At 47.2% G+C, this 69073-nt stretch overlaps 4 protein-coding genes across 15 annotated transcripts; 2 read left to right on the forward strand and 2 right to left on the reverse strand.

Annotated features, from left to right (window-relative positions):
- Positions 1-316: 316 nt before the first annotated feature.
- LOC119520331 (collagen alpha-1(IX) chain-like) lies at positions 317-17865 on the reverse strand. Of its 12 annotated transcripts, none has more exons than XM_037818112.1 (5): positions 16627-17865; positions 16317-16411; positions 15850-15995; positions 10964-11033; positions 6589-6728 (listed from the first exon to the last, which is right to left on the reverse strand). In XM_037818112.1, exons 1-5 carry the CDS (start codon positions 16696-16698, stop codon positions 6683-6685), a joined length of 429 nt encoding a protein of 142 aa, XP_037674040.1. In that variant the 5' UTR covers positions 16699-17865; the 3' UTR covers positions 6589-6682. The 12 variants fall into 12 exon arrangements, with proteins under 12 accessions (XP_037674048.1, XP_037674040.1, XP_037674039.1 ...); XM_037818111.1 differs by having other exon boundaries at positions 6589-6732; XM_037818119.1 differs by having other exon boundaries at positions 16317-16416.
- Positions 3150-20218, forward strand: TECR (trans-2,3-enoyl-CoA reductase). The gene is made up of 13 exons (XM_037818109.1): positions 3150-3281; positions 17543-17593; positions 17947-17998; positions 18291-18335; positions 18431-18534; positions 18612-18727; positions 18815-18920; positions 19006-19078; positions 19158-19201; positions 19286-19343; positions 19439-19527; positions 19838-19883; positions 19968-20218. Exons 1-13 carry the CDS (start codon positions 3267-3269, stop codon positions 20093-20095), a joined length of 927 nt encoding a protein of 308 aa, XP_037674037.1. The 5' UTR covers positions 3150-3266; the 3' UTR covers positions 20096-20218.
- Positions 20219-20286: 68 nt separating this feature from the next.
- NDUFB7 (NADH:ubiquinone oxidoreductase subunit B7) lies at positions 20287-23364 on the reverse strand. Its single transcript, XM_037818122.1, has 3 exons — positions 23177-23364; positions 20702-20870; positions 20287-20480 (listed from the first exon to the last, which is right to left on the reverse strand). Exons 1-3 carry the CDS (start codon positions 23286-23288, stop codon positions 20348-20350), a joined length of 414 nt encoding a protein of 137 aa, XP_037674050.1. The 5' UTR covers positions 23289-23364; the 3' UTR covers positions 20287-20347.
- Positions 23365-45382: 22018 nt separating this feature from the next.
- CLEC17A (C-type lectin domain containing 17A) lies at positions 45383-56953 on the forward strand. Its single transcript, XM_037818578.1, has 11 exons — positions 45383-45488; positions 45598-45675; positions 47668-47700; positions 47783-47833; positions 47917-47958; positions 48130-48171; positions 48962-49228; positions 49313-49375; positions 51282-51377; positions 51586-51737; positions 56891-56953. Exons 1-11 carry the CDS (start codon positions 45446-45448, stop codon positions 56930-56932), a joined length of 909 nt encoding a protein of 302 aa, XP_037674506.1. The 5' UTR covers positions 45383-45445; the 3' UTR covers positions 56933-56953.
- Positions 56954-69073: the final 12120 nt, after the last annotated feature.

A 69073-nucleotide genomic window follows, 5' to 3' on the forward strand; every position in this document is an offset into this window, starting at 1 on the left:
GGAATTCTACTCTCCCTTCCTGAATCCTGAAGGTGGGGCTCATAAAAGCAGCCTCAACAGGGAAATTCCAGGATGATCCGAGTCCATAGGAATACGTGGGGAATCTCTCCAAAAATGACGCCAGAAGGCCTTACTTGGCTGGAACTGAGTCATACAGAAGGCTCACTACTCAGACCACATCGAGGATGCAGAAATCAGCTGAACTGGCAAAGTACCAAAACGGGGCTAGAATTTGGAGGCTCAACCCCCCACCCCACTGGCCACTCACAACTAGAGACCTCAAGTAACTCAACTTGGTCCAACTTGCTGCCTCTGAGTGAATAACCACGTCCCGCTCCCTCGGGAGGGCAGAGAGTGAGACCTGTCTGGATGCCAAGGGCCCCCCGAGATACCACGTGCCGCCAAACTGCCAACAGAAAAAGATCCGTGCCTTTGAAAGCACAGTTAGCAAACACCTTAATGTTTCCATCTGTTTTGCTCAGATAACCACAGTGAACTCCTATCTGGGTTTCCAAAGTCCGCATGCAGGCCTCGGCTGTGTTTATCGGAGATGGGGGTCCCCAAAGGCTACTTACTGGGCTTCCAGAGTTTCCAGAGCGGAACCGGGATGACTCAGTGTCAAGCGCTGACTCACCTTCTCCCCGCCCTGCTCCGTGCGTGAATCAGTGACCTACGTTTGAGAACTCCTCACCTCGCCGGTGAATCCCAGAAGGGTTCAACTGTTGACGAAGGCTACTGTGAACAGAGGGGGTCTGTTCCGAGGCTCAGGGGCAGAGTCTGGAATAAGGAGAAAGGAGAGAAGGTGAGGGACGGTGCCACTGCTGCCTGTTCCTCAACCTGTACTGAGAGCGTCAGCGTTTGTGTGCAGGTGTGGTGTGTGTGTGCGTGTGTGTGTGTGTGTGAGTGTGCCAGGCCCAACCATAAGTCCTGAGTATGATTCATGCCTGTGATTTTTTTTTTGATTAACAAATGCAATTTATTTAAAACATCTTCATTTTAACACTGAGATGTGATATTGCATTTTTTTTTACATTCAGTTTTATTGAAATAGATTCACACAGCATCTGTACACAATCAACTGTTCACAGTACGATCATATAGTTATGCATTCATCACCACAATCTATTTCTGAACATTTTCCTTACATCAGAAAGAATCAGAATAAGAATAAAAAATAAAAGTAAAAAAAGAACACCCAAACCATCCCCCCCATCCCACCCAATTTGTCATTTAGTTTTTGTCCCCACTTTTCTACCCATCCATCCACACACTAGACAAAGGGAGTGTGATCCACAAGGCCTTCACAATCACACTGTCACTCCTTGTAATATACATTATTATACAATCGTCTTCAGGAGTTCAAACTACTGGGTTGGAGTTTGGTAGTTTCAGGTATTTACTTCTAGCTATTCCAATACATTAAAACCTAAGAGGTGTTATCTATATAGTGCATAAGAATGTCCACCAGAGTGACCTCTCGACTCCACTTGAAATCTCTCAGCCACTGAAAGTATTTTTTCTTACTTTGTGTCCCCCTTTTGGTCAAGAAGATATTCTCAATCTGGGTCCAGATTTATCCCCGGGAGTCATATCCTGCGTTGCCAGGGGGATTTACACCCCTGGGAGTCGGGTCCCACATAGTGGGGAGGGCAGTGAGTTCACCTGCCGAGGTGGATCAGTTAGAGAGAGAGAGAGGCCACATCTGAGCAACAAAGAGGTACTCAGGGGGAGACTCTTAGGCACAATTATATGCAAGTTTAGCCTCTCCTTTGCAGTAACGAGCCCCACAAGGGCAAGTCCCATGATAGAGGGCTTGGCACATCAAACTGCCAGTCCCAATGTTTGTGAGGAAGTCCAACACTTCTGCACCTTCCCCCAGCTCCTTGGGGCAGGGGGGGTGGGGACGACCGTAAATATATTTTTTATTCTCTGCCCAAATTACTTTGGGATGTGTCACTATTTCACTCTAACCTATACCAACCCACCATATCTCACTTCCTATTCAAAGCTCCATGCAATCGTGGTGTTTGAACAAACTGACTGTAGTGTTATGCTGTTCAGAAAATATAGATCCTGCACCAAATAGACATCTCTTTCCTCAGTCTCACATGGAAGTTGAAGTTTTAAAACACAGTCAGTTTCAACCTTTACCCTTTGGCCGGGTTTGCCCTAGTCTTAACCAGATCTGCTTTATTCATATCACTAATTGAAGCCTGGGCTCTTTTTCAGCTTTTTTTGAACAGTTGCTGTATGCACTAATACTGACATTCATATCTGTCGTGCTCTAGCACCGAATTTCAGGTGTCTCAGACATGCCTGTGATTTTAAATGTTCTAGTAGGTGCATTAAAAAAACTAAAAGAAACAGGGGAAATCAATATCTTTTAGCGTATCCAAAATGGCATTTCCACATGTTATCAACATAAAAAGTCATTAAAAAGTTACATATTCTCCTTGTTATCTAAGTCTTGGCAATCTGGCATGTGCTTTGCATTCACAGCACATCTCCATTTGGACCCTCAGATTTCAGCAGGTGGAGACAAATGTGGGCCCCCTGCCCAAAGGGCTGAGGAAGGTGGTGGCGGGGGCTTGCATTGAAAAGGGAGGTGACGATATTCCCCGAATAGGCCTGGGGATTAGTTTGCTGGTTAGTGGGCGTTCCAGGAGACCCTTCACCACCCCTTCCTCAATCTCCTCTTTCCTTCCCTCCCTCCATCCATGTCAGGGTACCCCCCGCCGTTGAGGACTCGCCCTCCAGGCACCCTTGTCCACGCCCCTGTCCCCCAACCCTCCCCCGCTGCCCCCGGGACCCCCGGAGGCCGCCCACCTCGGAATTCGCCCAACCGCGCCGCTGGCCATGTGGACGCTGCCCTCCCTGTCACTCAACTTCTTGCTCCCGCCTCCCGCCTTTCCACAACCGTCGCGTCCCTTGGTTTCCAAGGCGACGCGGCCAAGGGGGCGCGCGGCGCGGAGGCCCTCTTTTGATTGGTGGGTGGCCGAACCTTGTCTTTCCCGACTCGCGCCCTCGCTCGGCGGGTCCCGCGTGCCGATTGGCTATCTCCGTGGCGCGAGAGGCCGGCCCTCGCCCGGACCCGCCCCACAGGGCGGGGACGAAGGCGGGCACCCCGCGCGCTGATTGGCCGGCGGGGAACCGCGGTTAGTCTCGCGCGGCGGCCGCGAGTGCGTGAGGCTACCTACTCCGTGTCGCGCGCAGGGAGGCCGCAGGGGCCGCAGCAGCAGCCGCATCGGCCGCCGTGTGAGGGAGCCATGAAGCACTATGAGGTAAGAAGCGAGGATGCAGGGGCCGGCCTCCCGGACACCCCTTCTCTGTTTCTTCTTCGGGGGAACGCGGGACCTCCCATTCGACTCCTGCGCTCCGAGGGGTCGAGCCGGACGGCGCAGGCGCGGTGGGCGCGCGCTGCGACCCTGGGCCGCTCGTAAGTCGCGGTGCGCATGCGCGGGGGTAGTAGTTACAATTCTGCAACCAGGCTGCGTTGGGGGTGCTCCTTCTTGGGGTCCCTGCAGGGCCTGGGTTGCAGGTTCCGGCATGGGAGGAGCGAGGGTGCGGGACTCCTGCCTCCCATCCTAGATGGGCGCATCTTGCACAAACCTTGCCCCATTGCCTCCGCCTCGGGCTTCACCAGGGGGCTTTGCAGTCGGCACGACCTTTGAACCCCTTCCCTCGCCCCGCACGAGGCGTTCCGGGGCTGGCTGCAGCCGAGCTGCAAAGCTGGTCTAACTTCCTGGCAGCCTAAGAGGTCTTAGCCAACATCTGCCTGGCATCGAGGGGAAATCCCACGCCCACAGCCACTTTTGAAGTCCGAGTCTTCTGACCCCTAACCTCGATCTCTTTTCTCTCAAAACGAGGTCTTCTGGTGAGCATATCGACCTGGGTCGACAACAGAATACGAGCACTTAATCGTTGCTGACTTTTAAGTAACTTTATCCTAAAAAAGTGAAACTCTTTGAGACTAATAACAGTAGTGCAAATAAAAAGTCATTTATCATTTGCTCAAGAAAAGGTTAAGAATAAGGATAGTTTATCAAGTGCTTATTCTTGGGGTAGTGAGATTCTGTTACCTCCCTTCAGTTATCTGGGAGGTAACTAGAATATTATTATTATTCCCATTTTTATAGATGAAGAAACAGTTTCAGCGATAGCAAGTGACTTGCAGAACACCCCCTAGGTAGTAAATGCAAACAGGGAGCAACTTAGGACGTATGGGTCCAAACTCTTTTATACTGTGTGTCCCCACATGAAAACTAGCAGGTCGGGAGATTTCTTGGACAAGTTGTATATCGTTCTCTCTCTCCGCCCCCTTTATTATTATTACTATTGTTTTAGTAATTTACCCAGATTCCTTTGAACCCTTTCACCCAGAAATCCTCATTTTTGACAGGGAACCAAGGATAAGAAGGTAGGATCAAAAATAAACTCTCATGCCTCATTCAATTTTATGATTCTAGAATAAGGTTCTTTGTAATATAGATTTCCTTCTCAAACCTTCCTTGTAACCCTAGAAGAAAGGCCAGGTTTAGTTTGAAAGATGCATGATTGATGAGCCATGTAGAATTTTGCAAAATGAAGTCAGTTTAGCTTTGTTAGTCAGCAGTCAAATAAAGAAGGTGTCTGAGAACCCTGGGGGTGGGCTCTGTGAAGCAAAGAAGCTGTAGAACAGCCTGATGGCCACGGCTTGGATTCCAGAACATGCTGTACTTCATTCAGACCTTTCTCATCCCAGAAGGAAGGGGGAGCTTCAAACCCACTGCTCAGAGTGACCCTGGAGAATAAAATATATATATATATATATATATATATATATATATATATATATTTTGCCATGTTCTTTGGTGTCATTCTCTGCTAATATCTGCCAAGTGCTCACCAAGGCAGTAGTTAATGGGGTTTCTCTCAGAGCTGCGCTTGCACAGCCAGCAGATTAGTTCTACTCAAAGCACTTGCTGCCGATCAACAAAAATAGCAGAGAGGCTTTCCTTCCGATTTAGCAGAGGTTTCAATTATCCACATCAAAGAATGTATTTCTATTTGGGACTCAATCCATTGCCCACCACCTCCAGGCAACCCTGCAGCCCACAGAGAGGTTAGCCCCTGTCAAAAGACTTTTATGGAGATTTTGGATTATATCAGGAAGTCCAGTTTACTAGCTAGAGGAGCAGTGTCACAGAGATGCAGAGACTTTCTCCCTGTCCGAGTTACCGCTGGGTCAAGGTGTGACATCAGGCAGAGATCTAGCTGGTGGAGAGATTTGTTGCTGCTTTTTGATCGCTGTTTCATGTCACCGCCAGTCTTGCTTCTGTGATCCGGGGGCAAGAGTATCCCTGAAGGTTTAATTGAGATGAAGCAGCTGGGATGGGTCATGTCTGGGGCCTCTGCTGAAGCTCTCTCCTTACCAAGCTGGAGCAGTTCCTGGAATTGTCTTGGGGTCACGGTGAGGTTGGTAAGGCAGCTGGTTATCCTGATAGATCCTCAGCCTAGCAGGAATTTTTTTTTTTTTTAATTGCTGATTTGAGACTCTCTGCAGATGAGATCCCAGTAGCAAGTGGAACAACTGCCTTCGCAGGTTGTAAATGAGCCTGTCAATTCTCGAGTGGCAATTTAGCCGTGATCAGTCCCTCTCGGCCTCCTGGAGCCCAAGTCACTGCCCGCTCCCCATGGCGGGGTACACAGAGCTAGTGACACACCCCCTCAGAGTCCCTGCTGCCCTCATTTAAGGTCTTCCCTTAACCAAAGAGGGTGGCTCTTTTGGGCCCACCTTGTAAATCATCCTAGGTCAACATCCAGCAAGTGGCTTTCTTCAGTTTCCCCCAAGGAATAAATATGGGAAAGTTCTGGAAGAAGAGTTCTGGTCAAGAGGCAATTGTTGGGAGCCAGAAAACTGGGTAGGTAGGCAAAAATTCAGGAGGAAGTAAACTCGCCTGTGATGATGAGATGGGTGCTTGGGGTTTGGACCTGGGGCTGAATCCCCCCTGCTCTGCCACTCACCGAATGTGACACAAGAACCTTACTTAACCCGTGGGAGCCTTTTTTTTTTTAATGCTGATTTCCCTTTTTTTTTTTTTTTTATTAAATTCAGTTTTATTGAAATACATTCGCACACCATACAATCATCCATGGTATACAATCCACTGTCCACAGTATGATAACATAGTTATGCATTCATCACCACAATCTATGTCTGAACATTTTCCTAACCTCAGAAAGAACCAGAACAAGAATAAAAAGAACAGTGAAAAAAGAACACCCAAATCATCCCCCCATCCCACCCCATTTGTCCTTTAGTTTTTATCCCCATTTTTCTACTCATCCATACACTAGATAAAGGGGGTGTGATCCACAAGGTCTTCACAATCACACTGTCACCCCTTGTAATCTACATTATTATATAATTGTCTTCAGGAGTCCAGACTGCTGGGTTGGAGTTTGGTAGTTTCAGGTATTTACTTCTAGCTATTCCAATACATTAAAACCTAAGAGGTGTTATGTATATAGTGCATAAGAACGTCCACCAGAGTGACCTCTCGACTCCATTTGAAATCTCTCAGCCACTGAAACTATTTTGTCTCATTTTGCATCCCCCTTTTGGTCAAGAAGATACTCTCAGTCCCACGATGCCGGGTCCACATTCATCTCCGGGAGTCATATTCTGCATTGCCAGGGAGATTTACACCCTTGGGAGTCGGGTCTGTGGGAGCCTTTTTAATTTGACTCTTCCTTGGAGCAGAGCCCATGTAATTGTGAAAACAAAGAATGATGATAAAGATCATTAAGAAGCTGCTAGAAATATGTCAGAGGTTATGCATAAAAGGGGAGTTGCTACATGGAGCTCTGGTTCATTCATTTTAAAACTGCTGCACCGAATTCCATCGTATGAAACAAATCTAGTTTGGTTTACCCAGTCCTTTATGAATTATTGCCAGACATACTGAGGAGGGAAAAAGTAATGCGCAAATGAGTCTATAAATTGTAAAAAATGCACCAATTGAGCCGTCTGTGGACCTGCTTATGGACGTCCACAGAGAGGTTAGCCATAAAAGGCTAAAATTGTAATAAGAGATCAGAAACATGCACGTGTAAGAATCTTATAGTAATTCAGAGGAGCTGTTGCCTGGAAGGAGAGGGAGAGAAAGGGGAGGCAGAGGGGCTTTAGCTGTCTTTATTTTTTTTTAAATTATATTTTTATACTCCCTAGTTTATTTTGAAAACAACTTTTTCTGATATATATCCAAAGGAATTTGAAATTAGTTATCTCAAAGTACACAGAAATTACCTATATTCTCCAATAAATGTAACAGTGATAAAAGAACACTTAACATATTATTTAAGAACTTCAACATAGCAGAATTCTCTTTTTCCAGCTTTTTAAACTATTTTTCCCATTTAACCCAATATGTAATATTTGACATTTGTTTTATTTGTGCATATAAAACAGACACATTTGTCAAAGTGAGCATAAGATGAAACAGCATACAGTGTCCTTTCTAGAAATAAATTTTCAGAGGCAAGGTGGTCCAAATGGGAACAAAAAAACTGACTCATGAAAAAAAATTTAGAACAATGCTAAAGCTTTATTCCATACCATAAATCATTTTCTTTCCTATCCTTGTGACATACAGGTTTGCACTCTGAGTATGTGTGAATCAGAATCCTTCTAAGCAAGATGATGAAGCTCTATGACTAGGGATTTCTAATCCAGTAAGACACCCTGGGGTAAAAAGAGAAGTTTTATAGGTAAATAGAGGACATCTATCCATCAAGTTATACATATCTACTTAATAAAGAGGTAGATTATTTAAAAGTCTCAGTGGACTCAGATATTGACTTGGGCCCGAAAGTGATATTTTAATTACTTATCAAGCATATTAGAACGCTAGCCGTTGCTGGGTTAGTACCTTGAGGTTAAACTCTGGAAAGAAATGATTGTTACAAAACACACACAGAACATAGTATTTTGTGGTTCTACTATTTTGTTTGTTCCACTGTTTTTGTAGTTGGGGCTAGATAAGCGGTCCAGTTTGTTTAAGAATATTTAATATACCCCATAAACTGTCTGAATCAAAGATTTTTATTAATTCTTCTGCCAAACACAACATGGATTTCCATCTGCAATTATTTTTTAAGATGAAAAACAATAAGTCAATTGAAAAGAAAAAGTTGTGGCCGTGAGCTATGAAGCATTACACTTTTAACACACTGATTAACTAAAAAACCTAGAACATCACTGTTAAGATGTTAATCATTGTTGGCCTTCAGCAATGAATGGATGCAACTTGACTGTGATTTCTCCAAAAATGCTTTGCAGCACTTAACACACTGCTGGTACACAGACTCAAAATCAGAGTCATTCCCATAACAGGGATCCTCGATAATAAGTTGTTTTTGTGGATCGTAGCTCCCAAGTAGTTCAGTTTTCGCTTTGCAGTTTTTACCTTCACTACCTTTTCTATTCAGATCTCTCAGACTGCTTTCATCCATACGTAGTATGTGATCAGATGTGGCTGAGTCTTCTTTGGTAACCTGCCGGGCCACATGAGTCTTGGGAATATCATACTTCATCACGCAATTTTGCCCTCGATAATCAGGAGGGTTTCCTATCTCGTAAGTGGATTTTGTGGCACTGTCTGTCCTCCAGTTATCTGAAATATTTTGATCAGTTACAAGTTTGCTGAAACTGCTTCTGCACTTCTGCAGTGGGTAATCAACAACTGTTACCCAAACATACAGTCAGCACTTGACTTGGGCGGCTGCACTGCCATCTTCTCAGAAGCAAAGAGCGGCAGAGAGTGAGCTGCCTTGTTTTATATGAAAAAAAAAGTATCTGAAGTAAATAGAAGAAAACCTAAATATCTATTAAACCTGGGAGGTTGGATCCTAGTGTCTGCATCTGTTTTCTGTATTTTTTTTTCACCTAGATTAATCCAGAAGGGGAGCAGTCATTTGGGTTTTTCTGGGCTTGGGGTCCCCGTTTCGATACTTAAGTCTCTCTGACCCTTTCCTGTTAAATTGGGGAGCACTGTGTTCTGAGGTGGGGGCTGCTGATCTCTTCACGTACAGGCCTCCCCAAAATGCTTTTGGGGTTGGAAAAGCATTTCGGGAAATGCTTTTTTTTTTTCTTTCTTTTTTTTTTTTTTTGTGAAAGCCTCTTTTCTGTTGGTTTTACCTCAGAGATGAACTTTCAGAGGGTGGTTTATTTTTAACTTCCTGGGGGGGTCCCTCGCTCTAACTCGCACATACTTGTGCCTGGAAGTGTGCAGCTCTAGCTGCTCCCTGTGGTTTTCGAGTGGGCTGTGGGAGAAGAGGGGCCCCCCCATCCCCGGTCAGCTGATGAGCTAGAGAGGGGCCCCAGGCACTTCCCAGCCTACCCACTAGCCGAGGGATGAAGAACGCTCAGCAGCTCGCAGGCCTATCGCTGCTCGAACCTGGCTCTGTAAATGTGAGCAGTGCCAACTGGCTATTCACAAACTGCCCCGGACGGGCTTCAGGGCTCAGTGCCGCTTTCTGGGCCCTTCCGGATTCTTCCGTCCCTTTGCACGTGGTCAGGGCACCCTGGCCGTAGCTGGGCCACATCATCTTGGGGCCTGCTGGGAACCTCGCCTGCCTTCGGGGGCCCTGCTGAGTTGGGATGGTGTGGTGTGGGGTTCACACTTGCTCCAGGACTTCACTGTGCATCAGGAAGCTGGGTGAACAGAGAGGGTCCCGGGGCTGGGGCTCCCAGTTTTCTTGGGAGGAGTAGCTATAATCAGGATGTTTGGGTATTTCGAACTTAATGGAGCCAACCCTGAGTTCCAAATCTTTCCTCCCAAACCTGCATCTTTCCAGCACCTGAATTCCGTCTGTGCCCGTCCTCTCACATCTGAATAAAGCCTGCAAGTCCATAGCTCAGCTTTCAGCGACCCATCTGGGACTAACCATTTCTTGTCACTGTCATTCCACCACCAGCTCTAGGCCAGGGGCCGGCAGCCTAGTCAGCACGTTCGGCTTTCTGGGCCCGAGGTCCCTGTGGTCACTTGTCCGCGGTGCTGTGGCAGCACGATGGCCGTCGTGGACATGACGTCTGCCAAGGAGGAGGGCTGTGCTCCAGTAAAGCTTTACTGCTGGGCACTGAAGTTTGAGTTTCATACAATTCTCGAGTCATGAAACATTCGTCGTCTTTTGATTTATTTTCCTAACCATTTAAAAAAGTGATAACCATTCTTGGCTTAGGGACTGTACAGAAACAGGTGGCAGAACAGAGTTGGCCCTAAGCCTGCAGTTTGCTGAACCCTGGTCTAAGCCATCATGATTGCAATAGAATTATGGTTACAGTCTCTTACTGGGCTCCCTGCTTCCACTCTTATTCCCCTGCAGTCCGGAGGGAGCTTTTTGGAACCCAAGTCAGGTCACGTCCCTCCTCTGCCCAGAACCCTCCATGGCTCCCACTTCACCCAGAGTAAAAGCCCAAGTCCTCCCTGTGGCCCACAAGGCCCTCCGCGACCTGCCGGCTCACCTCCATGCCCTCGTCTTCCCCCAGTTTCCCCTCACTCACGCCCTCCAGGGACACAGGCCTCCTTGAGCACACCAAGCGTGCTGCTACCCCAGGGCTGTTCCTTTGCCTGGTGTGCGCACCCAGATATCTCAGCAGCTCCTTCCTTCACTGCTCCCCCTTCCCGTTTCTCCACAGCACACGTCACCTTCGGACGTACTTGGCATAACTGCTTTATCACCGGTTCCCTGCTAGAATGCCAGCTCCCCGCGGGAAAGGATTTGCATTTCTGCTGCTGAGGCTGGAGCCCCAGAGCCCAGAACAGGGCCAGGTCTATAGTGGGGGCGCTCGGTCTGTCTTTACCGCGTGGGCAGCTGAGCCTCAGTTCCCTGATCTGCAGGAGGGTGTGGGTGGCTGTGAAGGCAGCAGTTCATGGTGCACCTGCCATGCTGTGTGCGGAGGGCTCCCGTGGGTGGGACTGACCTGTGGGTGCCTCCTTGCCCTCCTCTCCTGTGCAGCGCGTCTGTTGAGCTCATGGATCCCGTCCAGCCTCCTGCCCGAGATGGGAGAGAGACACAGGTGCAGTCACTGACTGTGGCCTGGTTGGGGCTGCAGGGGTGCAGATCTGGGCCCACCCTCCAGGGGTCTGGGTCTGGGGAGGTGAAAGTGAGTGTCAGGGAAAGAGTGGCCCTGGATGGCCGCGTCCGAGGGCGTCCTGCTGGGGAGCAGCAGGCAGGGGTCCCGCCCTCTCCCCACATGCTTATAGCTCCGTCCTTGGGTCAGTCACTTGTGCTCCCCGAGCGGTGGCCTCCTGGTGTCTAAACTGGGTAACGGTGCCAGTCCAGCGGTCAGCAGGGGTGTGGAGCCGGATGGTGGAGGCAGGCGCACAGCACAGTTCTCAGGGAGGCAGGGGAGGTGGAAGGGGCCCGGGGCATGGTGGGTGCAAAGGTGGGGTGGGGGTGGCCAGGCCAGCGCCATGAGGGTTTTGGGCTTCATCCCACGGGTAGGGGTCTCTGGGAGGTGGCCAGCTCAAGAAGGGGTGGCATTTCCATCAGAGTCCCCTGGGGGCATTTGAAAGCCTTGGGTCCCATCGCGCTGGTGCATGTGTTGAGGGTGGGGGGCGGCCAGGCCTCGGGGTGATCAGCAGGCTGCCATCCACCCCGCAGCACTGGCCGCTGCACCACCAGGACCTTCCCTGCTGGGTGAGCCTGTGCCTTGGGGCCGCCCGGGGACAGTCCCAACTGCCAGATGGAGAAGCCCAGGGCAGGCCCGGGTGACCTGCGGGGTCCAGGTGCCACAGGAAAACGCACCGGGGCGTCCTGTCTGGACAGAGTGGGGGAGGCCAGCGCCCCCCCCCCGGCTCCCCTGGCCTGGCCATCCGGGTCGTGGGACCCATGTCTCTTTCCCTTTTCTGTTTTAAGGCCACCAGCCCTCCTCTTCCCAGTGGAGGCGGCACCCTCCGGCTGCCACCTGCGCCATTTCCAGGCCTTGGTTTTCTGAGCTGCATGACAGGGTCACAGTCCTTCACCTTTAGGGACAGGGGCAGGGGCCGGGGGGTCCCGGGTGTTGGTGGCTGCGTGTGCCAGCCAGGGTGATGCTCGCTCCTGTCGGGCACGTCAGGGAGCCTGGCGCAGAAATGAGGGCACGAGCGGGCCACGGGGAAGGAGGTATTTCTGGCCCAGCAGGTGCAGCCTGCATGCACTTCCTGGCAGCCGGACCCCACCAAGGTCTTTTCAGCTGGCCTGGCATGAGGAGCGTGACTCAGTATTTCTGGGAAGTGGAAGAGAAAGGGAGCTCCACGGGGACCAGGCCATGGACCCCTGTGCGTGGGGGTGGGTGAGCGGCCAGGGCTGCTTGGCTCCCAGCAGGCACGGTCGGGCCAGGCTGCCTCCCCAGGGCTCGGTGGCGGCCACCTGCCCGCTCCGCGGGGAGCGTGGGCAGCCCTCGGGCTTGCATGGGGGCCAGCGGGGGCTGGGAGTGGCTTCTGGGGTCTTGTGCGTCTTGGCCTGGGTCCTGGGCTGCCCCAAACAGGGTTTGCATCCCCAGCTAGGCCTCTTGGGGCTCCCAGGAACTCGTGCTCTGGCCTTGGGAAGAGCTGTTGCCCACCCCGGGGGCTCACTTCCCTTGCATGGGGGCTTCCTGGGGGGATCTGAGTGCGCCTGGTGCTGACTCGGGGTGCAGGCCCCAGAGGTCAGGGTGGGGGTTGGGGGTAGGTTGGCCTCACCTGGAATGGGCACACCCTTTAGAGGCGCAAGTGTTTTAGGCCTGCCGGGTGCCCCCCACCTCGGCCTCCTGTCTCTTTGGGTTGCTGTGGGGTGAAAGGGAGGTGCCTGGGAAGCCATGGCAGCCCTGGTCCCCAGGTGGAAAGCATAGGTGGTTCCAACGCTTTAGGGGAGCTGGGGAGGGTGTTCCGGAACCCAGGCAGGCCCTCCCTAGGCCCAGGAGGCTGCAGAGGCGCCTGGCAAGTCCGACCCGGTGAGGAGACCATGAGGCCTTGAGCTGGGGACTCTGCAGCCAGGAGGGCCCCAGAAGAGTCAGTCCAGTTGTGCGTGTCAGGATGGGGAAACCGAGGCCCAAGAGGAACCTCCCCAGGCCCCTGGCTCCGTAGAGCTTCAGGGCCCCGGGCCTGGTCATATGTCCCAAAGCCTCCTGCTGCCCCCAACTCGGCACCCATCCCCTAAGCCCCACAGCCAAGCTGCCAGCAGGTCCTGGGGCTCTCCCTTCACGTATGTCCAGAACCCTGCCCACCCCCCGACTTCTCACCTACTGTTCACCCCCCCATCTAGTCATGGCCCCATCACCTCCCACCTGCACCAGCGGATTTGCATCCACACGGGTCTCCCAGTCCCGTTCTCACCCCACAGTCTGTTCCCCCCACAGCTGCCAGAGGGCGCCTGTGAGCACCTGAGTCAGGCCCCGTCCCTCCTCCCCCCAGAACCTTCCACAGCTCCCACCTCACTAGGAACAAAAGCCCAAGTCCTCCCTGCGGCCCATCAGGCCTGCACGGTCTGCCCCCTCACCTCCCTGCCCTCTTCTCCCGCTCTCCCCGTTCCAGCGGCTCGGGCCTCCTCCCTGGTTCACGGAACCCCCCGGCGTGTTCCCGCCTTGGGGCCTTGGCACTGGCTGGTGCCTCTGTCTGAAATGGTGCAATGCCCCCCACCCCGAATCTGGGCGTGGCTCGTTGCCTTGTTTGCTCTGGTCTTTTGCTCAGATGTTCTTTCTTGGGGAGGCCTCCCCTGACCACTCTGTTTAACCCCCTGCTGCTACCGACCCCCCTCTCCTCCTTTTTCTTTTTCTCCAAAGCATGGGTGACAGCCTGTGCCACAGTTGTCTGCCCTCAGCCCACCCCCAGCACACACTTCGCACCCGTCCCATGAAGGCTGGAGGTGGGGTGCTGGCAGGGCGGACACAGCGCCGGGCCATCGCAGCTCCCCCTGCGTGGGCAGGCATCTTGTCCTGGCTCCGGCTTGGTTCCCGCCCCCCCGCCGACCTTGGGGTCCTGTAGATCGGTCCTTCTTGGGGCTCTGCGGTGACTGGGCTTCTCTACAGGCAGGAAGTCCCTGTGCTAGTTGTTCTCTCGCCTCTTACGGTGACTCTGGGGAGCCAGGCGGGGGGCAGCCCACTGGAGGTGAGATGTTTGCAGGCTCAGAGACAGGGGTGACGTGTGCAGGATCGTACAGCCAGGAGACGGGTGAGTCCTTTTGACCGCAGGGCCTGGGGAGCATGGATGAGCTCGGGGGAACCCACCGGCACGTCTCCCATCCACGTTGGGGGGGCTTGTGAAGGAGGACAGCCCAGCTCTCGTGGATCCCCTGGGCCTGGGTGGCTGAACCTTTCCCCTGGGGGGACTAGCTGGCATGTCTGTGGACTTTGGGGGACGGATCACCCTGCCCCCACCAGGGCCAGGGGAGGCCCCTGTGGGCAGCCCTGTGGCTGCCTCCGCCTTGACCCTGCCAAGGGCAGCAGTGTGGAGGGGACTTTGGGCTCCAACCCTTGTCACCTTGGGGGCCAGTGCAGGCACCTCCTGCCCTCCCCGGATGTTTGTGGAGCACAGCGGCTCGCGGGCCTGTTCTAGAAGCCGAGAGAAGGGCAGAGAACAGAACAGACAGGGCCTGCCCTCCGCAGTTGATGCGCCAGTGGAACCAGGGTTTGGGGGTCGCTCTTTTAAACTGGCAGCCAGGGAAGGCCCCACGGAGACGAATCGGAGGGCCCAGGGGTGGGTCCCGTGGCGTCTGGGGAAGACTGTTCCAGGCAGCGGGAACGGCCTGTGCAAAGGCCCCGCGCTCCCCGCGGCATGACCGCCCTGCAACTCTGTTCTTCTGTCTCCCGGACGGTGCAGGGGGCTTTGCCCCCCCAGCAGCTCTGGGCAGCAGTGTTGGCCCGGAACCTAGACCCCGTGCTCGGAAAGTGGGAGCCCCTCTCTGCCGCTCCCTGCTCTGCCCTGTCGGTGACCCCTTTATCATCACGCAGACGGGGCGGGGGAGTACTGGCCAGTCACTGCCCTGGGTGCCGCCACAGCCTGGCCCCACAGCCCACCCTGGCCGTGCCCTGGCCTCATGCTACCACGAGTTGCTTTTGGCCGGGTCCCGGAATCCCGGGCCTCCGGGTGAGCATTCCTCCCCGGCTTGTGGGACTGTCAACGCCGAGCCATGCTTCTGCAGCCCCGGCCAGGGCGCCTGCCCCGCGTCCTTGTCCCCTGCCCATGCATTGTCCGTTGTGGCCGCAGGGCCCCACTCCCTGCCTGCAGCCAGCACCCCGAGCTGGCCCTGGGCTCTCCCAGGCCGCCGTTGTCCTACCCACTGGAGGGCGCGCTCACCACCCGAGGCTGCTCACAGGCAGGAGGGCTGTCCCAGCTCCCCTCGGGAACCCACTGCTCCCCCCCAGGACTGGCCCTGAGCCGCCGCCTGCTTGTAGGAGGCTGGTGGGCTTCCAGGGTCCTTGGCCAGCTCCCTCGGTGCTCAGGGGTCCTGCCTGGACCCCTTCTCTGCAGCCACCTGCCCCCACCCAGGCTCAGGCCTTCGGGGTGGGCGGAGAGCTCAGCCCAGGGCACGAGGAGGGGTGCAAAGGGATGAGTGGGGGCAGGAGGCATAGGGACGAGGCGCCCTAAATGGGCTCGGGGTCTCCAAGGGGGTGGGGAACCTGCTGCTGCCCCCCGGCCCTGTTTTTTTTTTTTTTTTTTTTAACTTTGAAGTCTGAAATAATTTGAGCTTCCCAGGAAATTGCAAACATAGCACTGAGAGGTCCTGGGTACCCCCCAGGGCCTTGAATCTCTCTGGGAGTAGATGGCTGCTGGGTCCGGGGATTTGGGGCAGGAAGTGGGAAAGGAGCAGCTGCTTCTGCCAGGAAAGTCCCTGCCGCGGTGGGCTTACCTCTCGGTGGCCAGTGGGGCGGCAGGCACCCCTTTCCTCTGCAAGCCGCCGTCTCCCTTCCCAGGCGGCCGGGCCCTCGACGGCCGTCTGTCTGTCTGCACCTTCCCCTCCTTCCTTCCGTCCCGGGGCCTGGTCTGCTGCCCAGGCTGGGGAAAGGGTAGGATTTCACCCCCTGCCCCCCGGCAGCTGCCCGGCAGGGAGAGGGGCCCGTTGTATTTTAAGCTGGTGAGTGGCTCGGCAGGAACTCCGAGGCCTCCTCCCCGTGGCTGTGCCGCTGTCCCGCGGGCCCCACAGCTCCCAGGGCCTCTGTCAGCAACTATTAATACACCTGTAGCCGTGGGCGGCTGCCCACGCGCTCCCAGCCCTTTCCGGCACCTTCCGAGTGCTCCCTTGCCCTCTCCCACAAGTCCTTTTGGGGGGCCCACTGTTCCCCCTTTCTGGCCCTCTGTGTGCCAGCTCAGCCTCACCCTGCTTCTGTGTCAGCGCCGAGGTCCCGATGGGCAGACAGGCCCCATGCCAGAGTGACCCGCTGGCCGTGGGCAGCCAGAATCCAGACCCAGGCCTGTCCTGACAGGGGCAGTTATAAATCCCGAGTGGGGCTCGGAGAGGACGTGGGCCCAGAGGCACCAGCTCCTCCTGGGCTCCACGTGGTCACCCACATGTGGTCATGTGTGTGTGCAAGTGTGTGTGCATGCATGTCTGCCATGTTGGCGTGGATTTCTGTGCACCTGTGTGCATGTGTGTGTGTGTCGGCGGGCATGTGAGGGGAGCCCCTACCTTTGGGGGAGGCTCTGATGCAGTCCGTCTGTCTCCCCTGGCTCCAGGCGAGTGGCTGGGGGTGCCCTCCATGGCCCCTGGCTGGGAGGGGGTGGGGGGCGGGCGGTGGCCTGAAACTTGTCTCTGACCCCTTTCCGCACCGAGTGGAGAGTGCAGCTCTGCACCAGTCACTGCGGAATCTGTCGCCTCCCTGGAAGCACTAACGCACGGGGATGCTAATCCAGGGTGTCTCACGGCTCAGCACAGGGATGCTGATCCAGGGTGTCTCGCGGCTCGGCGGGGAAACGCAGGAGCTCTCGCGCATTCTCAGAATAGCTGGGATTTCTCCCAGCCCAGTGAGCTCCGCAGCCTTTCCCTCTCAACCCCGGCCCTGGTATGGGGGCTGGGCAGCACCCCCCTGCATGACTCCGGGCCTCTCACTGTCCCTGGGACTGTTGGGCAGCCGGGCAGTCTCCAAAGCTGCTGACTGAGGGTGACCCAGCTCTGGGGTCTCCCCAGGGACCCCACAGAGGAGGTGTGTGGCCTGGCTCCGGAGAGGGGCTCAGTCGGGATGGTTTTATATTTAGCTGGGCAGTGGTGGTGCCACTCGGGTTACAGCTGGCAGGGAAGTGGGCTGCGCCAGGAGCGGCGCGGGCGTCTTTCCAGCTCCGCGGCAGAATTTGATCAGGCCCCGGGCCGCGGGCCCCGGGCTCCAGCCGCTTCGAGTGGGGAGGTCTGCGGTGGGGGCGGACGGGCCGGCAGCTGGGGCCACAGGCCACGGGGGCGCAGAGCAGAGCGGGCGGCCGCGGGCGGCATGGACATGAACGTGGTGGCCCGAGAGGCCAGCCCGGGACTCCTCCTGGGCCTCAACAGCCTCCCCCGACCCGCGCCCCCCAAGACAGCCAAGAGGCCTAAGAAGGCTGTTCTCTTCTTTGAGGTGGAGATTCTGGACGCAAAGACGCGGGAGAAGCTGTGCTTCCTGGATAAGGTAGGGCCGCGGCCGGCTGCTGTGCCGGGCCACGGCGCGCCTGGACCGAGGCGGGGACCTTCCCGGGGGCGTCTGGATGGGACTGGGGGCCTTCTCTGCGGGGACCTGCGGGTGGGGGTGGAGGGGAGCGAGGCCCAGCGTCCCCTGCTCAGACCTCCCCCTGCTGGGCGGGGACACACGGGCTACCCAGGGTTAAGCGTGGAGACCCCGCCCCGCGGTCCCCACGCTTTGGCAGGACCCCTGACCACGTGGAGAGGGACCTGGACCCCTCCCCTCCCCAGCCCCTCCGACTAGCAGCTGCCCAGGTCGCTCCCCCCCGCCCCCCATGTCCCCACGGCCTGTGCTTCCTCCAGGTGGAGCCCCACGCCACCATTGCCGAGATCAAGAACCTTTTCACCAAGTCCCGTAAGTCCAGGGCCGGGCCTCGCGGTGGGCGCTCCCCGGGGGGCTGCGGGCCGGCGCCCCCGTGTGGCCGCCGCGGGAACGCCCTTGCTGGGCGCGGGGAAGGGCGCGCTCCCGCCTCCGCCGCGCGCTGCGCTGCGCTCGTGCCCTGGGGCCACCTGGGGCTGCGCAGGCCCAGAGATCTTGGCCAGGCCCGGCGGGAGGACGGCGTGGGGCGGCGGGGACCCCGATCCCACGCACCGGGGAGGGCGCGCGGGTGGGGCTGGGGGCGTGACGGCACATGCTCTCCCCGCAGACCCGCAGTGGTACCCCGCCCGCCAGTCTCTCCGCCTGGACCCCAGTGAGTAGGCGGCGCCTGGGCCCAGGGAGGTGGGATGGGGGAGGGGAGAGGGGGGTCCCGGGCGGCGCTGAGCTCCCCCGCCGGCTTCCCTGCAGAGGGCAAGTCCCTGAAGGATGAGGATGTCCTGCAGAAGCTGCCCGTGGGGACCACCGCCACGCTCTACTTCCGGGACCTCGGGGCCCAGATCAGCTGGGTGACGGTGAGCCCCGCTCCCGCCCCCCTCGTTGCGATCAGCCCGGGTGCGGGACCTGACTTTGCCCCCCGCCCCTCCCCCAGGTCTTCCTGACCGAGTACGCGGGGCCCCTTTTCATCTACCTGCTCTTCTATTTCCGCGTGCCCTTCATCTACGGCCGCAAGTACGACTTCACGTCCAGTCGGCACACGGTGGTGCAGTGAGTGGAGCCGGGCCGGGTGGGGTGTGGGGGGGAGAGGCGGGGCGGGGCGGGAGAGCCCCGCTGAGCCCGCTCCCCGCCCCGCAGCCTCGCCTGCATCTGCCACTCATTCCACTACGTCAAGCGCCTGCTGGAGACGCTCTTCGTGCACCGCTTCTCCCACGGCACCATGCCGCTGCGAAACATCTTCAAGGTGAGCGCCCCCCCTCTCCCCGCGGGGCGCCCCCTGCCCACACCGGCGCCGGCCACCCCCATCCGTCTGCCCCGCTCCTTTCCAGAACTGTACGTACTACTGGGGCTTCGCCGCTTGGATGGCCTATTACATCAACCACCCGCTCTACACGCCTCCCAGTAAGTGGCGCCCGCCCGGCTCGCCCGGGGACCCTCTCCGGCGGGCTCTCCTCTCAGGGGCCTCCCATTTTCTCTGCAGCTTACGGAGCTCAGCAGGTTAAGCTGGCGCTGGCCATCTTTGTGGTAAGAGGCAGGGCAGGGATGATGAGCAGGAATGGGTGAAGGGGTGACGGGGCGGGGGGCTTTGGCCTGACTCGTCCCTCACAGATCTGCCAGCTGGGCAACTTCTCCATCCACATGGCTCTGCGGAACCTGCGCCCCGCGGGTGAGTGCCTGCCCGCCCGGGGTTGGGGGGATGGGTGCTGGTGGCAGTCAGGGGGGCCTGGCATAGCCTCACCCTCCCCCAATCCTGCCCACCAGGGTCCAAGGCCAGGAAGATCCCGTACCCCACCAAGAACCCCTTCACCTGGCTCTTCCTGCTGGTGTCCTGCCCCAACTACACCTATGAGGTGAGGGGCTGCCCTGGGCATGGGGTCCCTGGTGGAGGGAGGGTCTGTCTGTCCACGGCTGCTGGTGCCTGGCCCGGCGCTGCTGCCCCAGTTTGAGCCGCAAGCCCTGGAGACCGGGAGACAGGCGGCTTCTCTGGGTGTCAGGAGGTGTGAGGGGCCTCTTCCCCTGGAGCTCAGCGTGGCCTCTCTGCCATTAGTTTTGGTTCCCATCACCCTCCTCTGCCAGGGTTGGGGGAAGGTAGCTGGCTCTCCTGGGCAGGGGGTAGACAAACCGCCCAGCTCTGCCCACCTCACCTCCCCCCGCCCACAGGTGGGCTCCTGGATCGGCTTTGCCATCATGACGCAGTGCCTCCCAGGTGAGCCCACGGTCCCCCCACAGCTGTGACCCCCCTGGGCTGCCCTGCGCCCACAATCCTGACCCCCCCCTGCTCTGCCCGCAGTGGCCCTCTTCTCCCTGGTGGGCTTCACCCAGATGACCATCTGGGCCAAAGGCAAGCACCGCAGCTACCTGAAAGAGTTCCGTGACTACCCCCCTCTGCGCTCACCCATCATCCCCTTCCTGCTCTGAGTCCCCTGCCTGGGGTCCTGGGCCAGGCCTGTGCCAGGCCCTCGATCTCAGTGTCGTTCTGGGGGAGGAAGGGGCCACAGCTTCCCAGCCCAGGCAATAAAACCTGCTCTCCCCATCCAGGTGGACCCTGGCTCTGTGTGCTGCTTTGGGGGTTTGGGGGTTCCGACAGGGCAGTCAGACACAGATGCAGGTCTGGGGAAGGGCCTGGAGGCTTTATTTCTTTGATGGGTCCACAGCGAAGTGGACAGAGCCCTATAGGGCCATCTCCGGAGCCACTTCGCCGGCCCCCTGGCCTCTGGCGGCTTCGGCCTCCCTCCGTTCCCGCCGCTTCTTCCGCTGGAGCAGGCGACGCTCCCGCTCGAACTCCTTCATACGCTGCACGTAGCTGGGGGCAGGGGGGAGAGGGGTATCAGGCTGCGGCTGGGCCCGGCACATGGGCCTGCGGCAGGTGTCCCAGTGGACATCAGAGGGCCCAAGGCAGCTGGACAGCAGGGGGAGGAGCAGGATCCCAAAGCACAAATCCTTTGCGTCAGGAGCCACAGCCTCCACGGGGGCGGGACTCGGGGCGGGGCGGGCGGGGAGGGGACGCGCGGGCCAGGCGCTCACTCGAGATGCTCGCAGTAGTCCCAGTCGTGCTGCTCGTGCTTGCAGGCCAGGAAGTTGGGGAAGCTGTCGCGCTTGCACTTGAGCAGCCGGATGAGGTAGTGCGCGCAGTAGTCGCGCTGCTGCAGCACCAGCTGCGCATCGTTCATCTCCTGCTGCGTCGCCACCATCACTGCGGGGGCGCGGGCGGGCGCGGTCAGCGCAATCCCCAGGTCCCTCCCCCGTCCCCAGGGCCGCGTCTCAGGGGCTGCCGGCAGCGAATTCGGGCCACCCTCTGACAGACGGAGGTGCTGGGGCAGGGGGTCTTGCCCGATCAATCCGGGGCGCCCTCCGCCCCGTCATTATCCAAACAGGTCCCCGCGGGGAAGCCCTAGCGCGCAGCCCCACTTTCTCACTCGCCTCTGCTCCTCGCCCGGCGTGGCCTCGGCTTCCACACCTACGGAAAAGGCTCGCAGCCCCTCGCTCCCCGTTTTACCGCGCGCGTTCACCGAGCTGATAAACTGAAGCTGCCCCAGGAGATGGAGCTGAAGGAGCCTTTGGTCCCGGCGCCCGCGCACCGAGCAGAACCCAGCCTGGCAGGGAATCACCCACCTGCGCCCCTTCTTGGACTCTTGGCTCACTTGCTCTTTGCGTCCTCAGGGACATCCCTCTGCTCCAACGTCTTCCTTGGTTCTAGCTCCCCGCCAGCATCAAAACGCATCCCTCTCAACTGCAAGTCTGCCCCCGGCTGCCATCTTTCTCCCCTCTGCTTCCCAGCACGTCTCTAGCGTGTCCAGGTCCTCTTCTCTCACCCCACCCCACCACTGTCCTACAGGGCTCTCACCAGGGCCCCCCAAGACCCCAGATACCCACACTTCCTTCCTTCTGGAAACCTCTTCCCTCAGCTCTTCCCAGGGTTTCCTCCATCTCCCGCTGCTCTGCTCTTCTCCCCAAAGCGCTCCCTTCCTGGGGCTCTTCTCAAGATCCTCTGTGCTTTCTTCTCCAAGGCCAAGAACATCACCCCATGCTGATGCACCCCAACTGGATGCCTCTCTCTGACCCCATACACCTCTCTGAGCACCAGTCCACCAGTGCCCAGTTTTGGTGCCAACAAGCCCTTTGTGCAGTGCTTGGGGGCGAAGGCTTGGCCAGGGTGTTGTTGCCCCTTTTGAGGAAAGGAGAAACAGGGCAGTCACTGGAGGGGGACATGGCACAGGAGGGGATTTTAAAGTGGTAGAAATAACAGTGCACCGAGTCGCAGCAGAGAAGGCGGAGTGTGAGAGTGCTTAGGCAGGGGGTGGTGCATAATGCCCAGAAAAGCTCTTCTCTGGCTGCTCTATCCTTCTCAATAACAGGGGTTGCACCATCAAGGGCTGGGAGGGGGTGGGAAAGAGCTGCTGGAGTCTGAGGACAGAGAGAAGGCAAGGGAGGGAAGGAAGGAGGGGAAAGCAAAGGGCCTGGGAACATAACAGGAAGGCTGGGAGACACACAAGGCCCATGGAGAGAGCAATCTGGGACCAGTCAGCGAGGTTCAGCTGCTGGGGGTGGGTGGGGATGGGGCACGTGGCAAGAAGGGGAAAGCTGGGTCAGACCCAGGTTATGGTTTAGCTCAGAAAAAGAGATAGGCAGGGGGTTGCAGGTATTCGCGAAACTGATCGTGTGTGAAGTGGCTGGGAGGGCCCATGAAGGGTGGGTAGATGGATGGACTGTAGGACCCCGCGAGGCCCGAGGACATAACAGGGGTGACTGTACCACCTCCCTGTGCTCTCAAATGCACTGATCTCTCTGCACACCCACCATTAGAGGTCTCCCTGTTTCCAACTCATCATCCACCCAGCAGTCAGCACCATCTTCTGGCAAAATAAATCTGATCGCGTGTGCCTCCGCTGCTCAGAAGCATTGGCTCTATACTCTTAAGCTCCTCTCTGGCTGGTCAGCTCCAGGAAGTCTTCCCTGCAGCTCCCCCTTTTCCGCCAGGTGCCGCCCCCAAGAACTGCCTAGTTCCACTGCGCCCTCCATCCTCCCATATTAGGCTGAATTCCCTTCAGACAGTGCCTGCGTCCTTCCAGTTCCCTGCTGTAGCCGTGGTGCCCAATTTGGGACCCAGCCCGGGGCTGGCGCTCAATAAACGCCGGTGATATATTGATGCATAAAAAAAGCAGCGCGCAGTATGTGCGGCTGAACCCCTTGTGTTTACCTAAAAATAGCCGCGGCATCTGGACAGGTGTACCACTGAACACATCCCTTCTGTGATAACCCCCCCAGGACAAGCTCCAGCTCTTGCGCGCCTTAATCTCCCCGATCCCAACACCCACCCTCCCCCGGTCGCCCCTCTTTTGTCCCAGGTTTTTGCCCAACCCGGGCCCGCTGCCTGGAATGCCTCCTCACTGAGGCCGAGGCCAGGGCTGCGCCCAGAGACAAACGCGCGATGCTCGAGCTCTGCCCTGGGGACCCCGGGGTTCGGGGTGCCGGCTCCCGCGCCTGCGCACTGGGCCTCACCGCGCTCCTTGCGCTCGGGGAAGCCGTAGTCGGGCGGGAAGCTGGGCATCTGCAGGGGGTCGGGCTCCACCGAGGCATCGCCCACGTAGCGCCGGGCCAGGTGCGCCCCCATAGCTGCTGCCGCCGCGGTCCCCGGGGCAGCCGGGGTCACCTCGCGCGTACCCGGAAGCACTCCTCCTTGGCCAGCACGGCTTCCGGGTTGCGCGGGCCGCCGCGGAGATCATAGAGAGGCCCGTCTCCGGAGGACTTCCGGTCCGGCTGGCGCCACCTGGCGGCCGGACCCGAGCAGGACAGGCGCGGCTTGCTTCCTCGCGGCATGTGGTGTTTGCAGCCGGAGGTGCTTGATTTTTTGGGCCGAGAACCCGGGCGATGCGGGTCTGAGGTTCTCCCCACCCCTTTTGCGGTGCTCTTGGAGCACCACAAGAACGAATAAAAATTATTTTTCTTATCTTTTCTCAAAAGAAGGTAATTTTCTTCTAAAACATTCGAAATTGTCTTTTGAAAAACCCCGCACAATACCAGTTATAACTAGTGACAATCAACATTTTAAGTGAAATCATTAAAAATGGATAACTTATTAACTAAATTTAATTTATTTAAATAGATAGGCAATTAATTATAAAAATGCTTAAAGCTGACCTTTTACATAAATTTTAAATAAAACTGAATATTTAAAATAAATCCTTCGAATGTTTTTGTAAAAATAACAACAAATTGCAATTCTAGCTCCCTCTAGTTGCCACTGTAAAGAATTGGTATTGCATTTTGTACTTGTTACAGGGGATTTGTATACATGCAAATATAAATATTTGCATATTTGCAAATACCTTGTTTCATACTGCAGGATGCTCCTTGGCGCCAAGGCCTGACTCCAAGTTGCAACTGTTACAATTTGTTGGGCTAATTTGTTATTCTTTCTGGAATCCTGACTTGGAACTGGGAGAGAAGCCACTCAATGGGCGCTAGGCAGTATTGGGAAATGATAGTTGGTTATTCAAGAATCGGTTTCCTTTGAGAAGGTAATTTATCTTTTCTTCTACCTGCATTCCTCTGCTGCTGAAATCTTAGATTGCCAGAGCTTCTGTGACAAATACCACATGATGGGTCAGCTTAAATAACAAGCATTTCTCCCAGGGTTGGCAGAGTTCTAGTGATGGAAGTCTTTTGTCCATGGCCATCTCTCTTTCTCCTCCCTGCTTCTTCTGCCTTCTGGCTTCTTTTAATTCTCACTTCTGGTTTCTCTTACTCCATTGCCTGAGTTCCCTCTTTTAATGCCTCCAGTTACAGATTAAGGTCCACCCTAATTCTATTTGGTCACATCTTAACCAATAATGACACCTTCAAAGGGTTCTATTTATAAATGGGTTCACACCCAAAGGAAACTGGGTTAAGATTTGAACATGTCCTTTCTGGGGGACACCCCAAAGCAGCTTTCGTTTTCGGTGCCAGCATCTGCAGCAGCAGAACAGGAAACCTTCACCGAATTCAGACACAGGAGGACATAGGGCAGACAGGCAGGACACCTTCCCTTGGGCCCTGAGCGCCGTTATCTAAGAACAAGGTTAAAACCTTTGAGCTCTGCTGGTTTTGAATCTGGGATCCCAAGCAACAGAGGCAATCTGCATTCTTCAACACTCTTATTCGGTGTGTGTGTTTGTGATTTGCGACGTCCTTTGTCATGGTGATGTTCATGTGTCAACTTGGTCAGGTGAGGGTACCCAGGTGTCTGGTCAAGGAACCACTGGCCCAACTGTTACTGCAAGGACATTTGTGGCTGGTTAATCAACCAGAAGGCTGGTTTATTAAATCATGAGTCAATTGGCTGCAGCTATGACTGATTACGTCAACGAAGGGTGCGTCTTCCACAATGAGAGAATGCAATCGGCTGGATTTAATCCAATCAGCTGAAGACTTTTAAGCAAGACAGATAGAGGGCATTCACTTCTTTGTCTAGCCAGCAAAGTCTTTTCTGAGGACTTCGTGGGAGTTGCCAGTTTGCTGACTGAGGAGTTCATCAAACACCTTCATTGGAGTTGCCAGTTTGCCGCCTGCCCTATGAAATTTGGACTTGTGCATCCCCACAGTTGCATGAGACCCTTTTTATAAAATCTTTTATTTAGATACCTCTTGTTGATTCTGTTTCCCTAGAGAGCCCTGACTAATACGCTCTTTATGTGATGGGGTGAATGGTGGCCCCCCAAAAGATACATACACCTTCCAACCCCTGGAACTTATAAATGTGATGTTATTTGGATGTTGTTTCTTTGCAGATGTAATTACTTTAAGGCTCTTGAGCTGAGCTCATCCTGATTTATCCAGGTGGGTCCTAAATCCAATGACAAGTATCCCTTATAAGAGACTGAAGAGGAGATGGCCAGGTGAAGACAGAGGCAGAGATGGCAGTGATGTGGCAACAAGCTGTGGAATGCTGGCAGGCACCAGAAGCTGGAAGAGGCTAGGAAGATTCTCCCCAAGAGTCCTGCAAACACCTTGATTTTGAACTTCTGCCCTCTAGAACAGTGAGAGAATAAAATTCTGTTTTTTAGGCCACAAAGTGTGTGGCAATCTGTTGCAGCAGCCCTAGGAAATCACCTTATGCTAAAAATCCTCAAGCCAATTTTATCTTTAGATGTGTCCTCTCCTCAGAATTACAGGTGTGTATATAAATCTGTTCTGGTTTGCTAAAGCTGCCAGAAATGCAATATACCAGAAATAGACTGGCTTTTACAATGGGGTTTTATTACTTCACAAATTTATAGCTCTAAGGCCATAAAAGTGTCCAAACCAAGGCATCCACAAGAGGATACCTTCACTGAAGAAAGGCTGATGGTGTCCGGAACCTCTGTCAGCTGGGAAGGCATGTATGTGGCTGGCATCTGCTGGTCCTTTGCTCCCAGGTTCTGGTTTCAAAAGGCTTTCTCCAAAATGTCTCTAGGCTTCTCTCTCTCAGCTCCTGTGCATCCTTGCTTGTTCTCCCAGGGCATTTCTCTCTCAGCATCTGGGGGTCCTCTCTTAGCTTCTCTGGGGCAAACTATGAATTTCATCTCTTGGCTTCCCTTGGCTTTCTCCAGGTTCTGGCTATTTCCGTGGGTCTTTGGTTAGCATCTCCCAGGGTATTTCTGACTACATCTCCAAACATCTGTGTCTGTGTTGGCTGTGGCTCTCTTTCTCTACCTCAGTTAAAGATTCCAGTAAACCAATTAAGACCCACCTTGAACGGGTGGTGTCACATCTCCATGGAAATAATCTAATCAAAACGTCCTGCCCACAATAGGTCTGCCCCCACAAGATTGGATTAAAAGAACATGGCTTTTGTGAGGTACATAATAGATTCAAACCAGCACAGGACCCAACAACCGATCTGTTCCAGTTTGCTAATGCTGCTGTTACGCAAAATACCAGAAATGGATTGGCTTTTATAAAGGGGGTTTATTTGTTTACAAATTTACAGTCTGAAGGCCATGACAATGTCCTAATTAAGGCATCAACACAAGTATACCTTCACCAAAGGACGGCCAATGGCATCCGGAAAACCTCTGTTAGCTGGGAAGGCACGTGGCTGACATCTGCTGATCCCAGGTTGTGTTCAAGCTCCTCTCTCAGCTCCTGTGCTTTCTTCAAAATGTTGCTCTTGGGGCATTTTGTCCTCTCTTAGCTTCTCCGGAGCAAACACTGAGCTAGCCTCCCCAAAGTGTCAGCAAAAGTCTGCTTTCAGCGGCCATCTCCAAAATGTCTCTCTGAGCTGCTCTGAGGTCCTTCTGTTTGTGAGCTTTTTAAAGGGCTCCAATGATTAAATCAAGTCCTATCCTGAATGGGCAGGGTCCATAACTCCATGGAAATAATCCAATCAAACATTTCACCCACAGTTGATTGAGTCACATCTCCATGGAAACACTCAAAGGATTCCAACCTAATCAACACTAATACATCTGCCCCCACAAGATTGCATTAAAGAACATGTCATTTTGGGGGACATAATACATCCAAACTGGCACGGCATCTCAGACTTCATATGCTCAAACCAAACTCCTAATCCCCCTGAAGGCTCTTTCTCTAAACCTGCTCCTCCTTCCATATTTCTTTGTTGGGTAATAGCCCCTCCATTCTTCCAGGTGGTGAAGCCACAAACCTCAGGATTGCACTTGACTCTTATTCTCTAATTCATGGGTGTGGTGGCTTGAAGGTATACACTGCAGGAAAACATGTTCTTAATATTATTCCATTCCTGGTGGGTGTGAACCCTTGTAAATAGGACCTTTTGATGAGGTTACTTCAGTTAGGGTATGGCTCAACTACATCAGGATGGGCCTTTTTGTTTTTTATTAGAGAAGTTTACAGAACAATCACGCACAAAATACAGGATTATCATATACCACCCTATTGTTAACAGCTTGCATTAGTGTGGTATGTTTGTTACAATTCATAAAAGAACATTTTTGTAATTGTACTATTAACTATAGTCCATTGTTTACAAAAGTGTTCACAGTATGTGCTGTACAGCCCTGTGGCTTTTTTTTTTTTTTTTTTTTTTTAGATTTTTATTCTAGTAACATATATACAATCTAAAATTTTTCCTTTTAACCGCATTCACATATATAATTCAATGCTGCTAATTGCATTCATAATGTTGTGCTACCATCACCACCATTCATTAACAAAACTTTACGATCAACCCAAATAGAAACTGTACAATGTGAGCATCAACTCCTCATTCCCTACCCCCTCCCTCTCCCCTGGTAATCTGTTTTCTAGTTTCTGACTCTATGAATTTGCTTATTTGCTTATTCTAATTATTTCATATCAGTGAGGTCATACAATATTCACCCTTTGGTGTCTGCCTTGTTTTGCTCAACCTGATGTCTTCAAGGTTCATCCATGTTGTTGCATGTATCAGAACTTCATTCCTTTATACAGCTGAATAACATTTCATTGTGTGTGTATACTACATTTTGTTTATCCATTCATTGGTGATGGACACTTGGTTTGCTTACCTCTTTTGGCAGTTGTGAATAATAAACATAGATGTGAAAATATCTGTTTAAGTCCCTGCTTTGAGTTCTTTTGGGTATATACCTAGAAGCTGGATTGCTGGGTCTTACATTAATTCTATACTTAACTTTCTGAGGAACTGCCAAACTGTCTTCCAGAGTGGCTGTACCATTTTACATCCCCATCAACAATGAATGAGTGTTCCTATTTCTCCACATCCTCTCCAAAATTTGTAATTTTTCTCTATCTTTTTTAATGGTTGCCCTTCTAGTAGGTGTGAAATGGTATCTTGAGGCTTTGATTTGCATTTTGGTAATAGTTAGTGCTGTTTAACATCTTTTCATGTGCTTTTTGGTCATTTATATATCTTCTTGGAGAAATGTCTATTCAAGTCTTTTGCTCATTTAAAAAAATGTGTTGTTTTTTTCTTCATTGTTGAGTTGTAGGATTTCTTTATATATTCTGGATGTTAAACCCTTATCAGCTATGTGATTTCCAAATATTTTCTTCCATTGAGAAGGTTGCCTTTTTACTTTCATGATAAAGATATTGAGGCACAAAAGTTTTTAAATTTTGATGAGGTCCCATTTAGCTATTTTTTCTTTTGTTGCTTGTGCTTTGGGTGTAAAGTCAAGGAAACCATTGCTTAATATAATATCCTGAAGATGCTTTCTTATGGTTTCTTCTAGGAGTTCTACAGTTCTGGTTTCTATATTTAGGTCTATAATCCATTTTGAGTTGATTTTTGTATATGTTATAAGGTAGTGGTCCTCCTTCATGCTTTTGCATGTGGACAGTTTTCCCAGCACCATTTTTTGAAAAGACTGTTCTTTCCCAATTGAATGGACCTGGCAAAAATCAGTTGGCTATAAATGTAAGGGCTGAATTCTGAGCTCTCAATTCTATTCCACTGGTCTCTGTTTCTGTCCTTGTGCCAGTACCATGCTATTTTGAATACTATTGCTTTGTAGTAAGTCTCAGGTTTTCAGGATGCCTTTGGCTATTTGGGGCCCCCTATCCTTCCATATAAATTTGATGATTGGCTTTTCCATTTCTGCAAAGAAGGCTGTTGGAATTTTGATTGGGATGTCATTGAATCTGTATATCACTTTTGGTAGAATTGACATCTTAATGATATTTAGTCTTCCAATTCATGAACACATTTATTTAGATTTTTTTTATTTATTTAGCAGTATTTTGTAGTTTTCTGCACAAAAGTCCTTTATATCTTGGTTAAATTTATTTCTAGATATTTGATTATTTTAGTTGCCATTGTAAATGGAATTTTTTCTTGATTTTCTCTTCAGATTGTTCATTGCTAGTGTATAGAAACACTACTGATTGTTCCATGCTGATCTTGTTCCCCACCACTTTGCTGATTTCATTTATTAGCTCTAGTAGCTTTGTCGTGGATTTTTCAGCTTTTTCTATATATAGGCTCGTTCATTCACAAATAGGGATATTTTCACTCCCTCTCCAATTTGGATGCCTTTTATTTCTTTTTCTTGCCTAACTGCTCTGGCTAGAACTTTTCCATTACAATGTAGAATAACAGTGGTGACAGCGGGCATCCTTGTCTTGTTCCTGGTCTTAGAGGGAAGGCTTCCAGTCTCTCACCATTGAGTGAGACGCTAGCTGTGCATTTTCCATATATGCCCCTTATCATTCTGAGGAAGTTTCCTTATATTCCTAGTTTTATAAGTGTTTTTATCAAGAAGTGGTGCTGGATTTTGTCACGTGTCTTTTCTGCCTCAATTGAGATGATACTGTGGTTTTTTTTTTTTCCTCTTCATTCTGTTAAGGTGGTATATTGCATTAACTGATTTTCTTATATTGAACCAACCTTGCATATTGGGGATAAATCCCACTTGATCATGGTTTAATGTGCTGTTGGATTCTGTTTGCTAGTATTTTGTTGAGGATTTTGACATCTATGCTCATATGGGGTATTTGTCTGTAATTTTCTTTTCTTGTGGTATCTTTATCTGGCTTTGGTATGAGGGTGATGGTGGCCTCATAGAATGAGTTAGGGAATATTCCTTCCTCTTTAATTTTTTGGCAGAGTTTGAACAGGATTGGAATGTTTGGTGAAATTCATTCAGTGATGCCAACTGGTCTTGGGTTTTTCTTGGTTGGGAGATTTTTGATTACTGATTCCATTTCTTTACTAGTTATTAGTTTATTGAAATCTATTTTTTCTTGTGTCAGTGTAGGTAGTTTGTGTTCTTCCAAGAATTTGTCCATTTCATCTAGATTACCTAATTTATTGGCATACAATTGTTCATAGTATCCTCTTATAGTCCTTTTTATTTATGTGGGGTCTGTAGTAATGTCCCCCCTTTCATTTCTGATTTTAGTTGTGTCCTCTCTTTTTTTTTTTTCTTTGTCAGTCTAGCTAAAAGTTTACTGATTTTATTGATCTTTTCAAAGAACCAACTTTTGGTTTTTTGATTCCCTCTATTGTATATTTATTCTTGATCTCATTTATCTCTGCTGCAGCCTTTGTTACTTCCTTCCTTCTCCTCACTTTGGGTTTGGTTTGCTCTTCTTTTTCTAGAATATCCAGTTGTGAGTTTAGGTCTCTGATTTGAGATTTTTTTTCTTTTTTAATGTAAGCATTTAGGGCTATACATTTCCATCTCAGCACTGCCTTTGCTGCATCTCATAAGGTTTGGTATGTTGTGTATTTGTTTTCTTTTCTGCCCTTTTTTTAAAAATATTTGTTTTCATTTGCCTCAAGGTATTTCCTGATTTCCCTTCTGATTTCTCCTTTGACCCACTGGTTGTTTAAGAGTGCATTGTTTAATTTCCATGTATTTGTGAATTTCCCAGCTCTCCTCTTGCTATTGACTTCTAGCTTCATTACCTTGTGGTTGGAGGAGACACATGGTCTGATTTCAATTTTTTAAAACTTTTTTAACAGTTTTATTCACATACCATACAATCTATCCAAAGTACACAATCAAAGGCTCTTGATATAATTACAGAGTTGTGCATTGACCCCCACAATCAATTTGAGAACATTCTCATTGCTCCAGAAAAATCACATACTCCTTATATCTCTCTACTATTGATGCTTAACTTTGATTTCAATATTTTGAATTTATTGAGTCTTGCCTTTTGACCTAACATATGGTCTATTCTGGAGAATGATCCTTGTGCACTTGAGAGGAATGTGTATTCTGCTGGTGTTGGGTAAAGTGTTCTATAGATGTCTGTTGGGTCTAGATTCTGCATTTCTAACATGTTCCCAGGCGGTGCTGATGCTGCTGGTCTGGGTTCCCCACTTGGAGAGCTGCTGAGCTAGATCTTCATGTGCTGATGTTGGGAAGTGCCTATCATCTGTCATTAAATGACAAAAGCAAGCTTGCAAGGATAGACTAATGAAGATGGAGTCTTTCTTTCCTGGACTTCCTGAGACTTGTCCCTGTCTCCAGGCCACTGTGTGGATTTGTGATCTTGTTCCCTTCCTCACTCCAGGGGCACTGTTCACATTGTGGGCTCTGTGAATGCCATCTTCTGGAGTTGTGCAGTGCACAACCTGCGCAGCTGCCCCAGGCAGCCCTGTCTTGTCCCTGGTGTCTGTCTTCCCCTTCCTTCCTCTGTGCCTTGGCTGCCCGCCTTGAGGTCAGAGCTGGGATGATTCCCAGGGAGGCAAATTATGTTCATTTTGTCTGTGTGACCTTGGGAAGTGACTTCCTCAGTTTACTCATCTGTAAAATGAGGACAGAGATAGTTACCTCACAGTGTTCCTGGGCAGGGCTTCTAAAATTGTACCCCCACCTGATATTGCTGCCCCTTCCCTGCTTTATTTTTCTCCTTAGCCCTTAGCACTGTCTAATATGCTATGTATTCAACTTATTTATCACGACTGCTATTGTTTTCTTCCTCTAGAATGTCAGATTCATGGAACAAGTATTTTTTTTTTTAATTGAGTGAAATTCGTATAACATAGAATGGACCATTTTAAAGTGAACAACCAGTGGCATTTAGTACATTCATGATGTTGTACAACCACCATCTCTTTCTAGTTCCAGAACATTCTCTTCACCTCAAAAGAAACCCCATACCCAGTCACTCACCATTCCCTCCTCCTCCCAGCCCATGGAAACTTCTAGTTTGCTTTCTGTCTCTATGGATTTACCTACCCTGGATATTTCATATAAATGGAATCACACAATATGTGACCGCTTGTGTCTGGCTTCTTTCACTCAACATAATGTTTTCAAGGTTCATCCACAGTGCATTATGGATCAGAATTCATTCGTGTTTATTGCCTATGATATTCTATTGTATGTATTTACCATATTTTGTTTATTCATTCATCTGTTGATAGACCTCTGGGTTGTTTCCACCTTTTGGCTGTTGCATATAATGCTATATACATGCACGCATTAATATTTGTTTGAACACCTGCTTCCAATTCTTTTGGGTTTTCACCTAGGAGTGGAATTGCCTGATCATATGGCAAATCTGTGTCTAATTGTTTTAGTTTCCCAGGCTGCTCAAGCAAATACCATGGAACGGGTCCCGTTAAACAATAGAAATTTAATTGCTCATGGTTTTAGGCTGGGAAAAAATCCAAATCAAGGCATCATTGAGGCAATGCTTTCTTCTTGAAGACTGGCATTTGGGGGCTGGCTGCTGGCGATCTTTGGTCCTGAGCTTGCACACGGCAGCATCTCCTGGTCTCTCCCTTCTCTCCTGGGTTCCACTGATGTTCAGCTCCTTGCTTCCAGTGGCTCGCTCTCTCTGTCTGAATTTCATTCTCTTGTAAAGGACTCCGGCCATAGGATTAAGACCCATCCTGATTGAGGTGGGTCACACCTTAACTGAACTAGCCTCATCAAAAAGTCCTACATATAGTGAGTTCACATCATCATGAATGGATTGGTTTAAGAAAATGTTTTTCTGCTCCAAACCACCACACTATTTGGCGAATCCCCAAACTATTTTCCAGGGCCAAGGATTCGTGTCTGTCTTCTTCACGGCTGTAATTCCCACACTTGGAACAGAGCTGGCTCCCAGTTGGTGCTTAATAAATATTTGCTGAAATTAACAAATGTATAAATAACAAACATATAAACTAATGCATGAATGTATAAATAGGGAGATGGAGAAGTGTCAGATGTAGAAGAAGAGTTGGTTGCATAAAAAGCGCTTACTTCCTGGCAGTAGTAGATGCTCAATAACTGCTACATTATTGCTGCATTATTATTAATTTCATTCACGCTGAGCTTTCTAACTAGGAAGGCTGCCTAAAGCAGGCTCTCCCTCACTGGTTCTTTGACTAGACACTGAAGGGGTCTAAGCCAGGGATGAATTTTGGCTGGGGGGTGGGTGTACCTTGTGTTTTGAGGTCCCCGGACTCAGATGCTTCAGCCCGGCTTCTCCTCACTCATAGTTGGGGACCTGCAGGGGAGGATATTAGGGCGAGGGTGCTATCAGGCGGCAAGAGTGAGAGAAGAAGGGATGGGATGGGTTGTCCGTGCTTCCTGTTTAGTCTGTGTGAGTCACGTGACAAGGGGACCTGCACCTGCCCCGCCTGGTTTGCTGTCCACAGTTCCTTCCTCTTCCCTCACCCACTCATCCTGCCCCGTCTGGCCTGTACAAGACAGTGGCTGCGTTAGCATTTTGTGAGGGGGGCCGCCTCAGAGCTCCGGATGAGGCTGGGGGCGGGAAAGGAAACTTGGGTCGGTGCGAACCCCGCCACGGTCTGCTGAATGGGGAGGCTGAAAAACAAGGGCAGCGAGGCCTGGCCTCTCCAGAGATCCCCTGGGGAAGGATGTTTTTCTGATCTAAGCCAGGTGCCGAAGATGTTCCATCCTGGCCCGGGGGGCGTTGGAGGAAGGGGTGAGCCTGGGAGGCCTGGCTTCCGGGGTAGCCTCAGTTAAGACGCGGCAGGCAGACGGTCACTTAGTCATTCAACAAACATTCTCTGCACTCCTACTGTGTGCCAGGCAGGTCAGAAACCTGGAACAAGGCAGACAAATATCCCTGCTAGTGGGGGCAAGGCAGGAAGTGAACAAGATAAGTGAAATGCATCAAATGTCTGATGGGGATAACTTTTTAAGGAGAAAAATATAGAGTATATGGAGAAGAACTGGCTTGGAATTTTAAAGACAGTCACTTTAGAAGGTCTCACTGGGAAGGTGACATTGGAGCCAAGACTTCCTGTTTCTAGAATATACCAGGAACTTCCTCTCTCAGGCCCTTCACCTTTTGCAGGGAATTGTTTTTCATCAAGAAATCCACATGACTTTCCCCTCACTTGCTTAGGCCTTTCTCAAATGTCATCTTACCAGTAAGACTTTTCCTGATCATTCTTTAAAATTTTATTTTATTTTTATTGTGGTAACATATATATATAACACAAAATTTCCCATTTTAACTATTTTTTAAAATAGACCTTTTGTTTTGACATAATTTCAAGCTTATGGGACAGTTGCAAAAGTAATACAAGCCCCATATAAAGAACCCCAACACAACCCCCACCCAGGGCCCTAGATCCACCAACTGTGAACATTTTGCCATATTTGCTGTTCCTTTCTTTCTTTTCCTTCCTTCCTTTCTTCCTTCCCTTCTTTCTTTCTTTCTTTCTTTTCTTTCTTTCTTTTCTTTCTTTCTTTCTTTTCTTTCTTTCTTTCTCTCTTTCTTTCTTCTCTCTTTCCTTCCTTCCTTACTTCCTTCCTCCCTCCTCCCTCCCTTCTCTATCTCCATATTCTTTAACCTATTTGTCGTTCTATCACTATCATCTATCTATCTCTAACTTCTAAACCTTTAAGAATAGGTTGTGTAGCTCATGCTCCTTGAACTTAATACTTCCATCTACATTTCCAGAGAACAAGGATATTCACTTACATAACCACATTAAGTGCAGTTGTCAGGTTCAGGAAATTTAGCATTGTTATAAACCTTACATTTTATCTTCCAATTTTTCATGTGTCCTGATAATGTTCTTTTGGGAACTTTCTCCTCCATTATCATTTTAACCATTTTAAAGTGCACAGTTCAGTAGCATTAGTTACATTCACGATGTTGTGCTACCATCACTGGCATCCATTACCAGAACTTTCCCATCACCCCAAACAGAAACTTCTTACCTGTTAAGTAAAAACACCTTATTCCCCACTTTCCCCATTCCTAATAAATCTACTTTCTGTGTTTATGAATTTGCCTATTTTAGATATTTCATATAAGTGGAACCATACAATATCTGTCCTTTGGTGTCTGGCTTATTTCTCTCAACATGAAATCTTCAAGGTTCATCCATGTTGTCGCATGTATCAGAACTTCTTTCCTTTTTTTTTTTTTAACAACTGCATAGTATTCCATTGTATGTACATACCATGTTTTGTTTGTTTGTCTATTGATGGACTTGTGGGTTATTGCCAACCTTTGGCTATTGTGAATAATGCTGTTACGAACACTGGTTTACAAGTATCTGTTTGAGTTGCTGCTTTTAATTGTTTTGGGTATATACCTAGAAGTGGAATTTCTGGGTCATATGATAATTCTATATTTAATATTTTGGGAAACTGCCAAGCTGTTTTCCATAGCAGCTGCACAGTTTTACATCCCCACTCACCCACATTGTACAAGAGCTCCAATTACTCCACATCCTGACCAGCATTTGTTTTTTTTCTGTTTTTTAAATAATAGACATCCTAGTGGGTATGAAGTGGTATCTCATTGTGGTTTTGATTTGCATTTCTCTATTAGGTCATGATGCTGAGCATCTTTTCCTTTGCTTATTGACTATTTGTCAATCTTCTTTGGAGAAATGTCTGTTCAAGTCCTTTGCCCATTTTAAAATTGCATTATTTGTTCTTGTTGGGTTGTAGGATTCCTTTATATATTCTGGACATTAAACTCTTATCAGATATAGAGTTAGCAATTATTTTTTTCCCGTTCCGTAGATTGTGCTTTCACTTTGTTTATAAGGTCCTTTCATGTACAAAAGTTTTAAATTTTGATAAAGTCCATTTTATCTATTTTTCTTTCATTGCTCATACTTTTGGTTGTCAAATCTAAGAAATGACAGTCAAATCTGAGGTTCTGAAGTTTCCCCCCTAGGTTTTCTTCTAGGAGTTTTATGGTTTTAGCCCTTATGTTTATTTAAGTCCTTGAGCCATTTAGAATTAATTTTTATATATGGAGTGAGGTAGGGTTCCAGCTTCATTCTTTTGCATGCAGATATCCAATTTCTCCAGGACCATTTGTTGGAGAAATCATTTCTTCCCCAACTAATGTACTTGGCACACTTATCAAAATATTTCCTTCCTTAATGGAATGGTGTACTGTGGTGTACGCATACAGTGGAACACTGAGCAACTACAAGAAGGAGTGAAGCTGTGAGATACACAACAAGGTGAATGGATCCTGTACACAGTATTTGAGTGAAGTACACCAGAAATAAAGGCAAACACTTCAATGCCTCACCAATATGGACTAACTATAATGTGTAATCTCAGAATTGAATCTTAGAACATAGCCTAACATGGACATAATAATTGTAATAGTCCCTAGATTGTAAGCTCTTACAGCAGTTAACTCTATCCCTGAATTGTAATGCCTATCTCTAAACTTTGAGATGCTGATCCCCTAACGTTTAACCTGATTGGTCTCTGGAACAATGCATATCTCTGAGACACCTGAAACTCAGAGCTAGAGCTCGGCAGATATGAATGTCAGTATTAGTGCATACAGCCACTGTCAAAAAAAAAAAAAAAAAAAAAAAAAAAAAAAGAGCTGAAAAAGAGCCCAGACTTCAATTAGTGATATGAATGAAGCAGGTCTGGTTAAGACCAGGGCAAGCCAGGCCAAAGGGTAAAGGTTGAAATTGATTGTGTTTAAAACTTCAACTTCCATATGAGACCAAGGGAAGAGAGATCTATTTGGTACAGGATCTAAATTTTCTAAATGGTACAACTCTACAGTCAATTTGTTCAAACACCACAATTGCATGGAACTTTGAATAGGAAGTGAGATACGGTAGGTTAGTATAGGCTGGAGTGAAATAGTGACACATCCCAGAGTAATTTGGGCAGATAGCAAAAAATATATTTACAGCCTCCCCCTCCCCAGCCCCGAGGATCTGGGCGAAGGTACGGATGTGTTGGACATCCTCACCTGGACTGGTGTTGATGTTGTCACAAACATTGGGACTGGCGGTTTGATGTGCTGAGCCCTCGAGCATGGGACTTGCCCTTATGATGCTTATTACCAAAAAGGAGAGTCTAAAGTTGTATGTAATGGTGCCTAAGAGTCTCCCCCTGAGTACCTCTTTGTTGCTCAGATGTGGCCCTCTCTCTCTCTAACTGAGCCATCTCGACAGGTGAACTTGCTGCCCTCCCCCCTACGTGGGACCCGACTCCCAGGGGTGTAAATCTCCCCGGCAACGCAGGATATGACTCCTGGGGATGAATGTGGACCCGGCATCGTGGGACTGAGAGTATCTTCTTGACCAAAAGGGGGATGCAAAATGAGACAAAATAGTTTCAGTGGCTGAGAGATTTCAAATGGAGTCAAGAGGTCACTCTGGTGGACATTCTTATGCACTATATAGATAACACCTCTTAGGTTTTAATGTATTGGAATAGCTAGAAGTAAATACCTGAAACTACCAAACTCCAACCCAGCAGTCTGGACTCCTGAAGACAATTATATAATAATGTAGATTACAAGGGGTGACAGTGTGATTGTGAAGACCCTGTGGATCACACCCCCTTTATCTAGTGTATGGATGAGTAGAAAAATGGGGATAAAAACTAAAGGACAAATGGGGTGGGATGGGGGGATGATTTGGGTGTTCTTTTTTCACTTTTATTTTTTATTCCTGTTCTGGTTCTTTCTGAGGTAAGGAAAATGTTCAGAGATAGATTGTGGTGATGAACGCAAAACTATGTTATCATATTGTGGACAGTGGATTGTATACCATGGACGATTGCATGGTGTGTGAATGTATTTCAATAAAACTGAATTTAATTAAAAAAATTTCCTTCCTCAATTAGCACTCCTGAGGGTAGCTGTTTTGTTTTGTTTTTTGTTTTTTTCTTTTGGTTCACAAAATGTATCCAAATTACCTAAATCAGAACTTGTTACATAGTGGGTGGTTGATACATGTCAGTTGAATGGATGAATGGACAAATGGGTCCCCATTTGATATATTGGGAGATTGAAGCTCAGAGAAGTTGTTCCACTTCCCAGAGGTCACACAGCAAGGATGGGGCAGAGCTGGGGGTCAGCCTGTACCCATTACCAGTTGATGGAGCTGGATTCCAACATCAGTTCCTGAATGCCTGTGGTGTACCATGTCCAAGGGTTGGTGTTGGCTGTGTGGTCCTTATTCCCACTCATTAAGAACACCCAGGTTTCATGCCACTTATCTTGCCCAAATGCCCACACCCCTCAAAGGGTGCCCCTATATGGGCAGGGATGCTATCAATTTTCTTGACCTGGGTACCACCGTCTTCACCCACATATCCCTCTGGGACCTGATGCTTCCCATGTGTGCTCAATGGGTATTTGCTGAGCAGATGGGTTTTTCCTTCCTTCCTTGCCTTCTCAGGTACATCTTTCTTTTCCTATCTGTAAGTTGGAAACAGTCACACCAGCTCCTCTTGCTGGTTGAGAGGTTCAGCGTAAAGGGGAAAGCCAGCCCCTGGGGATCTGCTTTCTGTGTGCTGCTGCCCTCACGACTCAATTAAGGCTGGGACCCCCCTTGAAGATTAACAAGCCTAGATAAGATTGACTGTGAGCTCTGGCTCTTTGAAACCTTTACAGAGAACACACACACACACTATATATATATGCTAAATCCACTCATGAACTTCCTATCTTATTTTGCACTTTGTAGAGAAAATTTTAATGTGACAACGTCAAGGAATGTTTGGTAAAATATAAATGCTATACACCTGAACTCTACATTTTTATTACTACTTTTTCATGTTTATTTTCCATTCTCCCAAAATATCACAAGAAATAATTCATGAAGAAAATTCTACTTTTTTCGTATTTTTTATTGTAGAATATAACATATATACATAAAAGTGGTAATTTTCCAAGGGCAATTTTAACAAGTAGTTAGAGAGCAAATTTCAAAGAATATTATAGGTTATGGTTCCATAGTTTCAGTTATTTCCTTATTATGAAATATAACATATACACAGAAAAGTAATATCTTTCAAAGGATGATTTAATAAGTAGATATATATGAAACTTCCAAAGTTATTATGAGTTATACTACCATAGTTTCAGTTATTTCCTTATTGTGAAAAATAACAGATATACAAAAAGGTATAGCTTTCAAATTACAATTTAACAAGTAGCTATAGAACAAATTTCAAAGGATATTATGGCTTACAATTCCATCATTTCAGTTCTTTCCTTCTATCTATTCTAATACTCTAGCAACTAAGAAAAAGAAAATTATATAAAGATTCAGTATTCATAATCCTTTGTTAAATTCCATCTTGTCTGTTGCTACCCCTTCCTCTAGTTTAATCACTGTCCCGATCTTAGGAATGTCTAGGCAGTGACCACCCTAACTTGTTCATGTTGAAAAGGGGTGTTGACATTATGGGAAAAAGGGGACACATCTGGTTGATGTTCTTGAAGAGGCTGTTGCCTCTAGGTTTTGGGATTTAGCTGGCATAGGAGCACTCTGAAGGATTTAATCTTAATCGTCTCCCCTATCCATTACCATACCTTTGAATTCACCATCAACATATCTGAACATATTAGATTATCGTTCCCTCTCATTAGCTACTGTCTATCACTAGGTCCCCAATTTTCTTAAAAGACATTCATTTTTCATTGTTCAGGGAGTTCATAGAAATGTTAACATACAATATCTCTCCCTGTGTGTCTGAGTTATTTCACTTAGAATTATATCTTCAAGGTTCATCCATGTTGCCATATGTTTCAAGACCTTGTTGCTTCTCACTGCTGCATAGTATTCCATTGTATGTATATACATTTTGTTTATCCACTCCTCTGTTGGACTGTTTCCATCTCTTGGAAATTGCGAACAATGTTGCAATGAACATCAGTATACAAATGTCTGTTTGTGTCACTGCTTTCAAATCTTCTGGGCATATACCAAGAAATGGAATTGTTGGTTCATAGGGTAATTCAATATCTAGTTTGCTGAGAAACTGCCAAACTATCTTCCAGAGTGGCTGGACCATTATACAGCCCCACCAGCAATGAATAAGAGTTCCAATTTCTCCACATCCTCTCCAGCATTTGTAGTTTCCTGTTTGTTTGATAGCAGCCGTTCTTATTGGTGTGAGATGATATCTTATTGTGGTCTTGATTTGCATCTCTCTAAAAGCTAGTGAAGATGAACATTTTTTCATATTTTTTTTAGCCATTTGTATTTCCTTTTTGGAGAAATGTCTTTTCATATCCTTTGCCCATTTTATAATTGGGCTGTTTGTACTATTATCACTGAGTTGTAGTGTTTCTTTATACCTGTTAGATATTAGTCTCTTATCAGATACACAGTTTCCAAATATTTTTTTTCCATTGAGTTGGCTGCCTCTTCACCTTTCTGACAAATTCCTTTGAGGTACAGAAGCTTTTGATTTTGAGGAGTTCCCATTTATCTATTTTTTCTTCTGTTGCTTGTGCTTTGGGTGTAAGGTCTAAGAAGTGACCTCGTAGTACTGGGTCTTGAAGATGTTTCCCAACATTATCTTCTAGGAGTTTTACTGTACTGTGTCTTATATTGAGGTCTTTGATCCACATTGAGTTAATTTTTGTATAAGGTGTTCTCTTTCATTCTTTTTGTTATGGCAATCTGTTTCTCCATTCTACCAGTCTGTATCTTTTGATTGGAGAGTTTAATCCATTCACATTCAAAGTTGTTACTGTGAAGCGAGTTCTTGAACCAGACATTTTATCCTTTGGTTTTTAGTTGTTAGATCTATTTTTTTCCAGCTCTTTTTTTTTTCTTTAAATTACCCTTACTAATAACTCTTCAGTTTTGTGCTCTTCTCCAGACCTCTTTCCCTGTTATTTTTTTCTCAGCTAGTAGAGCTCCCTTTAGTATTTCTTGCAGAGCAGGTCTCTTGTTAACAAATTCTATCAGCATTTGTTTGTGAAAATTTTAAACTCTTCCTCAATTTTGAAGGAGAGCTTTGCTGGATAAAGAATTCTTGGATGACAATTTTTCTCTTTCAGAATCTGAAATATGTCATAGCACTGCCTTCTTGCCTCCGTGGTGGCCACTGAGTAGTCACTACTTAGTCTTATGTTGTTTGCCTTATATGTGGTGAATCACTTCTCTCTTGCGGCTTTCAGAACTTGCTCCTTCTTTTCAGTATTTGACCACCTAATTAGTATATGTCTTGGGGTAGATTTATTTGGATTTATTCTTTTTGGAGTTTGTTGGACATCTTTAAGGTGCATATTTATATCATTTAGAAGGGTTGGGATGTTTTCCCCAATAATTTTTTTGAATACTCTTCCTACCCCTTTACTCTTCTCTTCCCCTTCTGGAACACCAATGATTCTTCTATTTGTGCACTTCATGTTGTCCATCATTTCCCTGAGATCCATTTCAAAATTTTCAGGTTTTTTCACCATTTGTTCTTGTGTGCTTTCACTTTCCATAACCCTATCTCCGAGGTCACTATTTTTTTCCTCTATTTCTTCAAATCTGGTGTTATGTGTCTTAAGAATATTTTAAATTTGATCAGCAGGATCTTTTATTTCCATAAAATCTGTTATTTTTTTAATTTACCCTTGCAAATTCTTCTTTATGCTCTTCTAGGGTCTTCTTCATGTCCTTTATATTCTGAGCCATAATATTGATACCTGTGTGTACTTCTTTGCTTAATTGCTCCAAGTTTTGTGTCTCTTCTAGCTTTTTAACTTGTTATTTGACTTGTCCATATCTTCTACATCCTTCAAGTACTTTTTAATTCTCTGCAGTCTTCGGGGCATTTCCTTGTCTTGATAGGGTTATTTTGGGAAGTGCAGAATTAATTGAGTATTTATATATATAATTTGATTTGCTGGAGTGTAGTTTCCCAATCCTGCCAGTAGATGGCACTCTTGAGGTACCTCTAGCTGGATTGCAGTTTCCATAACCTACCAGCAGGTGGCCTCTCAGGTAGCTCTTCCTTGAAATTCTGATGTGTGGTGGGCGAGTCCAAACCCAGTGGGGAACCGATCAATGCACTGGATTTCCATGTCCTCTGGGGAGTCCATGTCCTGGGGCTTCGATGTTGGCCCTGGGCAGGCAGGCAGGGAGCCCGATGAAGGGCAACCTGCAGGTGGGACATGGGCCCTGCCTGCTGGTTCTCTGCCTGTCTTGCACCTGCAAGGGTGCAAGGGGTGTGGAGGGGCTTCTGATTGCTGGCATGGCGACTCTCCCTTCCCTGCTTCTCACTGTTGCACCCGCCACCCACCAACTCCTGTGGTGGGGGGAGCCATTGCTGCCTGCTAGGTTCCCTCACCAGAGCTCCCTGCTGTCTGGCAAACCATCAAGATAGGTGGACAGGAGCAGAAAGCCACTACTCACTCCCTTTCCAGGTGGTGGTTTTGCTACTGCTGGCCTGGAGTGGGGGGCTGTCTGGATGGGAAACACACCGGGTCCCTCCAGCTGCCATCTCTGCTCCATTTTAGTTGGATGCCCCCTCCACGTGCTGTGGGGGACGCTCTATGTCTGGTCACACCCCAGAACCACAGTCCCTGGTGTCCTCTGGCCCCTTTCTAGTTGCTTTCTTGGAGGAAGAGAAGCCATTCTGCCTCACCTACTTGCCATCTTCCGGGAAGTCCAGAAAGTTCTACTTTAACATTTTGGTCTGATTAGGAGACTTGGTGCCTTGGTAGGATGGAAAATTGTATCATTTCTCATTCTTTCAATATCGTAAAATTCCACTCATAAAATTACAGACCTTCAAAAATAATTTCATTTTGCGCATGGAGTCCTTGGGTCAGGAAATTAGATGGCACAGTGGGGGATCTTGTTTCTGCTTTGCAATGTCTGGGAAGACACAAGGGGCTGGGGGTCTGGAGGTGGAACTTCTCTGGAAGTATCTTCACTCATGTGCCTGGCAAGTGCACTGGGATGAATTAAAGTCAGGACTCACCTGGAACTGTTGGGTGGAGCAGTCTGGGTGGTGTGACTTCTCCAGGTGGCTTGGACTTCCTGGACAACATGCAGCTGGATTTCAAAAGGGAACGTCCTAGAGAGAGAGCATCCTGAGACTGATGTTCGGAGAGACCCAGGTGGCTGCTGCACAGCCAGCCCACATTCAGGGAGAGGAGAATTAGACTCTATTCCTTGTTGAGGGACTGGGCAAGTCACACTGCAGAAGTGTAAGTAGGATGGGAAATATCGTTGCAGCCATTTTTTGAAAACTATTTGCCGTTGTCATGAAATGAGAGAGAACGGTCATTGTGGGTGATGCTAAAGCTGTTGGCCCCCAATGCTGATGGCAGCAGCCGTTTTGAGAAACACAGGCATCCTACCCTCTTGGGCGCAGAGTTATTTCAAATAGTTTCAGTCTGATTATTGTGCGGCTTTCTCTTGGCTTACAGGAAACTCCCACATCCTTGCCACACTAAAAGGCACATCTGCTCCCACTGCCTTCTTCTTTCCTTGTCCATTCTTTGCTTTGTGCTGTCTTGGAGGTGAGTCAAAACTCCATTCTTTGGTTTCCTCATGGGCAGCTCTCTCCCTTCTCCTTTAACGTTAACCTTTTTGATACCCTCCAGTGTCAAGTTAAAGGTAAAAAATAGTTTTTTGACCACATCTTTTGCAGATTCTGCAAATACAACCATGGCAGCCAACCTCCAAGATGGCACGCAATGATCCCTATATCTTGGTAGTCACTCCTTTGTGTAGTCATCTCAACAATGACTCAGGGCTGGTCCATGGGATAAGAGGGTGCAGTGGATGACTTGTGAAGCTAAAGTTATAAAATGCATTTGTGGCTTCCACTTTGGTCTCAGCCATGTTGTCAGGACAATTAATCAGCCCTTTGGAGAGGCTCACAGCCTCCTGCCCACATCCAGGTGGGGAACCATCTTAGAAGTGGATCTCCCGGTCCCAGCCACGCCTTTGGATGATACAGCCTCAGCCGATATATTGATTGCAGTGACATGAGAGATCCTAAGCCAAACAACTCAGCTAAGCCACTCTTGAATTCCAGACTCATAGATATTGAGAGCAAATAAATGCTCATTGCTATTTTGCTATTTTAAGTCACTAAATTCTGAGATAATATTTTACACAGCTATAGAAAACTGATTCAGTGGCCCAGAATGTCCCTCTGGAATGTTGAAGTTCTTAGCACCTATCACTTTAACATCTTTTTAAAATGTCACCACCTCCAGGAGGCCTTCCCTGACTGCTAGTCCCCATCCTATGCTGTTTTATTTATTTTTAAAATAATACATACTCATTATCAGAAACTATATTGTTTGTTTCTATATTTCTTTACTTGTTTATTGTCTCTCCTGTCTGGTTTGAGAGTTCTATGAGGGAAGGAGCTTATTTATCTTTTCAATTCCTTTTTCATGCAGGGCTTGGCACTTTCTAGGAGCTTGAATGCAGGGGTTGTTGTCATTGTTACTTTCATTTTTAGTTTTCTGGCTCCTAAAGCAAATACCATGCAATGGGTTGGCTTAATCAATGGGAATTTATTGGCTTATGGTGTTGAGGCTACGACAAGTCCAAAATCAAGACATCATTAAGGTGATGCTTTCTCCCAGAAGACTGTGGAATTCTGGGTCTGGCTGCTGGTGATCCTTAGTCCTTGGCTTTTCTGTCACATGGCGATGCACATGGCGGCCTCTCCTTTCTCTTCTGGATTCCATTGACTTTCAGCTTCTGGCTGCTCTGTGACCTTTCCTATAAGGCCTTCAGTAATGGAGTTAAGACCCATCCTAACTGAGCTGGGCCACATCTTAACTGAAGCCACCTCATTGAAAGTCCTGTTTACAATGGGTTTATGCCCATAGGAATGGATTAAGTTTAAGAACATGTTTTTTTTTTGTTGTTGTTGTTGTTGGGGGATGGTGGTATATAACTCCACACCACTACATTCTGTGATGAATTCAAACTGGGGAGAAAGAAAAGTGTGTGTATGTGTGTGTGTGTGTGTGTGTGTGTGTGTGCACATGTGGGGGAGTTCCCCTCAAGATGGGTTTGCATGTTCTTGCCTTTTAAAGTAAAAGGGAACCGAGAGAGGCCCCAGATACTCAAGCAGGAGAGACAGGGTGCAGAAACACCTTCTCAGACTCCTCACCTTGGCTCCAGCCATGCCCACCCTGTATACTAACTCTAGATGCCTGGACCCATTAGGTACAGCCCTGGTCAGGCTGGGGCTGGGGGCTGGTGGATAGGGTGATCATGACCCTGTTGTAGCATCACCACTCTGGGATGGGTTCTGACTTGCTTCTGTCTCTGGAAGGAGCCAAGGATGATGATACTGATGATGATGATTATGAGAACATGACACCACCCTACAAGGACCTTCCTCCCAAGCCAGGTAAGTGGTCCTTTCTGAGGCCAGATGGAGCATCTTGTGTCCTGGAAGATGGGGAAGCAGCATCCCCAGGGGGCAATGGCTGGCCATTGTGGACACACAACCCAGCCAGGCACCCTGATAGTGGGAGCATCTGTGGCTAGACCCTGCCGTTGAGGTTCTCTCAATCTAATGGGAGAGGCTGTTCTGGACATAGCCTCAGGTGATGAGTGCCAAAAGGGGAGGGATGGGGGAATTCTCAGGGGATTTGAGTGCTCTACTTGTAATGGTGTGAACTTGGGTGTCAGGGAAGGTTTTATCAGGCAGTCAGAGGAGGGGGTCATTGGAGCAAAACTTGAAGGATGAGTGGGAATTTGTCAGGAAGATAATCACAGAAGGGAACCAGTAGGTGCAAAGGCCCTGAGGCATGAAAGATGGTATGTCTGAGGAACTACAAGTGGAAGGTTACCGCATTAGCATCTTTACACTCACACTCAAAGCCCAGGTTTGGCTTCAGAAATTGTGTTACCCATACCTTGCCCTGGACTTAACAAGAGTCTGGTAAGTGGATATACAAGTGGAGGTTTGAGAGTTTCTTGGAGTCAATTCTCACCAGGGCCCCTGAGGCCATAGAGGTCCCTGGGGCCCAGCCAGTCAGGTGTCCATGGGACAGCAGCCATTGTGTGTGGGACAGGACTCTGTGTCCCACATTTCTGAAACCAGAGTGGGGCCATCCTAGGAGGTCCAAGGACAGCATGGGAATCAGCATGAAGTAGGTGAAATGGGCCCTGCTGTTGGACTGTCCATCTCTAACTCCAGTTCTGTTCCAACATGATCCTCAAACCCAACTCCAAAACCAACCCCATCTCCATCTTCAGGACCATCCTCTCCCCAAACATAACCCCATTCATATCCCAAATATAGCCCCAATACCCATTCTCATTGCTAAACCCAACACCATCACAAGTCCCCAACCCAACCTCAAATTATCGTCCATTCCCAAACCAACTCCATGACCATCTCTCAACCCAATTCCAACTCAAACCCAACTTCTTCTCCATTCCCAAACACAGTCATGACTCCACTCTTCATCCTAACCATATCTTGAATCACAACCCTACTCACAGGTCCATCACTATCCACCCTAACCCATCTTCAGCCCCACCCCATACCCATCTCCATCCAAACCCAATCCTGGCCTCCAACTGCAACTCCATTCCCAACCCCACATTCATTCCTATCACCATTCTAACTCCATTCCTATCATTATTCTAACTCCATTCCTACCCCCAAACTCAACTGTGTCTTTAACTTAGGGTGACCAACTGTCTTGGCTTGCCCAGGGCTGAGAGATTTCCTGGGGTGTGAGACTTTCAGCTTTAAAACTGGCAATCCATTTACCCTTTCCCCATCTCTAATCCATTCCATTCTCGTACCCAATCTGTCTTGGTTTCCCAACTACTAAAACAAACAAACAATGGGTTGGCTTGACAACAGGATTTTATTGGCTTACAGTTCTGAGTCTAGGAGAAGTCCAAATTCGAGACATCAGCAAGGCAATGTTTTCTCCCTGAAGGCTTTTGGAATTCTGGAGCTGAATGCTGGTGATGCTTGGTTCCTTGGTTTTTCTGTCACATGACAATGCACATCGCGACACCTTCTCTTTCTCTACTGGGTTCCCTTGACTTCCAGCTTCTTCTCCAAGTGGCTTTCTCTCTTAAAGCCTCCAGTAATAAGTTTAAGGCCCAACCTCATTCAATTCGGCTGCATGTTAACTAGAAATCACATCTTCAAAAGGTCTTATTTACAATGGGTTTATGTTCAAAGGAATTGATTAAGATTAAGAACATGTTCCCCACCCCACCACAACTGGGGTACATAATTCAACCTACCACCCAACCCCATTTCCAACCTCACCCCCGACTCTCCATTGCAATCCCAACCCTATTTCCATCACTTTCTTCAATCTTGTTTCCATATTCAGGCCAGCCCTAACTCCAACTTTCTCTTCCCCAGGTTCATTCGCTCCACCGCGGCCTCCAAGGGCAGGTGAGCTGGGACTGGGGGTGCAGCAGACCCAGTGCCCACTTTGCTCTCCTCTGTGCCTAAGCAACCATTTTTCCCTCTTAAGGAAAGAAAACGGAGAACCCGCAACTTCCCCTAAAGTCTCCAAAGATGGCAGGTGAGAGGGTAGGCTTGGGACCATCCAGCTCACCTGGATGAAACCCTGCTCTGCATGACCCTTGTCTTTCTGACCCTTTCCAGGCCTGGACCTCACCCCTGTCCCCTTCATGTCTCCCCAGCTGCGTGAGTACTGGGAAGAACCCTTAAAATGCCTGAGAGGTGGCACCCGAAGATCCCCCATCCAGTTCCCCAGTTCTGAGCCCAGAATACAGCAGAGGGGATCAGGGCTGTGGATGTAGAAAGACAGAGTCTTTTGGAAACTTTTGAATAAATGTCTCTCCCTCTTTCTCTCAGATGTTAATCCAGAACCTCCTGCATTGCAGTCATCTCCAGCCAGTAAGTCCTTATTCGTCCTGGTGGCCTCCATATCTTCCCGCAGGGTTTTTGTTTCAGACCATTAGCTCCTGGGGTGAGAACTGGGGCCAGGAGAGCCTTTGCTACTTTTGGAAACAGCTCCCTCCTGAGTCTGTGCCAGACCCCAGGGTCCCAGGGCTTGGAGCAGACAAGCACTCACAGCACCAAGACCTGATGGACACACTTCAGACCCCTCCTCCTGCTTGACCAAGATGCAGGCAATATTCTCCACCCCAGATACAATGTTCAGGCTTCCTGGAATGGGGAGCCACTTGGGAAGGAGCTACTGATTTACCTTTTTCCATCCTTTTCTTTTAACCCATTACATCATTATATTTAAAGTGGGCTTCTTGTAGACTGCGTATAGTTGGATCTTGTTTTTCTCTTTATCCCATCTGGCAGTCTTTGGCTTTTAATTAATTAGACCATTTACATTTAATGTAATCATTGATATGATTGAATTTAAGTCTATCATCTCTTCATATATTTTTCTGTACATCTCCTCTGTCTTTTGTTACTCAATTTCATAGCCTTATTTATTAGAATATAATGGATCATAGATGTTAACAATAAAGCAGGGTCCAAGTTATGTACAACCCCTCCAAGTCACAATTTTGTTATTTTCAAAATGGGAATAATACTGATGTCATAAGGGGGAGGCTCCACTAAGATAATAAGGGTGCAACATGAAGCTTGGTATGCAGTAAGTGGTCCATAGTTGCTCTGGCCTCTTCAGGACTCACTTTCCCCAACACTCTATTGCCAACCCCAGCTGATGGGACAGTCATGACGACAAAACTCTGTCCACCTTCTCTTGGAGAAAGGCCCAAGGGTCCCTTCCTCACTCCCCACAGCATTGCTGTCAGTCTCTCTGCAACCCCCACCCCTCCCTCAACAGCAGCCTCAGTGCCCTGGCACAGCCAGAATCTGGGCTGTTCTGGGCGCTGCCGCGAGGAAAGACTGACGGCGTGTCTGTGTCCGCTGGTTGTGGCTTCACTGCTCCTCAGTTGCATCGGCCTCGCTGTGACCCTGATCAAGTGTGAGCTGGGCCAGGATGGGGCATGGGGGAGGCTGGGTGCGGGGCACGGGGGGACCCAAGCTCAAGCTGAACTCCCCCTCGCAGACCAGGAGGTGGTGGAAGAGCTGCGGATGTTGACCTTTCAGCAGATGGCGTGGCAAGAAAATGGTGAGAGCTTTCAGTCATTCTTTCATTCCACACATATTGAGCACCTACTACATACCAAGTGTTGGGTTAGGCACCAAGGGTAGAATATGTGTGTGTGTCTAGACCTCACTGTCCAGAATGATAGCCATGAGCCACGTGTGTCTCTCGAGCACTTGCAACGTGGCTGGTCTAAACTGAGATATCCTGTGAGTGTAAAATAAATGGAAAACATACTATGAAGAAAAGAACACAGAATATGCCCCTCATGATTTTAAAATATGATTGCATGTCTGTTTTAGTTTCCTTGTTGCTAAAGCAAATACTATGCAATGGGTTTGGTTTAAATGACGGGAATTTATTGGCTCATGGTTTTGAGGCTAGGAGAATTCAGCAAGTGGTGCTTTCTCCTTGAAGACTGCAATGCTCTGGGACTGGCTGCTGGTGATCCTTGGCCCTGGGCTCTCCTCTGCACACGGCAGCCTCTCTGGGCCTCTCCTTTCTGTTCTGGGTGTCATTGTCGTTCAGCTTCTGGCTGCTCTTTCTGTGGCTTTTTTTCTGTCTGACTTTCTCTCTGCTTATAAAGGACTCCAGTAATCCAGATTAAAGCCTAACTCAATTCATTTGGGCCACACCTTAATGAAGTAACATCTTGAACAGATTTTATTTACACTAAGTCCATACGCACAGGAAAGGATTAAGTTTAAGAACATGTTTTTCTGGGGTACAGAGCTCCAAACCATCACAATGTTATAATGACATACTGGTATGCCCAAGTCATTTGTATTAATTTTACCTGTTTCTTTTGACTTTAAAAATGTGGCTACTAGAGAACTGAAAATAGACATGTGGCTCACACTATATTTCTACTGGACCATATGGGTACAGACAACCATTAATCAAATGATCACCTGAATGATTATAAAATTCCAAATTTTGCTGAAAGTAAGAGGAATGCAGTTCTATGAAACTGTCTAAGAGGGATCTGGACCTGTGTCTTTGGGAGGTCCCAGAGAGCTTCCCTAAGGAAATGGCACTTGCAGCTGAGCGAGGGAAGGGAAGGAGTTAATCAGGTGAGGGTTGTGAAAGGTATAAGGGAATTAGGAATGTGCAAATGCTCTGTGGTAGGAGGTGACATCATCAGTAAAGGGAGCCGGAGGTGCAGCTGGACAGGTGAGCGATGACGGTGGCTTGGATGAGGGTGGTGGCCGTGGGGATGGAGAGAAGTAGGTGGAGTTAGAAGGAGGTTCAGGAGGTAAAAATTGACAAGCACAGCTCTTGCTGGGGATGGGTTGGGAATGACAGGCAATTGAAGGGTTATCCATTAAGCTAGGGAATGTTGGAAGACGGCCACGTTTGTGGTGGGGCTGGATTTAGCCATGACTGCTCAAGGCCTGGACATTGCTCCATCCAGTGCTGTCCCTCTCCATACCTCACATCAAGCTGCTCTCTCCCTCAAAGCCCACCAGTGGCTCCCCATTGCCAGTGTCCAATGTGAAACCATTGACTTAGCATTCAAGCACCCAGACATCAGACCTTACCTTACTCAGAGCACCCACCCCACTCCAGCTGCCTCTGTCTTTCCCAACATACTTGTCCCTGAGCCTTTTCCCCCCAGTGTGGTCCCTACCTGCTGTGCCTCCTCCTCCCTCTCACAGTTACTGAATTGCCTTGTTCCTTCAAAGCCCACCTCCTCCAGGGAGCCCACCATCCCTACTCTTCCCCAAGTCCCGGGGTTACTCCCTCCTCTGAGCCCCTAGGACCTCCCCTGGGCACTGAGCATGTGGTTTTCTGAGTTCTAGCACCAGCCGCTAGAACATGGGTGCAGTGAGGGAGAACATGGATCTGGTTTCTCTCTGGTGCATCTGCAGTCGGAGGTGAGTAGGAGAAGGTTCTGGATGCCTAAACTTCATGTTCACCCCTGCTACAGTGACTGGCCTGGCAGGATTAGCTGGCCTCAAGGAGGACATTGACCACGTAAAAGCCGACACCAGCCAGTCCCTGATGGAACTTCGGGGCTTATTAGGTGAGTGGGACTTGGGCAGTTGCCCAGGGAGGGGGTCATGGTAGAGCTGGAGCATTGCACAACTCCATGGGAACCATTCTCAGTGCAGTCTCTGTGAATGCTTCTCCTTGGAGTTGAGCAGTGCACAGCCTGCACAGCTGTATATGGCATGCCAATCACATGGCCCTGGCTTTGGGACCACCCTGACAGTGTTTTATTTTGTTCCCAGACTGTGCCAGGGTCACCTGCCCTGAGGGTTGGCTCCCCTTTGAGGGCAAGTGTTACTACTTCTCCCCAATCATGAAGCCATGGGATGGAGCCCGGATATTCTGCCAGGAAAATTACTCTCATCTGGTCATCATTAACAGCTTGGCTGAGCAGGTGAGGTGTCCTGTATGGCCCCTGTGAACCAGCAGGCTAGCCTGCCACTCTTCTGGGATTCACACGTTCTTTCCTGCCCTGGGTAGAGAGAGATTGGAACTGATTTGAGTTGCTAAAAATGTTAACTGCAAGCCCTTACTGAGATAGCATCATGCAGAGGGTTAAAAGGTGTGTGCTCAAACCCTGAGTTCAAATCCTAACTGTGCTGGGCAACCTTGGGGAAGTTACCAAGCCTCAGTTTTATTTCTAACACAGGGATATAATAATGGCTATCTCTTAGGTAGCAGTTTATATTCTCTTAGGCTGTATACAAACATCTTACATCTTGCATGCATTAATTTATTTAATCCTCATAATAACACCATAAATTAGTGTATCAGTCCCCAAATTTCAGTGGCAGATTCACTGTTGAAAGTGTATGAGACAAATCATACACTGACTCTTTTTTTTAAATTCAGTTTTATTGAAATATATTCACATACCATACAATCATCCATGGTGTAAAATCAACTGTTCACAGTACCATCATATAGTTGTGCATTCATCACCATAATCTATTTCTGAACATTTTTGTTACATCAGATAGGATCAGAATAAGAATAAAAAATAAAAGTAAAAAAGAACACCCAAACTATCCACCCCATCCCACCCTACTTTTCATTTAGTTTTTGTCCCCATTTTTCTACTCATCCATCCATACCCTAGATAAAGGGAATGTGATCAACAAGGTTTTCACAATCACACTGTCACCCCTTGTAATCTACATTGTTGTACAATCATCTTCAGGAGTCCGGACTACAGGGTTGGAGTTTATACACTGACTCTTAAAGCTTCCCACCTACTTCTATTCACAAAGCAAGTCACATGGACAATCCCATCCTTTAGGAGGTGATAGGGAAGTACAGTCTCACTTGGATGCATCCAGAAGGAGAATTGGAATATTTGTAAACAACTTTAATGACTCAATACTACTATTGTTGGGTAATATTATCATTTGTACATAGTACATATCATTTGTACTTCACAGATGGAGAAACTGAGGCACAGTACACGTAAGCAATTTACCTGTGGTAACTTTCAACTAGAAGTATCAGAGTCAGGGTTTGAACCCAGATGGTCGGCTTCAAAGTTCATGCTGTTAACCATTACATCATAGCAATTTGATGCATGGTTTATCTTTGTCCATCTTCTAACCTTTGGCCTATCTGTGATATATTTAAAATGGGTTTCTTTTAGACAGCATATAATTGGGTCTTGTTTTTTTAACCCATTTACATTTAATGTTATTATTGAGATGATTGAGTTTAGTTCAGCCATCTTATTATTATTTTTTTTCCTATATTTTCCTTGTTTTTGTTTTTTTTTCCTGTCAGGAGATGTCCACAGTTTCTTGGTGAGTTTATTAGGCTCAGAGAGGGACACCTGTGCAGGGTTATGCTACCAGCTCTAAGCAAGATGGCCCACTAACCCCATTTCCCCAGCCCAGGGTACAAAGGGCAGTAAGGGTCTTAGAAGCCCAGAATGGGAGAAGCTTCAACTGAGTGGGTGATTGTGAGCCCTCTCCCACTCTGCCCTCTGTTTTTCTTTCCTCTGTTTCATAGCATCATTTGTATGTGTGGCTAACACAGAGGGTTTGGGGGAGGATTAGCTGAGATAATGGGGCTGGTACAAATCATACTCCCTAAACTTAGTTGCACAAGAAATATGACTTTGCTTTAAATAACTCATATTGGTTCCTTTTTGAGATCCCATTCTAACAGGGTGGTGGGCATTTAATCCCAGTCAATCAAGGTCTCCCCTTTTTTTTCTGAATGGGGACAGCTTATGTGGGGTCAAAGTGGAAGACAGCATGTCTGGTCCTCAATGTCTTCCACTGATAAATAGTTTAACTTCTTGGTGCCTCTGTTTCGTCATCTACAAAATGGGGAATGATAATAATAACACTCACTTCAGCGGGTCACGATGAGGATCAAATGAGATAGTCCGTGCAAAGTGAACAGCTCACTCAATAATTCATTAATTCATCAATCCAACCAACATTTTTTGAGTGCCTACTATGTGCTAGATACAATTTCAAGCACTGGGGATCCAGCAGTGGCCAAGATGGTGACATTCTTTTTCTTAAGCTGCCCTTGTTTGGGTGTCTGGCAGGTAGCAAGGACGCAAAATGTTAGCTTTTCTTCCAGTTGTCTGATACTTGGCCTTGGACCACCTGGCTGTCCCTGAGACATGCCATCTTCTTGTCAACAAGAGCCTTTGGGCTTGGATGTCTTTCCACCTCTTTCTTTCTGTTCTTGAGGCACAGGCTCCTTCTACCCCTTGCCGAGATGTGAAAGACTGTAAAGCTCCAACAACTTTGAAGGGCCAAGTGGCCTTTTCCTCTCTCTGGTTTCCTGATACTTCCCTTGGGCTTTACCCAGGAAATGGGGCCCAGATCCCCTCTGCTTTTGGAGCCCCCAAGCCCATCTGGGTTTTAGTTGCCATCACCTGCGCCCATCTCTTAAAAGACCCACCATTCGTCCACCTTCATAACTTCCTTCTCAATGTGGTCTCTCCTCCCCAAAATTTAAGGAATCTTTGGTGATGATAATTATATGAGTGAGGTATGATTTGCATACAGTAAAATGCACAGATCTTAAGGTACGTCCGGTGGGTTTGACATGTGTATCACTCTGTAACCACCAACCCAATCAAAATATAGAACATTGGCGCCACCCCAGAAAGTCCCCTCATGTCCCCTTTCCCACCAAAGTCTCCCTTTTCCCAGGCAACCACCCATCTGATTTTCATCACCATGGATTAGGTTTCCTGAAGGGGAGTTTCTTTTAGACATCATATTTTATTCCCAATCTTTTGCTTTTGGCATACATCCTTTCTTTTTTCCCCAAAGACCTGGGCTTCTGAAATACAAAAACCAGGAAGTCTCTTCCCCACCTCTTTCTTTTCATTTTCACCTTCTTTTCCTGAGTCAACTTAACAGAGAAGCTTGTCGCCTAGATGCAGATTGAGGCTGCATGTTGCAGTGAAAAAACCAGGGAAATAAAAACACCAGTTACCATTAAAATGTACCATAATCAGACACAAAAAGACAAATATTGTATCATCTTGCTTGTATGAAAGACCTAGAAGAAGCAATTTCATAGACACAGAGAGTAGATGAGAGGTTACCAGAGGCTGGGCAGGAAAAGGGAAATGGGGAAGTTTTTTTTCTTTCTTTCTTTTAATTAGAGAAGTTGTGGGTTTACAGAACAATCGTGCGTAAAATACAGGGTTCCCATATACCACCCTGCTATTAACACCTTACATTGGTGGGGTACATTTGTTACAACTGAAGAAAGCATGTTTTTATAATTGTACTATTCACTATAGGTATATAAGTATAATTATAATTGTCCATGGTTTAAATTAGGATCATGGATTTTTAAAAAAAAATTTTTATTCTAGTTACATATCTACAATCTAAAATTTTCCCTTTTAACCACATTCAAATATATAATTCAGTGCTGTTAGTTATGTTCACAATGTTATGCTACCGTGCCCACCGTCCATTACCAAAATTTTTCCATCGTCCAAAATAGAAACTGTAATTTTTAAGCCATAACTCCCTATTTCCTACTCCCTCCCTATCCCCTGGTTATCTATATTCTAGATTCTGACTCCATGAGTTAACTAATCCTTATTATTTCATATCAGTGAGGTCATATAATATTTGTCCTTTTGTATCTGCCTTAATTCACTCAACATGGTGTCTTCAAGGTTCATCCATGTTGTCGCATGAACCAGAGCTTCGTTCCTTTTTTGCAGCTAAATAATATTCCGTTTTGTGTCTATGCTACATTTTTTCAATCCATTCACCAACTGATGGACACTTGGGTGGCTTTCATCTTCTGGGAGTTGTGAATAATGCCACTGTGAGCATCAGTTGCAAATATTTGTTCAAGTTCCTGATTTCAGTTCTTTTGTGTATATACCTAATAGTGGGATTGCCAGGTCATATGGTAAGGGAGTTATTATTTTTTTAATGCAATTTTTATTGAAATATTTTCACATACCATACAATCATCCAAAGTGTACAGTTGTTCACAGTATCATCATAGAGTTGTGCATTCACCAACACAATCAATTTTTGAACATTTTCATTACTCCAACAAATAAAAATAAAAATAAGAATAAAAACAAAACATCCCATACCCCTTCTCCCCTGTATTATTCATTTACTTTATGTCTCCATTTTTCTACTCATTTGTCCATACACTGGGTAAAGGGAGTGTGAGCCATAAGGTTTTCACAATCACATGGTCATGTCATATAAGCTATATAGTCATATAATTGTCTTCAAGAATCAAGGGTACTGGATTGCAGTTCAACAGTTTCAGATAGTTCCTTCTAGCTAATCTAAAGAAACTAAAAACTGAAAAGGGATAGCTGCATAATTTGTAAGAGTTACCTCCAGAAGGACCTCTCGACTTCATTTGAAATCTCTCAGCCATTGAAACTTTGTATCATTTCATTTCTCTTCCCTCTTTTGGTCCAGAAGCCTTTCTCAATCCCAGAAAGCCAAGTCCAGGCTCATCCCCAGGCATCATGTCCCAGGTTGCCAGGGAGTTATTTTTAATGGGTGCAGAGTTTCCATTTGAGGTGATCGAAAAGTTGGGGTAATAGATATTGGTGATGGTAGCACAACATTGTGAATGTAATGAATGCCACTGAATTGTACACCTGAAAGTGGTTACAATGTGAAATTTGAGTTGTATATGTGTTGCTATAATGAAGAGTTAAAAGAATGCTACATGTATGTTATAATGTTAAAGTAGCATTGCACAGCATTCTGAGCCAGGGACTGTTCTGAGTGCTTGTTACTTATGAAATCATTCACTCATTATCATCCCATTTAACAGTTGAAAAAACTGTGGCAGAGTGGTTATGGGTCCCACAAGAAAGTAGCATGGCGGGGATGTTATTCCACCATGCGTACAACAGTGAGAGGCTGGGTGGGTTCTGTTCTGCCCTGTGTGGGGACTCGGAAGGGTTGGGGGACAATGTCCACAAGCCTTAAATTTATGGGATGGAGTAGAGGTGGGACCCTCTCCTTGAGGGTTGTGTATAGAAATGGATGACTGATGGAGTTTGTCCTTATAGAAGTTTGTGTCCAGGGCTCATGGCTCTCCACGGGTGTACTGGCTGGGGCTGAATGATATAAAGGGGGACCACGAAGAAGAGGGGACTTGGAGGTGTGCTGGACGGGTCACCCGTCACGTTTACAAGGGCAAGTGTCCAGGGCTCCTGGTGCCCCTCTGTGTTTTCCTGGGGGTCTCAACCCTGGGGAGAGGGGAGCGAGATGGGAATGTGTGGCCGAAGGGACTCTGGCTGTTAACTGATCCTGCTGGCTGTTAAAGTATACAAATGTTTCTTTCCCTGTTGGTAAATTGCCATTGCCTTTGGCCCTCTGAGTGTCCCCCTGCTGCCCCCTGGACCTCCCCAACCACCCCAAAAACTAGAAGGCTTTATGCCTGGCACAGAAGGGGCTTACGGAACCTTATTGGGTGGGTGGGTGGGTGCAGTGGGGCTGTGTATGCAGGCATTACTGCTTATTTTTGGCACCACGTCTGGGCATTCTATTCCCCCCTGTGTTCTTGTCACCCATACAGTGCAAGCTAGCAGATTCTCTAGAAATCCCAAGGAACAGGGCTTTCTCCCTGGACCATTTAATTTTTCTTCCCTAGCATCACCACGAACTTTTTAGCACAAACTGCTCCGATATACTAGCAAGTACCCCAGGCCAAGGGTTGGAATAAAGGAAAAGAGGGGTAGCCAACAGGGGGGTGAAGGAAAAGGAAGATTTTGATTCACAAAATGATGGCCAGTATCTCATTTTTTTAAATTCAATTTTATTGAGATATATTCACATACCATGCAGTCATACAAAGAGCACATTCAACTGTTCACAGTACCATTATATAGTTGTGTGTTCATCACCAAAAGTAATTTTTGAATGTTTTCATTACCACACACACAAAAATAATAAGAATAAAAATTAAAGTGAAAAGAACAATTAAAGTAAAAAAGAATACTGGGTGCCCCCCCTTTTTTTTTAGTGTCTCATTTTTAATGGAAGGCCCCTGGAAGGAAGGGCAACTGTAGATAGAGGTGGCATGGCAGATCAGATCCCTTCCCAGGGTTGGCAGGTCCAACTCCCAGCTGCTGTAAGTGTTGGCTGCTAAGGGCTTACAGTTATGTCCTCTCCAGGGGGTTTCCTTCAGCTGAATGGAAGCTTGCCCACCTGGGGGTTACGCCACTCCCACCAGGACTAACAGAAGGCTGGACCCCTTTCTCAAGTCGGGATAACTCTGTGGGTCTATTTACATTCCAGAATTCCCCAAGGCATCAGGCTGTGGCTGGACCACACTGAACCTACATACTTGCTCAGCTACATCCCCTGCCCCATCTTTTTTTTTTTTTTTTAGATTCAGTTTTATTGAGATATATTCACATATCACACAATCATCCATGAGTGTACAATCAGCTGTTCACAGTACCATCAGATAGTTGTGCATTCATCACCCCAATCTATTTTTGAACATTTTCCTTATACCAGAATGAATAAAAATAAGAATAAAATGTAAAAGTAAAAAAGAACACCCAAAGCATCCCCCCTCCCACCTTATTTTTCATTTAGTTTTTGTCCCCATTTTTCTACTCATCCATCCATACACCAGATAAAGAGAGCGTGAGCCACAAGGTTTTCACAATCACACTGTCACCCCTTGAAAGCTATGTTGTTATACAATCGTCTTCAAGAGTCAAGGCTACTGACTTGCCGTTTGATAATTTCAGGTATTTACTTCTAGCTATTCCAATACACTAAAACCTAAAAAGGGATATCTATATAGTGTATAAGAATGCTCACCATAGTGACCTCTTGACTCCATTTGAAATATCTCAGTCACTGAAACTTCATTTCGTTTTGCCTTCTTCTTTTTTAAATCTTCATTTTATTGAGATATATTCACATACCACGCAGTCATACAAAACAAATCGCACATTCGATTGTTCACAGAACCATTACATAGTTGTACATTCATCACCTAAATCAATCCCTGACACCTTCATTAGCACACACACAAAAATAACAAGAATAATAATTAAAGTGAAAAAGAGCAATTGAAGTAAAAAAGAACACTGGGTACCTTTGTCTGTTTGATCCTTCCCCTATTTTTCTACTCATCCATCCATAAACTAGACAAAGTGGAGTGTGGTCCTTATGGCTTTCCCAATCCCATTGTCACCCCTCAGAAGCTACATTTTTATACAATTGTCTTTGAGATTCATGGGTTCTGGGTTGTAGTTTGATAGTTTCAGGTATCCACCACCAGCTACCCCAATTCTTTAGAACCTAAAAAGGGTTGTCTAAAGTGGGTGTAAGAGTGCCCACCAGAGTGACCTCTCGCTCCTTTTGGAATCTCTCTGCCACTGAAGCTTATTTCATTTCCTTCACATCCCCCTTTTGGTCAAGAAGATATTCTGCCACCTTTTTTTTAAATGTAATTTTATTGAGATATATTCACACACTGTATAATCCATCCAAAGTGATACAATCAGTGGCTCACAGTATTGTCATATAGTTGTGTATTCATCACCACAATCAATTTTAGAACATTTTAATTGCTCTAAAATAAAGAAAAAATAAAAATAAAATTAAAAAAGAATACCCAAAACATCCCATATCCCTTATCCCCCCTATTATTTATATCTATTTTTGTCTTTATTTTATTACTCATCTGCCCATACACCAGGTAAAGGGAGTTCCAGTCACAAGGTTTTCATAACCATATATAGTTACACAATCATCATCAATAATCAAATCTACTGTATTGCAGTTCAACAGACTCAGGTGTTTCCTTCTAGCTATTTTAATACACTAGAAACTTAAAGGAATAGCTATATAATGCATAAGAATAACCTCCAGAATGACCTCTTGACTCCATTTGAAATTTCTCAGCCACTGAACCTTTATTTTGTTTCATTTCTCTTCCCCCTTTTGGTCAAGAAGATTTTCTGAATTCCATGATGCCAGGGCCAGGCTCATCCCCGGGAGTCATGTCCCACATTGTCAGGGAGATTTACACCCCTGGGGTCATGTCCCATGTAGAGGGGACGGCAGTGAGTTCACCTGCTGGGTTGGCTTAGAGAGAGAGAGAGAGAGAGAGAGAGAGAGAGAGAGAGAGAGAGAGAGAGAGAGAGAGAGGGCCACATCTGAGCAACAAAGAGGTTCTCTGTGGGAGACTCTCAGGCACAATTATAAGTAAGCTTAGCTTCTCCTTTGCAAGAATAAGATTCATAAGGCCCCTACCACATCTTGCTTCTCTCTCTCCCTCTCTCCTGAGGGAGCAAAGCAGGATTCAACTGATCAGAATCAGAAAATTGATTCAGGAGGGGGAAACTGTCCTGGTGAAAAGGGAGATGGGGATGACTTAGAACAGGTAAGCCAGGGCCAAAGGGATGGTGCAGCATGTTTGGGTAATTCTGAAATGCTGAAGAAATGATTCACATGGAAGAAAGAGCCCCAAACCATGAAGGCCTTTCTTTTTCTTATATATGTCTTTAATTAATAGACTTTAATTTTTAGAGATATTTTAGGTTATCATAAAAATGGAGCAGATAGCACAGAGAGTTCCCATACATTCACTCTCTCCCCCACCCCAAAGAGTCCCCTATTATTAACATCTTGCACCAGCGTGATACATTTGCTACAATTGATGAACCAATACTGATACACTGTTGCTAACTGAAGTCCATAGTTTACATTCATTACACTCTTCATGTTGTACAGTTCTATGGGTTTTGACAAATGCATCATGCTATTAGGGAATCATACAGATTAGTGTCACCACCCTAAACATCCTCTGTGCTCTACTTATTCACACACTCCCCCCTCCCACTTCCTCCATTCAGTTTCTGGGGCCCAGAGGAACCCAATAACCTCCAAGAAGAGGACTGTGCCAGTATGAACAAAGGGGGTGCTTGGAATGATCTCTCCTGTGAAAAAGCTACATATTGGATTTGTGAGCGGAAATGTTCCTGCTAACCCCAGGGCTGAGTCTGGGGGTATACTCGAGTAACCATCTGGCCTTGGAGATGGCTCCTTCTGCTCTTGCTCGGAAGGTCTGACTTCATGAGCTGATGTGGATGTGTCCGGAGTGGAATCAGCATGCTGGATGTAACAAGTTCCCTGAGACACAAGTTGGGCATGGGCTGCATTTCTAGGGTCAGGACTTGGGCTCACCCAAACGGATGGTGAGCTGGAGGGGCATCCAGGACTTAGCAGTGGTCTCCCAGCCTTGGTCTTCAGGACTGAGTTCCTGACCATGGTTCTTGGGAAATGATGCTGACCTTGGGACTGACACGGAGCTTGGGCTGAATGCCTCTGGTTCCTCTGAACTGAGACGGGCTCCTTCACTGCCCACCTGGAGCAGACCAGCTTCTGGATAGTGGGAGGAGCAAAACTATTCTTGACAAGCAACTTTTTCAACTTCTTGGGTGTGGTTGGCCCAAGCCAGGAAGCAAAATCTGACTTCTGCCAAGACCCTACCCATGGAGATTTGAGAAAGACCAACCTGCTAGAAAGGGTCCAGAAACTTCTAGAAAGGCAAGACTCCTGCACAGTGTGTCTGGGTCAAGCAGTGACTTGGTCAAATTTATGGGACTTTAATGGAGACATCCGCCAACATGTGCCCTCAGACTCTCTGTGGGTTATGAAGATCCTGGATGATCAAATTCACTTTACTTTTGCATGGGCTTTCTTGGGCTATTATATTAGGTCTTGTGATGTTAGTATTTCTCAAAATGTCACCTCATTGTATAGGGCAGTTCTGGTCATGGCAGTATGTTTAATATCTTTGACTCTTGCCCAATAAAAGCCAGAATTCCACCCCTCTTCAGTGGTTTTGTCAAGCAAAAATATTTCCTAGGGGTACTCCCAACCTCGACCCTCAAGCTGAGCACAACACAACATGATGACCATTTGGGAAATTACTGGACTCCATCCATGGATGGGTAGACATTCTCCAAACCAATCAATTTATCGATCAAGAAGTGCCCTTGACTGTTTTGACTGAGAGCAGGTGATGAAGGCAAATAGGCTCTGAGGAGGGGGACAGAAGGGGAGGTTGGTGCTCACTTCCTGTTACCTCCCTTCTTGGCTTCTCCCACCTCCACACCCTGCTCTCAACTTACTAGTCCCCAAAACAGCCCTCCACCCCCATCTTCCACAGCCTGCAGAGTGGGCGGGGGTCCTGTTCTAAATCCTCCACCCTCCCTTAGTCCACCCAACTGCTTAACTGCGGTCAGGGGAAGTTCCCACATCTCAGAAGAGGAAACTTGAGTTTCCCTCCAGGTGTGAGTGAGAAATGAGGAAGCAGAGAGCTGTGGTCACATCTCTGAGTCATGCTGGGGTCCCACAGTGGTGCTGGCCACAACCTATTTCCCTTCCACATCTCTCATGATTGTCCAGTTGAGGGCAGAGAGGTAAACATGAAAGAGAGCACTTTTTAACCACTCTGGGTTCAGGAGAGTAAAGGGTGGGTGTTCTTGGCTAATAAAAATATCAACCATTGTGTGTCAGGCATGCCATGTAGCTCTCATTTAACCTTTGCTGCAATGCCATGAGGTTGGCAATTATTCCAACCTCATTTTTGCAGCTGGGAAAATTGGGGCCCAAAGGGGGTTTGTGGCTTGTCCATCGTCATTGGTGAATAAATGGCAGAGCTGGGATTTGGCCTCAGTCTTGGCCTCCAATGGTTATCTCCCTCTCTGGAGCACCTCCTGTCTTCTGAAGGATTATTTGTAAACTTTAATTATTCCCAGAGACCCTGCACTTTGTAACTCTGTTGTCAGCTGGCAATTATGGGAAAGGAACAGTGTGGTGAAACAGATATGCTTGGCTGACAGAAGAGATCAGGGGTTGAGTGGGTCTGTTGTTGATTAATTGTGGGGCTATCCTGGGGCCATTATGATAATTAAGGTGAGAGAGAGCAAAAGTGGAGGTGAGAAGAATTCCAGATCATTTTGGAGGTAGATCCAATAGGATTTGCTGAAGGATTGGATGTGGAATGTGAGAGGAAAAGAATGACTCCAAGGTTTTCAGCCCAAGGAATAAGAAAGACGGAGTTATCTTTAATAGAGACAAGAAAGGAAAATGCCTATGAACACAACTCATTTATTTTTTTTTAAACTTTACTTATTAAAATTTAAAAAAACATTTCAAACAAAACAAAGGAATAAGAAAAACAAATATCCTAAAATAATCACATAGCTTCCAATATGTTCCTACCATACCCCAGGAAAATTAACAAACCATAGTCATTCCTGAGCATTCCCATATCAAGATTACCATCCATAACTTATCTGTTCTTATTAGAATATTGTTTCCTCTTCACTAGTTGCTGTCTATCTCTACGTCCCCTACATTCTACAATATAAGACATTTATTTTACATTTTTCACGGAGTTCACGTTAGTGGTAACATACAGCATCTCTCATTTTGTGCCTGGCTTATTTCGCTCAGCATTATGTCTTCAAGGTTCATCAATGTTGTCATGTGTTTCACGACATCGTTCCTTCTTATTGCCATGTAGTATTCCATCGTGTGTATATACCACATTTTGTTTATCCACTCATCTGTTGAAGGACTTTTGGATTGTTTCCATCTCTTGGCAATTCTGAATAATGCTGCTATGAACACTGGTGTGCAAACAGCTATTCGTGTCACTGCTTTCAGATCTTCCAGGTACATACCAAGAAGTGAAATTGCTGGATTGCAGGGTAATTCAATATCTAGTTTTCAAGGAACCACCAGACAGTCCTCCAAAGTGGCTGTACCATTATACAGTCCCACCAGCAATGAATGAGTTCCAATTTCTCCACATCCCCTCCAGCATTTGTAGTTTCCTATTTGTTTAATGGCAGCCATTCTAATTGGTGTGAGATGATATCTCATTGGAACACAACTCATTTAAAGTGAGAATGGGTCAAGAGTGGAATTCCATGTGCAGCCGGTATAGCCATATCATGCCCATATCCTTGATCCTCATGACTATCAGCTGCCTGCAGAGTCCACTTGATCTGCCATATGACAAGCTGGGTGCACCAGGGGAAAAATGTTTCTTATAACAGCCCTCAACCCATACCCCAGCTTTGGAGAACACATACCCCAGCTCCCTCACTCCTCAGACAAGATGACTCTGAGGTGCATGCCCCACATCACCTTCCAGCGACCACCAGTGGGATTATGCTCCAGTTTCCCACCATGGTAGCCCGCTTGATAACACATTTTTTTATTGGCTGCCTTCCTTCCTTGTCTCACTTTGCCTCTTTTCTATGGGTACTTCTGGGATCACTTCAAAATAATGCCTTGCCCTTGAATCCTTGTCTCTGAGTTTGCTTTGGGGGAATCCAAATGAAGACACTGCAGAGCAGTAGAAGACCGGCTTGCAAAATGGTTCTGGTTTATCTAAGACTGAGGGGTTCCTGGGACTCAGGATTTTCAGTGCTAAAACTGGGCAAATCCGGGTGAGTTCGCTACCCTAACAGCAAAACGGTGTGGCATCAGAGAAGAGAAAGTTTCAAGAGGGGAAAATGATCAACGGAGTCAAATGTGACCCAGAGGCAATGTTAGATAAGACCAAGAAACAGACAGTGGTCTTAGCACTGAGGAAGCATTTGGGACATTGAGCCATGGTTTGATGTGTTGGAGGCAGAAGTAAGACTTCAGTGGGTTGAGCAGTGAGGGGGTGGGAGGAAGTGGAGACAGCAGAGTGTAAACAACTTTATCTAGAGTTTTCATCTGTGAAGGAGAGGAGAGAATGGTTATTGGATTATTGTAGCAGGAGAGGTGTTTAATCAGGTTTTTTTTTTGGGGGGGGTAGGTAGGGGGAGGTTGGTTAGAAAGGATGTGTCTTAGTTTTTCAGGGCTGCTGTAACAAAGTACAGACTAGTCGGTTTAAACAATAGGAATTTATTGTCTGACAATTTGGGAGACCAGAAGTCCAAAATGAAGGTGTTGGCAGGGGTGCTTTCTCAGAGGTCTGAGACGTTCTGGGGGTGGCTTGCCAGCAGTCCATAACTCAGTCTGTGCCCCTGTCACACGGCTGTCTCTTTCCCATCTGTCTCTTACTCACTGCATCCAAATTTCCTCTGCTTATAAGGACTCCAGTCATATTGGATTAAGACCCACCCTTATGCAGTTTGGACTCATCGTAATTAACAACATCTTGAAAGATCCTATTTACAAATAATTCACAGCCATGGGACCGGGGTTAGGAATTGAACATGTCTTTGTAGGGGACAGGGTTCAATCCATAATAGGACATGAACATGCTTCTCAAATGCTCTTTTTTTGTGATGATTAATAAACTTTATTATTTTGTCATTTCATATCACAAATTATAATAAGACTATGTAAACGACCTGATGAATTAAAATATATAGCTTGTTGTTACATTATTACAATAGCAATAGCGATACATTACATTTGTTTATTATTTTACAGTTTCAAATATTTTCACATTGTCTATCTCCTGTGATTCTGTTCTCACAACAACCTGTGAAGTAGGCAGAGTCAATACTCTTCTCACTATTTATCAGCTGAAGAAATTGAAGGACAGAGAAGGGATTTGCTCAATTAAATGAACAGCAGAGCCTATAGGGAAACACAAGTCATTCATTCATTAATGTACTCATTCTTTCAACAAAAAATTCTGTATAACTATTATGTGCCACACAATCTTTATTTCTTAGGTGATGTCCAATCTATTGCTCAGTTTTGTTACTTTGAACCTTCCATTACAGAGTATATTAGTTGTATTAATGACACTGCCTACCAGGCACAATAGCCTTTCTAGTCCCAACCTATCACCCCTACTAATAGACATGTCGACACTTAAGCTTTTTTTATTTAAAAAAAAATTATTGTGAACTTTGACATATATACACAACAGTGATAATTTTCAAAGTACGATTTCACAAATTGTTAGAGAGCAAATTGCAAAGAATGCCATGGGTCACAGTTCCTCAACTTCAGCCATTTCCATTATTGTAGAATATAACATACATACAGAAAGGTGTCAGCCCTCAATGTACAGCTCAAGCAGTTATACAGGCAATTTCAACAACTGTAATGGGTACAGTCCCTTCCCTGTTACACCGTACAAAGTATATACAGAAAGGTGAAGACCTTCAAGGGCCAATTCAATGAGCAGCTATAGAGCAAATCCTAAAGGATGCTATAGGCTACAGTTCTATCATGTCATTTATGTCCTTCCAGCCATTCCAACACCCCAACATCCTATATATATATATATATAATTATATAAAGTTTCAGTATTCATAGACCTTTGTTAAATCTTATCTTGGCTGCTGCTACACCTTCCTCTCACTTAATCTCTTTCTCCATTTTCAGGGGTGTCTAGGCAGTGAGCATCTAGACAAATACTCTTTCAAAAAACTCCTCTTTTTCCCATATTAGATATCCTGGATCTTCCAGTCTGACTTTTTTCCTTCATGATTTTCATCTTTTTTGCATTTTGCTCTCTGCTTTAAGCATATTCTACATAGTCTTCTAAGCCATTAATTTGTCTCTTGACAGTGATTACCCTCTTTAAAATGTGTGTAGCAAAACTTAACATACAGAATTATGCCTTTTTTTAAAATTCAGTTTTATTGAAATATATTCACATACCAATAGAGTCATCCATGGTATACAATCAACTGTTCACAGTATGATCATATAGTTATGTGTCCATCACAATCTATTTCTGAACATTTTCCTTACATCAAAAAGAATCAGAATAAGAATGAAAAATAAAAGTGAAAAAAGAACACCCAAACCATCCCTCCCATCCCACCCTATTTGTCATTTAGTTTTTATCCCCATTCTTCTACTCATCCATCCATACACTGGATAAAGGGAGTGTGATCCACAAGGTTTTCACAATCACACTGTCACCCCTTGTAATCTACATTATTATATAATCATCTTCAGGAGTCCAGACTACTGGTTTGGAGTTTGGTAGTTTCAGGTATTTACTTCTAGCTACAGAATTCATACCTTTTTAGTTCCAGGGAAATATTTTGGTGTGGTACTAGAATCCCAAGTTCTTATTTTCCCTATTCTTGTTTAAAGTTGTTGTCTGTCTACCCCAGAAGCTCTATTTCACTAGGTGTCAATTCAGCTGATCATCCTCTTTTCAGCTGCTAGGCTTTCTCATATGTTGTTATTTTTCTCTGGATCTTAGATCAGAGGTTTAGAACTCTAAATAGTGGCAGTTCCAAAGGATGGAAGGAGATGGGTTCTCCACCCTAGGGAGGGTGTGTGTGCACTGGGGCAGGTCTCCAGGGACATATCCCTGCTCTTTTTTCCAGGCTCAGGAGTAGGGTTCCTCTTGGGGATCTTAGGGACTGAGAGACAAGACACACATAGATGGGGATGACTCTTCCCAGGATGGATTCTGTCTTCTCTTCACCCCACTGGCTCTTCAACTTATTTCAGTAGTTTTACCTGGTGCAAATGGGAGTTCTATCTGCAGTTTTCCATTCAGGGGCTCCCCCAGAGACACAAACCTCACTCCCACCCAGCTGCCATGGGTCTCAGCAGCCTTTTGGTTCCAAAGAGGTAGATATATTGAGGTAGGGATTGGACAGAATCAAGACATGTTCAGATGGCAATTTTCTTAGAATCTCCCATTTCTCTTTCTTTAGCATAGGAGTCAGCAAGCTGTGATCTGGGGGCCAAAGCATGCTGCTTGCATTGTGTTTTTGTATAACCAGTACAATATATAGTCAGTATTTATACAAACAGACATCTGTGTGGCTCACAAAGCCTAAAATATTTGCTATCTGACTCTTTACAGGAAAAGTTTGCCAACTCCTCTTTAGCATATTTAAACACCACAAGGGAAGATTCAGGAGAGAGAGAAGATATAATTAACGGAGACAGATTCTCAAAGAGGTAATAGGGGATGGGATCCAAGGTGCACAGGAATGAGTTCGTCTCAACAAGAGGAGGAGCTCCTCTGCCATCGTGTCAGAATGGAGGAGGGGACAATGGGAATCACTGGAGCAGGGAAGCAAGGATTGGTACAGATGAGAATATGTATGTCAGGAAATTGAGGGAATTTCCATCTGCTGGTGTTTACTTTCTCTGAGAATAAGGAGGCAAAGCCTTTTGACTTACGTAAAGAGATAAGATTTATGGGTGGACCTGATGAGGACTGAGGAAGGAGGTGAAAAACCCGAACTCCCCATGTGGGGACGTTGATGAGGGTGAGGGAGAGAGAGTTCCAGGTAGCTTGGAGGATAAAAGGAAGCATGAATTTATGATGGCTCCAAGCTGAGTGATCTGGGATCTCCCTGCCTTGATGGAGCAATGGGAAAAACCTGTGCTTGGGCTGCGAGTAACAGATTCTCTGACCCAAAGTGGCTAAACTATAGGAATTTGCTGTCTTACGTAGCAAAAAGTTGAACCAACTTTTTGGATAACTCATCAACGTCATAAAGATCAAATAATCCCCATATTTCCACTCTTCCATCTTTAGCATTTACTTCCCTCCAAGTATCACAGTTGTATGACAACATTCAGCTGCAGGAGGTCATGGGCTGGCTCTCCTTGAATTCATCTTTATTTTTATCAAGCCAAAAAAAAAAAAAAATTCCCAGCAAGCTTTTCTTGTCTTGTTGGCTTGAACTGGTCCAAATGCCCACTCTAAACTGATCTCTAGCAAATGGAATGAGGTTTCCAAATGGTTATCTTAGACCAGGGTTTCTCGAGCTAAGCACTATTGGCATTTGGGGATGGATAATTCTTTGTTGAACACTGTAGGAGGTTTAGTAGCATCCCTGGCCTCTACCCTCTAGAAGCCAGTAGCACTCTCCTCTCCAGTTGTGACAACTGAAAATATTTCAAGACATTGATAAATGTTCATGGGTGGGCAGCAGACTCACCCCCAGTTGAGAATCACTGGCTTAAATCAATCTCAATTGACCCCTGGGCCCAGATACATAGCTGTCTCAAATCTGAAATCAATGAAGTTTCTGTTAAAAAGGAGAACGCAGTGGCAGTGTTGGCTGTAGTGTAGACAATCCATGGGGTCTGCCATAGTTGGATCCCCCCTGGATTGAGGTTTTCCTGGGTAGATATGGAATGAGAATGAGGGAATAAAAGTGTTGAAAGTAATAGGGGAAAATCATTTGACATGGTGGATCGTAAGATTTAGGTTGGATAAGAAAGGAGGTGAGTATATCTATATGATTATACTGTGAAGCATTGATTGTATACTTTGGAT

Source organism: Choloepus didactylus, chromosome 25 (genome assembly GCF_015220235.1).
Source record: "Choloepus didactylus isolate mChoDid1 chromosome 25, mChoDid1.pri, whole genome shotgun sequence".
NCBI classification, from domain to species: domain Eukaryota; kingdom Metazoa; phylum Chordata; class Mammalia; order Pilosa; family Megalonychidae; genus Choloepus; species Choloepus didactylus.

Bases quoted from the DNA above. Each gene is read 5' to 3' on its own strand.
- TECR (XM_037818109.1), top strand. The intron at 18,921-19,005 runs GTGAGCGCCCCC...GCTCCTTTCCAG, and splicing joins CGCTGCGAAACATCTTCAAG to AACTGTACGTACTACTGGGG. The intron at 19,202-19,285 runs GTAAGAGGCAGG...CGTCCCTCACAG, and splicing joins TGGCGCTGGCCATCTTTGTG to ATCTGCCAGCTGGGCAACTT.
- LOC119520331 (XM_037818110.1), bottom strand. From the start codon at position 16,698: ATGGAGGGCACCCCCAGCCACTCGCCTGGAGCCAGGGGAGACAGACGG. The intron at 15,996-16,316 runs GTGAGGCTGAGC...CCCTTTCCCCAG, and splicing joins GGCGCTGACACAGAAGCAGG to CCTGGGCAGCAGACCAGGCC. The intron at 10,073-10,963 runs GTCAGTCCCACC...CCTCCTTGGCAG, and splicing joins GGGCAAGGAGGCACCCACAG to ACGTCATGTCCACGACGGCC.
- NDUFB7 (XM_037818122.1), bottom strand. From the start codon at position 23,288: ATGGGGGCGCACCTGGCCCGGCGCTACGTGGGCGATGCCTCGGTGGAG. The intron at 20,871-23,176 runs GTGAGGCCCAGT...GCGCCCCCGCAG, and splicing joins CCCCGAGCGCAAGGAGCGCG to TGATGGTGGCGACGCAGCAG. The intron at 20,481-20,701 runs GTGAGCGCCTGG...CCCTGCCCCCAG, and splicing joins GACTACTGCGAGCATCTCGA to CTACGTGCAGCGTATGAAGG.
- CLEC17A (XM_037818578.1), top strand. From the start codon at position 45,446: ATGCCCACCCTGTATACTAACTCTAGATGCCTGGACCCATTAG. The intron at 45,676-47,667 runs GTAAGTGGTCCT...TCTCTTCCCCAG, and splicing joins GGACCTTCCTCCCAAGCCAG to GTTCATTCGCTCCACCGCGG. The intron at 49,376-51,281 runs GTGAGAGCTTTC...CCCCTGCTACAG, and splicing joins GATGGCGTGGCAAGAAAATG to TGACTGGCCTGGCAGGATTA.